This window comes from Papaver somniferum, chromosome 6 (genome assembly GCF_003573695.1).
Source record: "Papaver somniferum cultivar HN1 chromosome 6, ASM357369v1, whole genome shotgun sequence".
NCBI lineage: Eukaryota > Viridiplantae > Streptophyta > Magnoliopsida > Ranunculales > Papaveraceae > Papaver > Papaver somniferum.
The window spans coordinates 77273634-77345722 of record NC_039363.1 but is presented as its reverse complement, the minus strand read 5'-3'; the positions used below and the strand labels follow the sequence as shown (position 1 = coordinate 77345722).

Below are 72089 nucleotides of genomic sequence, written 5' to 3'. Positions count from 1 at the left end.
GATCGATTCAAAAGATGAACCGGTGGATCGTGGATTTTGAATAGGCGTGGCTTATCATCAAAAGAGGTGAGGATACATTCAACTCTTTTATAACCATTGTTGTTTCTTTTACAAAAGTTTATGCTTAACAAACTCATGCATTGTCTAGTGTGCATTCCATGTTTTGTTTAAATTGTATCACTATACTTTTGTTGATTTTGTTAATCTTTCCATGGTTTGGAAAGGACTTGTAATGCTTGTTTGTCATATGAATTGTTATGGGAAATACGAATTTTCACTTGTGGTATATAGGATACGCTCCTTCACATTTATATCTACATGAATTCAACTTTTATGCTTATATCGGTCGACAGTTTGCGAGTTCGGAATTGTTGACATTCATATTTACGATTAGGTGTGGATTTGCGAGTTCGGAATTGCACAACCATATTATACATTGTTTGAAGAAGGAGTTTGTCCATATACATGTTTGTTTACTTATGCGAGGTGTGCTCTTTCACATTTATATCTACATGAATTCATCTTTTATGCTTATATCGGTCGACAGTTTGCGAGTTCGGAATTGTCGACATCCATATTTACGATTAGGTGTGGATTTGCGAGTTCGGAATTGCACTACCGTAGTATACATTGTTTGAAGAAGGAGTTTGTCCATATACATGTTTGTTTACTTCTGTGAGGATATGCTCCTTCACATTTATATCTAGATGAATTCAACTTTTATGCTTATATCGGTCGACAGTTTGCGAGTTCGGAATTGTTGACATTCATATTTACGATTAGGTGTGGATTTGCGAGTTCGGAATTGCACAACCATATTATACATTGTTTGAAGAAGGAGTTTGTCCATATACATGTTTGTTTACTTATGCGAGGTGTGCTCTTTCACATTTATATCTACATGAATTCATCTTTTATGCTTATATCGGTCGACAGTTTGCGAGTTCGGAACTATCGACATTCATATTTACGATTAGGTGTGGATTTGCGAGTTTGGAATTGCACAACCATAGTATACATTGTTTGAAGAAAGAGCTTGTCCATATTCGTGTTTGTGTATCTCAGTGAGTTGGTCACTATTTAATGTCTGGGAAAAACATTATTGTTTTTCTTAATCTTGTTTATGATTACTTAGAAGTTAAATGTTAATTACTCCCACTTTCAGTTTTCAGAGACAGATCAGAGTTGCGCAACGAAAGCCACAAGTGTTGACTCCGTTAATTAGTTAACTTCTGCTATGTTTATTATGTTGTTTATTGTATCTGTAAACCAAATGACTATTGTATATGTATCATTTGAGAGAAGTTCATGTATATATATTCTGAGCGGTGTTAGTTTTGGGATAAGTTTTCTAGCAGATTTCTTAATTGAATGTTTAAGTATTTGAATTAGATTCGTAGTGCCTCTTTATTTAGCTAATCTCTTGGATTAGTCAGCTGCTAGCTTAGGAGGCGCTACAACATGGTTCTTGTTTCCTTGGAAGTCTGAAATGGTGAAGTTGACATTTGGGGCATTATCATGTTCTTCCACACAGTGATCTTTTTGTAGCTGGCTGCTACCTTGGCACTAGCCTTGCATTGCTGGTACCAATGTCCGAAGATTCCACACCTGTAAAAAGGTGCATTGGCATTATTGACCTTGTTAGGAGTGAGGTTCTTATGTGTTTTTTCAACAGTGTTCCCCCTACCACTAGGTCCAGAAGTAACATCTCTAGACCAGGTATTTGAATGGCCTCCACGCCAGTGGCCCCTTCCACGATGCCCCTTTTGTCCTCTTCCATGTGGGTTGTTATCCCCACGTGAGTATGGAGCATGAGAATATGAATCAAAAATTTTAACCCACTTTTCTTTCGGGTGTTTTCCTTTGTTATCCTTGCCATAGTTAGCCTCGGGAATTTTCTTCTTCCTGGGGGTTCTAGCATTGTTGTTTGCTATAACTTCATTTGTGCCTTTCGGCCACCCTCATAAGTTGATCAACTTGCTAAAAGTTGTTATTCTCTTGTTATCAACCTCTATGCGGTATTGGTTGGCTAGAATAACATATGACAAAGGGAAAGTAGACAATGTCTTTTGAATCATATCTCTATCAATTTGGTATCAGAGCAGCAATTAGATCCTTTCGGAGCTAGTTGTTGCGCAAACAATAATAAATGTTAATTGTGTTTCGATTAAATTTGTTGTGTGTTTTCCTTTTTGGTTTGATTTTTTTTTTTTTGTGTTACCTAAAATGTAGGGACTAAATTTCTTGAAGTGTGCGAGGTTGTAATATCCAGTCCAATTCTTAAGAACATTTTTGTCTTTTAACATCTAGGGTAATTTCGTAATTTGACATAAATGAGTATTTTTAAGTAATTCACTATTTCGATTTAGATTTTCTCTTGGAGAACCTCATTATGTATTTATGAAAAAATTTGTGACAATTGTTATCGGTTCGTCTTCATAAAATAAATATTAATTAGACATTAATTAAGGTGGATACTTGGCTTAATTAGGCATGCTTAGCATTAATTAAGGAATTAACAAAGGCATAAGACTAGAGAGGTTAAGCCTCATGGCTATTATTGGGTGTCATTTTATTTTTATTAATTACATAATTAGAGGTTTATTATTTTGGTGATTTTTTTTTTATACTCATTCATATTTAATTAGACAAAATTGACATTGATAGTGGTAACATGAATTATGGAGTAGTGTTGGGAGTGGTTTAACTCCTTAATATTTTTTATTTATTTTGTTAATAACTCTTTTGCATGTATTTTCATTATTGGTTATTTATTGATTTGTTATTAATTGAAATTTCCTTCTTTAATTGAAATTATCTTCTTAATTTAAATTGATTTCTTAATTGAAATTATTAGGCACACTCTAGATAATTAAATTTGGAAAATATTTATTAAGATTAGGAAAGAAATAATAATCTTTAGCTTATTAAGATCTAATCACGTGTTATAACTTAATTAAACGAAATTTAGGGAGTTAACTTAAATAAACACGCAATAAATACACATGCATACGTTACACATAGCATTAAAGACACATGAATCAAATGATGGTACAAATAAATACACATGCATACGTTACAGATAAATGAATTAAATAGACTATTAAATTAAAAATAAATTATTTTAATATTTATTTCCAAAATCAATCAAGACATTTAAAGCAAAGAAAGAGAAAAAAACGGAAATTAAAAAAAATATACACAAAGACATGCGTTCGGATTTATATCACACGAGTTAGCAACATGCAAGGCAATCATGTCACAATCAATCGTTCCTCCAGAAACGATAAGGCATCTTCAATCTCAATCAAACATTTTTCTTTTTATTTATTTTTTTCAAAAAAAGAAAAAAACATGGGAAGACATATGATGGTCAAACAGTACATACATATGAACCAGACACCCCAAAAAGATAAAGCTAAGTATGTATCTATCATATGGTAACATCTTGAAAAAATGCACATACATAAAATTATATAAAAATAATAAAATCAAAATAGATGATGTCATTTTGACTCAAAACTTCAACCAATCAAGACATAATAGTTGTTCACACACAACACACACAATCAATGAAATAAAATATATATAGTATATGTATAAAGAGAACATGAGCCAATACATGCCAGATCTTTTACATACAAAATCACATCAATATAATAATATATATATATATATATATATATATATATAAATGATAAATGGATTAAAAATATAATATATTTATATTCATAAAAGACAAGATATTGATGAGTTTATATAATACATATAGATCAGATTGAGAAAGTCGTCATACCCATGCACAAATTAAACAGACAAGCACTAGAAAACAAATTATTATTTTATTATTATCATCTATATATTTTGATTCATCCCTATATATTACCAATCATCAAAACTACAAATAGCGTGGAAAATAAGAGGCCACTCAATCATCGTTCACACACAACACTCATTGGTTAAAAGATGGGCATCATATTATATTAAAGATCTAAATTTTATCAAGCAATCAATCAATCAATAGTTAAATATTTCTTTTTCTGTCACAGACAAAAGGGGGATTAGAAAAAAATAGTAAATATTTAGATATACCTCGATCGTAGTGCAGTTAAAATAATAAGAAAATCGAAAAAATTCCAACTTCCCGAGATCGTACTTTTGAGTGTAATGTTGAAACAAAATAAAGGAGAAGTATCGGATCCAGACTTTTTTTCAGCGGCTTTGATTTGATTGATTGAGAAGTATAATACCAATCTAAAAAAAAATTTAACAGCAGGGTTAGAGCTCGTTGCTGATGATGTATTGGAGTAAGAATAAGAAAGAAAGGAAACGGAAAGAAGAACTTTTCATTAACCAGAGAGAGGAACCCATTACATAGGTTTAGTATTATATTTATACAAGAGTAGAAGGGAAAATCCTAGTATACTAATGGACCGCACATCCATTGGCCCTAGGCCCTATAACAATCAGTATTTTTTTTTTGATAATCAACCATTAGTATTTCATTCCATTAAGTAACGTGTACATGATGGTTTTCAAGAAAAAAGAGTACCTCATAAAAATGAAACAAATACAATAAAAGATGCAAAACGTAAATAAATCGCGAAGAGAAAGAGCGATCCACAACAATAGCACCCAAATCTTGTATGAAGAGATTAGAGAAGGAATGGTACTCGAAATCACGGTTCAACCATTTTAATTGATTTTCTTCTTGGAAAAGAGATACTCCTATTAGAGAGGAGTGATTTCCCAAAAACTCATGTTTAGCGAGAAGCCCAGAAACTCTAGATCTATTATTCTATTGAAGAACTTGATTCTGCCTTCGTCAAATCGCCCGATGTACTTGTATATAAAAACCGAATCACGAACAAATCTATAGAAAGAAACACTATAAAAGTGTAGATAAAATCGCCCTAAAAGCGAAGAAGATAATCGCCCTAATTAGGGCTGCACAACACCCACCCACGATACCCAAACCCACCCGTACCCGCTAAATCCGTGGGTTTTTAATCCATACCCGCCCGTTGTGGGTGCGGGGTTGGTTATGGAAAAAAAAACGCTGTCTGTGGGTGCGAGGTTGGTTTAAGCTAATACCCGCCCATACCCTCCCAAAAAACCCGCAGATTATATACCATTAGATAAAACTAATCCCAGTCGTCCATTATGAAACCCTAATACTAGTAGATAGGATAACTGATAACCCTCATTCACTTTCTACACTCTTCTGTCTGTTCGGCCTCTCCTCTTCTTCCTCCTCAGTTCTTCTTCTTCACCTACGAACGACAATTACCAGAAATCTTCACCAGAAATCGACAACAACAACTTCGAATCTTCACCAGAAATCGACAACAATCGAAAAATCAACAGATTCAACACTTAATCTTCATCTGTGAACTTCCTAGATATGAATATTTTGGGGGTTTTGGTTTTTTTTTTCTCACTTAATCAAGGAGAATAGAAGTTACTCTAAATACTTGAATATAAAGCGGGTTTAAACCCGTTTAAACCCATACCCGCCCAACCCGTAGCGGGCGGGTAACAAAACCCGCCCGCTGTTTGTGGGTGCGGGGTTGGTTATGAAAAAAAAAACCGCAGTCTGTGGGTGCGAGGTTGGTTTTAGCTTATACCCGCCCATACCCGCCCATGTGCAGCCCTAGCCCTAATAGCGAAGAAAATAATCGCCCTAATAGCGAAGAAAATAATCGCCCTAATAGCGAAGAAAATTATTCAAAACGTAAAATAAAACTAAAAAACAAGAAATCTTTGCTCAGATCTAGTCCCTAAAGGACTAAATCTGAGTAAAGGAGGAGGAAGATGATAAGTTTTCTTCAAGGTTTTTGAAATAACCCTTGCTTACGCGTAAATATGAAGCACGTGGAGACAAATAATCTGAATAAACTTTTCTAGACTATCCTAAAATTTGCATTTGACCGTTTTCTACTCTCAATTTGATTATCTCCATAACAACAAGAAAAAAAAAACACTAACCTTAAATTCCACTATACGAAAATGGATTCGATCAATTGCAGATAAAAATTTGATTTACCGCTTGAAGTTTTATAGAATCAAATTAAAATGAAAACAATTTCAGACTAAAATGAAATCAATTTAATACCAACAAACTCCACCGTTACCACCCACACTACCGATGACTACGCCTTCTAGAATTTGTACAAAGAAATTTAAATTAAAAAAAACACACAACTGTGTGACTTGGGCGATACAAACCGCAGAGTAACAGAAAGAAGAAGCCAGACGTGGTGCGACAACAAAACACCCCATAATATAACGGTGTTAAATAGCCCGTGCCGGTACGGCACAGGTTATTCCCTTGTATATATATATACTAGCGCTTAACTCGTGTCGTAACGGCACGAGCATAGTTTTTATTTGGTTATGCAGTTTTCTATGCATGGATATTAAATGTAATATTTATTAATTATCAAGTTTTCCCTTCTTATCATGATAAAGGTAAAGGAAAAACGTATAGATATTTCTATTTTTCAGTCCGTAAATCTTTTCTTATATATGTACTCATATATGATTCATTTTTATCATTTTTCGCCTTGACGTTCTCCCAAACTGTGCCCTTCCTTTCCCGAGTTGTATCCTCAATCCATCTATAGAATTATATCGGTATTAATTTTCCATACTTTTTCAAAAAAAAAAAAAAAGAATCATTATTTGATATGTTTTTTTGTTACCAAAATATATTATCAATCATTTGAAATGGTATTTCCCTTATGCATATCCCTTACTAAGCTATGTAGGCTGTAACAAAATTACAACACCTGAACTCATATGTATGGAGAATAATTATGTAGGTATTAACAATATCAGGATCCTTGTTGATTTTGTCCCCTTTAAGAATAGTCCGAAAAGAGTAAAACTCAGAATTGACTCAACAATACATATCACATTGTATGTTCTTACTATTTCAATAACATAAAGAAAAACTAATGCATTCACTTAAGCTACTGTATTTTAAAACGGTAAGCCATTTCCGATGGAAACCATTCTACTCATAGAGTATGTAGTTATAGTTCTTAAAAATACCTAGATAGTCTATATATATAATCCAATTCGGCGGGTATGGTTTACCGAACAGAATATAGGTAATGGTTTGTCATTTCCAAACATTGAGGCGTTTCAGCATAGTTGGATCCAGATTTGGAAAAAATTTCTATATTTATGCATTCTCTGGCGAGAGTAATCCATGGATGGGTTACTTCCCGGGAAACTGTTGATGGATGACCGCATCAGTGTCACTTGAAAACCCCACACCGTCAGATAACCGCAACGGCTAACTGGGGACAGTATTGGCGTAGGATCATGTCATCTCAAATGGTACCAGAGCCGACTGTGAGTTACCTATCGAGGGTAAAAGAGTATGTTGGACGGGTACGTCGTGTTAGGAAGGGTCTCATGAGTGACAAAGAATGACGGAGTCTAGGATTAGACATATCCCGGAGCTAAGGACGACTCCAATTAAGGTGGTGGTATTATAGTACTCCGACTCGGTAGGTAGGATTCGTGAATAGAATATAGGTAATGGTTTTTTCTTTCCTAACACCCAGACCGTTTCAGCATAATTGGCTCCAGAGTTGGCAAAAAGTTCTATAGTTAAGCATGTTCGGAAGAGAGTAATCCTGGGATGGGTGACCTCCTGGAAAGCTGCCTCTAGATGACTGCAACGGCGACCATGGAAACCCCACACTGTCAGATAACTACAATAGCCAAATTAAAAAGGGTTAGACCATTTCATTCTAAGATATTAACCTTCCAAATGTGAGGTTATTTGTTGCACAAAAATAACGAAACAATGATATTAGTTAGTAAGTCAAATGGTTAACTACTTAACCTAATAAAAATATATTCTCATAATAAACAATGTTATCCATTATCGTTGAATAAAAATAACGTTAAATCATTCATTAAGAAATTCGTGAGACGGTGCGAAATTACTCACTGGGCATTAATACTTGCTACCATCTCTATGGTCCACTAATATAATTGTTAGTCAGTCTGACTGAGTTTGGTACTGCTTTTTTCTTTCAAGAAAAGTACTTTGAAAACATATTTATGGCAATATTTTTTCATCTGAATGTTTGGTAAAAATATTGTAAAGTATTTTTTATGCAAAAAACTTCTAAACTCTATCAACTTTTAAAAGTTGGGTTGAAGGAGCTTGCAAAAGATATAGTCTATCCCTAATTTCAAATTTGTTTTTCTTTTCTATCCCAATTCTTTTTTGTAACTGATAAAAATTATCCCTAAATCTATATATTACCAATTTTTATTTGTTATATTTTATTTCGTAAAGATAATTATTTTTCATTTTCAAACTATATTTTATATTATAGAATTTCAGTGAAAGATTCTTTAATTTATCAATAATAAATATTAAATAACTATTGATTTTTAAAAAGTGGTTAAAAAAATAGTACCTTCTAATAATAATAATAATTAGTAAATTTAATATTACATATATGTCTAATAGTAAAAAATTTACTTATTTTTAAACACGGTAAAATAAAATAAAATAATTTTCAGAGATATGTTTGTTTTTGTCATTTGGTACAACGATAGTTGAACCTGATATTTTCTCAAACACAATTTGATGGATTTTTAGATTAGTTTTAGCTTTAGTTTATATTTTGCAAACGTTCAATTACTTTTTTACATAGCTCAACACAATAACGCACATCGAAAGAGCATTTTCGTAAAACTCACAGTAATACCAAATTGATCCTAAGTATTAGTTAAGAAAATACATTTATTACCATCATTAATAGAATAATTTATTTATTATCATTTTTAATTTGACATTTATCATGGAAAATTAATAAATATTTGTTATGAAGAGTTAATGGAACATTAGTGACATGGTAAATTTTATCCATTAGATGCATTTTTAAGTCCAATCACAACCATCAGTTATGACAAACGATTACATCCATAGATTTATCTTTTCTGAGGACAAATCCTGACCACTCTTTACATAGGATAAGTAATCCAAACTCTGCTTTGTATTCTTGATATATATATATATATATTATAAGGGACAGTGGTGTTTTTTCATATGGACTGTCATCAACAGTTTGGACACATAAAGCATGGTTGAGATTCATCCACGAAACTGAAACTATAACCTACATTTTGAACTTATAAAGGACGGTAGCGATTCATCTTGGACATATAAAGGACGGTAGCGATTCATCCATGAAATTCAGATAGATTATTTTTACCGACTGGAACAAGCCACCAAAAGAAAACGTAACGTACGGGTCAGGCTCAAAAGCTCCCCTTTTATTCAACCATCAATTTCGCTGCAGTGAATGCAGGGAAAACTGAAACAGAGATGATTATGTGAGAAAGGATTTGTTTATTTCCCTGAGATGAAAGTACCTGCAATCGAAAGGATTTCTTCATTCTCTGTTGGTTATACAAAGTACAGACCTGATTTTAGGTTTGATTCACTTATCTATTCTTCCCAAGGCGTATCCTTTTAATTCCATCAACATATTTAGGATTTTCTTCTTTAACAACTTTTTCTTACTTTTTTATTTTATTTTTAGTTTGATTTTGTTTGAATCTTTGATGGAATTAATGCATGAAACTCCTTAAAGATTATCAGTTTTTTACGACACTCCTATGCCATGGTTTTATTCAACTAAACAATTCCTTGACACTCCCTTATATTCACTTTCTTAGATTTGTACTCCACAATTTTAGTTCAATGACCAATTGCTTCCATTGTATTGATTTTGATATTCCGCTCCAAATTGCATTTTAAACTTCGCAATATTGATTTTTGTAGCTTTTGTTCTTGATTTTTGTTGTTGTCGTGGATGCAATGATTCAATGACGGCGTCTCAACTCTGATTATCTCTTCCCAGAAAAACATAGTTACGACGCATCACGTTATCAATCGGCTACCTGAAACTAGCTAAATTAAACCATGCCAGACGAAAATGTAAGCAAACTATATAATGTCCCGTTTAGTTTTCTCTCGAATTATATTGCGCACTACATTTGATTTCTTGGAAGTCTGATTTTTTAATTAAGTAGCCGTGTCTTAACCAATAATTGTAAGACCATAACACAAAATTCCCACCAAGAAAATAACGTTAATGCATCCTGGTGGAGGTTAGGTACATTGATCTCCTATAATTAGGTGTCGTCAACAAAATGTGAAAATTTGCCACTTTCTATTGGATGAGAGATGGGAGTGGAAAAATGTACCACTAAGGAGTGAAACAACCTGGTTAGATGAATGGCCAAGTATTTTTAAAGTAATGGATTTCACTGTACTATGATCTAACTTAACTAAAATTATTTGCTTAGTTTACCAGTGTCTGACATCTTTCACTTTGTTATGCTTTCTCTAGGGTAATCATCAATGGATTGTACAATGTAAATGGTGGTTAGACACTACTGGGGTTTGGGGTGGTAGTGTAAGTCGGTAGAGGAAATTATTTTGCATGAAAGAGAAATGTTTGAAGGATCATTCAAGCTTAGACACTATTATGCTGCTTCAATACTACTGTAGTTTGGAAAATTAGAGTCACTTGGTAGAAGGGTCAATATGCATGGTTGCGAACATCAATGGTTGGAGCAATAAATAACATAAACAACAATGGTTTCACAACTCCGCACATCGTAATGCAAATTTCTGCAAGAGATTTAAAAGATGTAGAAACTGGAGATCTTCTTAAAAGTGCAAGTGCTTTAGTAACCAGAAAGCAAACATATTGCATATTCGGGATGTTAGAGGGATCAAATATGCATTTTTATAACTCACGATTAATATCTCAATATATCTCACACAAGGAAAATATGTGTTTTTTGGGGCGGGACTGGCGGAAATAACTGAAAATACATTGTATGCTCACGGTGATGCAATTATGAGTTTTATTTTTATTCCTTTTGTTGTCCTTACCTTTTTAGCGTACTCATCAGTTAATTGTGATGTGTATATAATGGACTATATATGTTTTAGTAATAATGTAGTCTTATGGTTCTGAAATGGAAGAATAAAAATGCGCATGATCGTTTTTCAGTTCGTCTCAATAATTTTTACACACTCATTTTATAACACCACCATTCCAGGTCTAAGTATTTATCATTTATTGGTTACCCAAGGCTTCTCATAATTTGTATTTTGAACGTTTCTTACCCAGTTTAGGTGGTCTCTAATTATTCCTTGGTCATATGCACCTATTATATTCCTTCCTAAACTTTACTGTATTTTTCATGCAATATCCTATCTTTAATCGAATTGCCAATATATGGTTGGGTCCATTAAATATGTGGATTTGAAGAAACACAAGGCAACAAGTCCAACTGATAGAAGTTCCTTCCGAATAATTATTTGATTTCTTATTGCAACTATTTTAGAAATTGTTTTTGCATCACACTAACCAGTTTTTTTTTCTTTTTTTTGTATTATCTCAGAGATGTTAGTTTCCACTTATTCAAGAGAACCCGATGCTTCAGACATACAGTTGAGCGTTTTAGTTGCAAATTTAATTTCATACAACTCCTTTGGTTTCGTTTAATCTTCAAATATAAATCAACAGTTCGGTGTGTAAACCAGTCATTATTATATGGTATATACATGAGTTGATTGCTTTAGCTGCACGTGCAATTTCATGTAACTTTATTTTTGATTTAATCCTCAAATGCGTAGTATTCCAAGACTCCAAGATGAGCATATAGGAACCTATTTTTATTAGGATGCACATTCATGGTGTGGGCTCCACGTAGGGTATTATGTGCATGATATGGCAGTGGTGGTATATTTTTTTTTGATTTACTTCCATGAAAACTTAAACACAATTATCCAATTTGTTGTTGGCGCTAAGGAACACGGTGTAGATTGCATGCCCTTACTCAACATGATAAAAAGAAAATTTTGTCCTTAATTAGCATGATAAAAAGTAAATTCAGTTGCAAACCTTTGATGCCTTTGGAAATAAATGAAAGCTTAATCCAAGTAGAAAATAATGTTGAAGCTGCTGCTGCACAGAAGGTTGGGATGACAAGGCAATAATATCATGGTTGTATAAAGAGCCTAGGAAGGCAAGGATCTCGCATTTTAAATGTATTATCATTTTGAACCCGAGAGAAATGTCATATTTTGAATGTCCTATCAACCAATCTATAAGACGTCTTTGTAATGCATATGACTAAGAACATCATATTCCTAAAAAAATATAAAAATAAAAAAATTTACGGAGTGTTCAAGGAGTCGAACTTGTCAATTCAATTTTGAGTTTTTCATCTGTCAGATTAACTTGAGTTCGATCTGATCCCCTGGCATATTTGGATAACCTACACTTTTACATGGTATCTAATCGATGGTTGATTGGTTTCAAACAATCAAGGGCTAATCTCTCAAAAATCTTAGTTCTAGAACATTTTGAATATGCAGTTGTTTGAAATCATTTGGATCAGATAGCACTTTCCATGCATAATATGGAGACAGAGAGAGCAACAAAAAGTGTAAGAAGTTAAATCTCATATACACTGTTTTGGTTCTATAAAGGACATATTTTTTCCCTTTGGTTCATCTTTGTGTTTTCGCCAAATAAGTTACTCAAATAGTAATGCTCCTAAAGTAGAATTCAGAATGTCGAGCATTGTTATTTTACAAACTTTACTTGATAAATAAGGTATGTGACAATCTTCATGCCGCTTTGGGTTTCCAGTGTCATAAATCATGTAGGGCAGCTGCATACCAGGGGTTGACATTTACATTAGCAAAAACAATAATAAATTAATAGTGCCACATGCTAATTCCCGTGCCGTTACTCAATTATTCAAGGCCAATTCCTATTTGGACGGAGATCTACAGTTTGGACACATAAAGACAGCCCAGATTAAGGCACATATTTAAGTTACTCAATTACATTTCTGGGATATAAATAATGGTCCAGATTGATCTACATATTTAAGATTTTTAATCTATATTTTAGGCTTACAAAGAAGGGTCCAGATTAATTCACATATTAATTTTACCTAAGACAATCAATTTAGACTTTTAATGTGCATTGGTAACTCATTTATATGGGAGTTATTCCTCCCATTTAATGTCAAATCGTTTTTTTTAATTCTATTTTAAATGCCCTTTAACTTAGCTCTTAACTTAAACCCTTTATAATCAAATTCCTTTCATATTGTCAGATGTTCATCCTTTGCATAACTACATTCTCAAGGTATGATTCGCTATTGCTTTGGTTGATTGAGATAATTGTTGTTAGCTTTTCCCTTTAATTTTTTGTTTAACATCAATAGATTTATGGAGTTTGATTTCTCTTTGTTTCTTTTTCATTAATATTGTATTTACGTTATCTCAATTTTGTTTTTTCATCTGCACTCAAAAGATACTGATCATATATGATTGTCATCTATTCATTTTTATTCTAATGTTAGTTTTTTTTTTTTGTTTTTTAATACCATACCATTTAATTTCTCTTTGTTTCTATTTTTTATTTTCTGTGGACAAAAAAAATTTCCAACCAGACATTGAATTTTTCAGGACAAAATCAGAGGATTTACATGGAGTGAAAATCAGTGACGAAGAAAACGATGGTTTCATTGTTATGCCCTTAACTTGGGTCGGTAAAAAACATTTTTTAACTGTATTGCTACTGTTGTTGGAGAGTTGAAACTCTTAGTTGGATTAGAGTCGTGTACATGTTGGTATCAAATGGATTAAAGTTTCTTGATTATATTTGTTATTCTTCTAAAGTTCGGACAATGGTGTTTTTCTATTTGGACGGAGATCTACAGTTTGGACACGTAAAAGACGGTCCAGATTAAGAAACAAATATAAGTTATTCAGTTACATTTCTGACATATAAAGAATGGTCTAGATTGAGCTACATATTTAAGATTTTCAATCTATATTTTAGTCTTATAAAGAACGGTCCAGATTAATTCACATATTGATTTTACCTAAGATAATGAATATAGACTTTTGATGTGCATTGGTCACTCATTTATTTGGGAGTTATTCCTCCCATTTAATGTCAGACCGTTTCTTTCATTCTAATTTAAATTCCCTTTAACTTAGCTCTTAACTTAATCCCTTTTAAAATTAGATTCTTTTGTCAGATGTTTATCCTTTGCATAACTCTATTCTCAAGGTATGATTCACTATTGTTTTGGTTGATTGAGATAATTGTTGTTAGCTTTTCCCTTTAATTTTTTGTTTAACATCAATGGATTCATGAAGTTTTTTTTTCTCTATTTGGACGGAGATCTACAGTTTGGACACATAAAAGACGGCCCAGATTAAGACACAAATACAAGTAATTCAGTTACATTTCTGGCATATAAAAAATGGTCCAGCTTGAGCTACATATTTAAGATTTTCAATCTATATATTTTAGGCTTATAAAGAAAGGTCTAGATTAACTCACATATTAATTTTACCTATGATAATGAATATAGACTTTTAATGTGCATTGGTCACTCATTTATTGGGAGTTATTCTTCCCATTTAATGTCAAACCTTTTCGTTTATTCTAATTTAAATGCCCTTAACTTAATCCTTTTTAAAATCAAATTCCTTTGTCACATGTTTATCCTTTGCATAACTCTATTCTCAAGGTATGATTCACTATTGTTTTGGTTGATTGAGATAATTGTTGTTAGCTTTTCCCTTTAATTTTTTGTTTAACCTCAATGGATTCATGAAGTTTGATTTCTCTTTATTTCTTTTCATTAATATTGTATTTGTTATCTTAATTTTGTTTTTTTTATTTGCAGTCAAATGATACTGATCAGATATGATTGCCATCTGTTCATTTTTATTCTTATGTTAGTGTTTTTTTAATACCATACCATTTAATTTTTCTTTGTTTCTATTTTTTATTTTCTATAGACAAGAAATTGTCCAATTAGACTTTGACATTTTCAGGCCAAAAACAGAGGATTTACACGGAGTGAAAATGAATGACGAAGAAAATGATGGTTTCATTGTTATTGCTAATGTTGTTGGGGAGTTCAAACTCTTAGTTGGATTAGATTCGTGTAAATTTTGGTATCAAATGGAATAAAGTTTCTTGATTATATTTATTATTCTTCTGATTCTTTGTATCATGTGATCACCTTGAAATTACATCACTTCATATTTATAAACCTTTTGATGGTTTACAAAGTGAGTATTTGTGTATCTTAAATTCTTCATGCATTGTCAAATAATGGATGTATGCAGTTGACATCAAAAAATGGTTAGCAGACCATCTTCTAATTTCGGGTGATTGTTTTTAATCAATGAAGAAAGCGGCTTAGGGAGCAATACAGTGATGCAAAATGTCTTTTTGTGGGATGCGTCATTATACCTATATGTTTGGGCTACACAAATTTCCATTCCATGTATTTTATCATTGATGCAGATGATTTTTTTTTGGTATTCCAGATAGGTACAAGTCTAATTTTTGCTAGAAGATGTGGTTCATATGCACATATGTGATTGCCATGACAAAATTGTCGAGTTTTCTAAAGACTATCTTGGTTTAAGAGAGCTTAGTGCATAGGAACCCATCTAGATCTTGCATCTAAAGATACCATGACTAATACTTGATCAATCACGTACCTATATTTTATTCTAAGCATATCATTTAATACTTATCTAGCTAAACTCTTATAAATATCTTACACTTAGTAGAAGTAGATTCGGGAATATTTTAATATTCAGTTGTAATGTCATGTTCATTTTGTGCTAGCAATTACAAAATTATGATTTTTTTAGGTCTGTTATGTACTCTTGGGTCTTATATCTTGGTGTAATATCAGTTCCATTTGCAACTTTTCATACCATTGGTATTTAGACTGAGTCTCTTATTCACTTTTAGGTCTCAAACGCATATGCTGACAAAGAACGACTCTCCTACACATGTATCATTTATCGATTCATGTATTAAAAGGGGAGATTTCTTATGTATGAATCTGCCACTTTATTTAATGTGAGTCTTTCACTATTTAGTAAGACAATAAATTTGTGTTATTAATTTTCAAGGAAAAGCATACTGGACATATGATGTATGCAATTTCATCACGCGCATCACTTCTCACCGCTAAGAAAGATTCAATTCGATTCATATTACTAATATCCAAGGGAATGACGTAGGATTCAATGTTTTACATTTTTATATTTATTCTTTTTGTGTATTTTTTGCTAGGTGTTTTTCAGATGTTAGTTTAAACCATAAATGTATACTCCTTATAAGGAGGCTTCATAGTATAGTGTAACATCTCCCAAACATGTTTAATGCAAATTACATGTTTAATGGCCGTAAAATGACCGGCGTAAATTATATTAACCAACGGATTAGTTTTTTTTACCACAGGTTCGAGTATTACAAATGTGTAACCAGGCCAATTATACATTGATACAAGAACACAATCAATATTGGTTTATGAAAACAATCAGCGGTTCCAAGAATTAATGCAAATATAACACTTTTTAGGGATACGAAAGAAGAGTTCTCAACTCTGATTCAACTTTTCAAAATTTCGAAAATAAATTTCACTAAACTTATTTTTAGCACAAAATGACAATCAATTTAAATAATATACAACCTAACACCAAAAACAATTCATAGCCCCGTGCCGTTACGGCGCGGGTCATATCCTAGTCTATATTATAAGAGACAATGGTGTTTTCTCAATGGACGGTGATCTACAGTTTGGACACATAAAAGACGGTCCAGATCGAGCCATTAGTATGTTCTCTATATGTACGACAATGGTGTTTTCCCAAATGGACGGTGATCTACAATTTGGACACATAAAAGACGGTCCAGATCGATCCATTAGTATGTTCTCTATACGTACGATAATCTACATTTTAGATGCATAAAACCCGTCCAGATTGAGCTACTAATATGTGTTTTTTCAACTAGACGAACATTTATCGGAGATTTATTATTCTACTTCATTGTGAAACCGTTTTTTTCCAATCGTAATAATGAAACGCCTTTACCCTAATCCCTTCCATAACCGAAACAAGTCCCGGTTGTCGTTCTATTGCACAACTATGTTAATCCCAGGTATTAGTCATTCTTATTTAGTTGATTGTGAATATTGTTTTGTTTTTCCCCGATTTATTGTTCTGTCTCACTGGGTTCAATCAGTAATTTACTTTTTATTAGTTTTGTTAAGATTCAATCAGTTTTGATTATTTTGATTTGAAGAGTTAGTTAGTTTTGGTTCTGTAACATGTTTAGAAGATTCTTTACAAGAGATAATTTTTAAATCTTTCCCAAGTAAAATCCATTTCTAATGTTTTGAATCAGATTGGGTTTTAACTGATCTTCATTATGTTGTATTAACCTTTAAAGCAGATCTCTTCACATTTTACACTGTTTGGTGATTTTATGAAATGAGGATATCTTAGATTTCAATTTAATATAATAGACATCTTTTTAAAAAAAATTTAAATTGATAATTGTCATGGAGAAAGGTTTTCCGTATATGTAATTCTTCCTTGCCTTGCATGTGATAGTTTAGCTGATGACAGTTCCCTGCATTTGATTGTGCATTGAGGCGTTTGCTAATTAAAGCTTTCTAAAGAGGAATATATATATATATATATATTGGATCAACCTAAAGAGGAATAGCTTTGAACTAATATCTTATTTATGTATATTGGATCTTTCTTTCTGTTTAAGCTTCCGAACAAATGGATTTAAGTCTTTGTTTGTGTCATGTAACCTTTCATTTGCTTACCAACAAATAAAAGATCGTGCAAATTATGAAACTGGTTCAACTGTATATTTCTCACACGATATAAACTGAAGGTTCACTTTGGTGTGTACCATCTAGATTTGCAATCAGAAGTACATGCTTGGACGGCTTAATAAAAGGAACATTACATTGGAAATATCCCGTTTTCTCTAGATGATAGAGGAAATTATGCTCCTAAGCAGCAAAGGGAGTATGCTCTACCACATGATATTTGCATTTGTGTGCTTTGTTTTGGTAGAAATGGCATAAGCTTTTCAAGTGATTGTTCACTTTTCATGCATCTTCTTTTTGTTGCTCTTAAATCTTCTGTACCCAATTTTTATGCAGATTCAATTGTCACCTGTAATGCTATTTTTAGTTTTATGCAAATTTTATTGTCACAAGTTATTAAATTTGTATAGTTTAGCATTCTACTTTACAGTTTCCAAGGGGGTGGCCACCTTGGCAAGAGTCCATGGACTCATTTTTTGGCCAAGTCTTTTGAGTTTCCAATAGCGACAACATCTGATAACGGTGAATTAATCATGACGCCGACTTCACTATACTTATCAGAAAAGGGCGGTCGAGGACAGATGGTAGGTGCATCTATTAGGAGCTCAAAACAGTGGAGAGGGATTAAAGTCACACGAGACTAAGAAATGATAATCCGGAAAATATTGAATTCGCTGAGTTCTTGCTACAGGTAAGTCCATTACAAGTGTCCATTACTACCTCAGATAAGTCAATTACATGTGTGCTAGGCACGCAAACCCAACGTTATATTGGTGGGTCGTACTTAAGGATACATCATCTGATCATCACTATAAATAATGTCCAAAATCTAAGCGTTATAGATATGGATGATGCTGTACTCATGATTTCACGCTTTCACAGTTTAATGAACGAAAATAATGTCCCACGGTTTGATGAATAAACATGCTATATGTGAAAAACTTCCATTTGGCAGGTTGGGCCAGACCCGAAGAATAAGGTTGAGTTGCCAAGTGCAATACAGAGAATAGCGATGCACATATTTGAAGGACTTGATTTCACAAATCTATCCGGGAACGGAGGAAAATAGATAGTTGACGACCAGCTAATTGATAGAAAGGATTATTTTGTCTCAGAGGAATTAATACGTTGCCGCAATGAATGAGATGATCCTCAAAATGTACAGAGGCCGTAACTACTCTTACCTAGCAGCAGATAAAATGGCAAAGAACTTTGAAAAGGGTCCGATAGGAAATACAGGGTGTCCAAGTGAGTGTTTGAATGCCATGAAACCACCCGGCGATGATTCTTCGGAATGTTGCACGGATGAATAGGATGTGAAACCTCAGAATAAGGGTAGAGTGATGTGCACCTCATGTACTATAAGCAACATTGACTCCATGGGGAATTCTCTTATTGATTGAGATCTTAACAGGAGATAAGCAGGGAGATTTTTTTTTCATTCCACGGGTATCATTGACATCATCGTCATCACCTCCAGATTTTACAGACACTGTAGATTCAATACAATGCACAGGCTCAAATGGTTTCTCCACAAAAACCTGCTACAACTGGCTTATAGAGAGAGCTAATACTCCATCATCTCAAGTTCCATATTCATGCATCTAGATTAAGAATGTTCCACCTAAAGTCCAAATATTTCTATGGTATGCAGCTCAAAATGCTATACCTACAACAAACAATCTAAATAGAAGAGGATGTAACATAAACAACCCAATCTGCTCATTATGCTCCATAGAAGATGAAATAGTAAGTCACTTATTAATACACTGCCCATTCTCAGTACAAATCTGGAATTATTTCTTAAATGGATATAATGTGAGATGAGCTCAAACTAGAGATATAACATCCCTTCTGCAAGCTTGGAAGTTCAGAAGAGGAAGAAATAGAAGCGAAAGATTTGGCCATTGATTGCTTTTGTCATTTCATGGGAGCTTTGGAACGAAAGAAACAGGAGAACCATAGCAGGTAAAAGACCCAGATCCTCAGCAACAATCATCAATGAAGTTAAAGAAACAATTTATAAATGGGGGGCAGCTGAAGGTTGGTTCAAATTTGACACTTTCAGGGATCTAATCACTCATTGGAAAGTAATTTTCGATTGCAGAGTGTAGAGTGTGTTAGAATATATATTGTTGTAATGTGAGTCATGTGGTAGGAGCTCTATCACATGTAACACTCCTTTTTCTTTAATACAAGCTTAATCTTTCTGCTAAAAAAAAAGACATCATCGTCATCAACCAGGAGGCAGTTCCCACTTCCCAGATAATGAAACAATAAACAAATCAATCACGGGGACAAAAAAATACCAACCCGGATTTTGGTGTAAAAAATGGATTGTATGGACTCTACTTTTGTTTTTGTTGGATTCGAAATTTGTGTATTGGCCTAACTATGGCTGCCTTATACTTCAAAGACTTTTGTTTTGATTTTGGTGTCATTAAACTTTAACAATTCATTAAGAAAATTATGTTGTCAAAGTATTATATCAATGACACAAGCAAATTTAGTTAGCAATTCGGGGTACGGAGACAAGTTCGAGATAACATACATACGTGAATTATACGGATTCGGATAAGTCGGATTCGGTCATAAAATCGGTCAACGGTTCGTTGTTCGATTGGTCGTTTAGATTCGCGAAAAATTCGCAGAATTACTGACTAGGGTTTACAATCTGACCTTACAGGAAGACAAAAAAAAAAAACACCACTCCAAGTCATGCGCTCGAAGGTACCGATAAAAACTCTAATACACTACTGATTGAAGACGTAAGACTACAACCGGTCTTGCATCAAAATTTCTAAACGTGAATATCCACTTATATCTGGCATCCTAGGAAATAATAAAAAATAGCGTAACCCTGAGTGGAGGTTAAGTTACATCCATTGAGACGCCTGTTAGCACGCTAGCTAATTAAGCAAGTACGGGAACAAACATTTAGGACATAGATTGATACCTTTCTTTCGTTTTGTCTTGGCAGGCTACCAAACAATTAACACAATGACACGTCCTAATTTGAGAAGCGAGTCATCTCAATAGGAACAAAAAACACGCTGAAGCAGGTATATGGGGGCGGAATTAATATGCAATGAACTCAGATACATTTAAGTATCTCGAAGTAACACATCGAAATGAGGACAAGAGAAGGATCCTATTCCCAGAGTTTAAATTTAGGCACCCGCTTGGAAGGACAAAACAGGAATGGGATGCAAGTATTACCCAACTGATAAAGAACGGATGGGAACACCGTGAAGAACGGAAGAACATATGTCACATGGAGGGTGTCGCAGTACCAATAGAGGAGAATGAGAGGATGATATTGGAATTTCGAAGGAAGATGGCGGCTAATCTAGACCAAGAGATTGGCGTCCGCCAATCCATCTTACTAATATAAAGAAAAGAGGGTTTTTTGTACCGTGGCCATCCTTAGTTACGGAACTACCCTCGTTGATCTCTACCATCGAAACTGTGCAACAGAGGATACAGATGTAACTTTACTTCGAATAGAAACCAGTTTTGTTTCGTCGTTCGTCTTTCGTCTCTTGTCTCCATCTCTTTTCTTTTCTTCTGAAAAACACCTCCACCGTGAAAGAAGAACAAATGCTACGGAAAATCAGTGTCTTAACATAAGACTTGAATATAGGTTCGTCTGCTTCTTCTCTAATTTCGACAATATATCAATCGCCGATTTTCAACTTATGATTTTGACCTAAATTTCGAATTTTGCTTTCCCTATTTCAGCAACCATTGCAATTGTTGTCCATTTCTCATTCTACGGAAATCTAAGACTTTAACATCAGAGGTTGGTCAAATTCCTAACTATAACCTAATTCATTTAGATTTGGGAATTCAAGTCACCGATTTTCAAATCATATAAATTGGGTACCAAAATTGAAATTCCGGTCAGACAACTGTGTTCTGTGATTCTTAATTCCGGTTTCCCTTCTCGGTAAATTTCAAATCAGATAAACCGAATTGTATTTGTGAATTTTATTTCTAAATTTGGGGTTTTATTTCGGTGGGTTCATCTTTAGGAATGATTAATGGGTTTGTTGTAGTTGTGAAATTATGATTTGTTTATGGGAGATGAAGGTAAACATTTCAGTTTTGTGTGATGTTTGCTGTATTGCAGGGAGGCTACAACAAGGGGTTAATGGAGTTTATTGTGAGTGATTGTGATGATTGAGATTCTATCTTTAAGGTATTGTGTTGTTGCAATTTCATAATACCTAAACGGATTGTTGGTAAAGAACTAAAATTTCGGGCAATTTTGTTTGGGATTTCTTAGTTTAAGGTGAAATTTAGGATTAGTAAAAACTAGAATACAATTTCAGATTTGATTTTGAACTGACCCAGACCCCAATTGGGTAAGATTGCACCTTAATCTTCCATCTCAAATGTACATATGTTTATGCTTAAAGTATTTATTATGTCAGTTCAGGAAATGTTATTTTAGATATTGATGTGGGATAAATTGAATTTAGTGGATGCGATTGTATTTCTAGATTAAACTGATTCGAAAAATTGATTAGTTGATCGCTGAAATGGGACGAATGTGTTACATCATTTGTTTTAAGTAGAATCTCCTGTCATTCGGTAGAATTCTGCTTATAAAGACTCTAAGCAAGACGAATGTGTTACATCATTTGTTTTAAGTAGAATCTCCTGTCATTCGGTAGAATTCCGCGTATAAAGACTCTAAGCAGTTTTGTTACTGTTTAAAACTCAAAGTTTTTGATATAGATCTTGTTTTAGATGTTATGTCCGTTTTATAAGTTTTCATGGCTTCTCGAAGAAGTCCGCCGCTTAAAAGTACAAAAATTACCAGAAACAAACTCAATAACATGCATTTATACTTCGACTATTAGATACTCACCTATATACTTTTGAGACAGTGTTCTGCTGGACAGCTTACATGCCTTATATGCCAATAACGAGGTTTTACATTGACATATTCGATGACTCTGGAGTTTGGACTTGAACTCACGTTAAAAGGGTTTATGAATCGTTTTCTACTTTTCTCAATAATATGATGCTATTTCGACGAAGCCAATCTGACATTGGTTAATAAATCTTGATATATGGTACAACGGTCCTTAAATTTGGCTTCAATTCTGTTAGTTACTTTGGAAATGTCAAATTTTGCAGGAACTGAATTTCACGGAGTAACAGATAAAATCCTTGGACGAACATACTGAAGTCCAAACTGATTTTTGTGCACCTTCAAGTGAATGCGAATCAGGTATGCAGAATTCCGGATAAGATTGAGGCAGACACTGATGTGACAAAACTCCCCCCTTGAAAACTCACATTTTTCACACAATTCCTTATATGGTCGAGATTTTCTATACTTCAACCATGGCAACCATACTTGCTCTATAGAGAGGGGCCAGGATTTTTAAGGAAGAAATCAGGTCTTATCAGGTTTATCTGTTATAAGAAATGCCAAGTGGAATTGAACCCATTGGTTTCGATTTAAGGTCCGTGTTGTATCTATTTTGGGGGGTTCTGCAATAGTCAGTTAGCTGTGTAACATTTAAAAGATTCTTAGGTTACATTGGTTAATTGATTGTCCACGGCGGAAATATAGCTGCGTACTATTGATCCAAAGAATAAAAAAGTCAAATTGATATGGAAAAATAAGGCAGGCGCATCGCGCATGCATGTTATATTAGTATGCAAAATAGAAAGATAGGAAATCTGCAAACTGCGAGAGAGAAAATCGTTCCTGGAAGTCATTCAGTGCATTTTTCTTGGGAGCAATTTGGGGTACACTACGACAATACATGCTTTAGATCACATACCAATGATACCATAGATCACATTTGATGAAAACCTATTATTATTATCTTTTGATAGCAAAAACTTAAAGATCATTAATCTTTTGATGTTTGTGATCTAATAGTAAACCACCTTTCTCAAGTTGACTCCAAAAAAATCATTCTTTACCCCTTGAGAGTATTTGTGCAAGGTCAATAGAAATGGAGGATATTTATAGCATTTCCAGTTTCAAAACTACAGTAACTAATTTTTTGGTCACATTCTTGGAAAAAATAATTTATGGCCATATTAAGGACTAAGATTTTCAGGGTCATATAAATAAATTCCTCAAACAATAATAATCAAAAACCCGTGCCGTTACGACACGGGTTATATCCTAGTATAAGATATGAGAAAATCAAGGGGTGATATAGTTTGGTTTATGGAAACCGAATATATTTATCCCAAAAATAAAAGATATCGATTATGAGATTATTATTACCTAAAGAACAGATTTGCACATCCTGCGTAGTTTTATGCCTCCTCACAAACAAAAATTGGGCAACAAGTGAGGATGCATTTTTAAACACAATCAGTGTGTGTTGAGGTGAGGATTAATCTCACCAGCGGTAACAAAGACATCCTTAAGATGATTTATAAACACAATAGATTGTGTTTCTTTGTGTTCTTTCTTTATCTTGTTATTGCAAGAGTCTGCAACTTCTTTTTGAGATCTAATAAACTCATCAACCTTCAAAATCTTTATGCCCTTGCGAAGTTTAGAATTTATTTTGTTGGAGATTTCCATGGAAGATTGCAGTGTGGTTGTTTTCTCCACATAAAGAACTTAACATATTATCAGAAGAATTTGCTTCTGACCTTTTTGATTTGTCTACCAATTTTTCTTGCTCAGATTTTACCTCTTCCGTTTTGTTTGACAGGGGTTTCATAAGATTTTCAAGTTCTAGACTTAATCTTAGATTTTCCTTGATTCCCAACTCAAGTTTTTCTAAACAGTTCTTTAGGAGTTGATTAGACTCACAAGATACATCATTGTTAGATTTGGCAAGAAGTGCATTGCAGCTAGATACTCCTTCATAGGGTTTTTCCTCCGGGATATCATCAAGGGTAGAGATGTAAGCCTTGTTGCACTTCTGAGCTTTTCTGCTAGAACAATGTTTTGCCATATGTCTGAATCGACGACTTTTGAAACATTAGATTTCTTCATTACCTTTTTCGTGATGAAAAGATAATGTATTAGGATTAGAATTATCTTTCAATAAAGCATCCTTAATCCGTTGTGTAAGGAGTACAATTATTGAGTTAAGCTCCTTTTAAACAAGTATTTCATCCTCTTGACAACGTTTCTCAGTCTGGTCCATACATATTTCTTTCGAAGATTGACTTATATTAGCTGAGACATCATATCTAATATTTTGGTTTTTCAGCTGAGTTTTTTTTGTCAAAGATCTTTAACTTTCCTACAAGAGAGCTTCGAGAAAGTATAGAAAGATCATTGGCTTCTATTATGACATGTTTCTTAGACTCGTATCTGGATGGTAACGATCTGAGAATCTTGCATACTATTTCCTTTTCAGGTATAGCCTTTCCAAGAGAGAAAGAAGCATTGACAATCTCAGAAAGTTTAGAGTTAAACTTCCGAAGGTATCGTTATCATCCATTTTAAGGAATTCCCATTCATAAGAAAGAGATAGAAGACGTGTTTCTATTTCGAAATTATTTTCTTCAAATACAGTCTCAAGAGTATCCCATGCCTCCTTAGAAGTTTCACATGACAGAACATGATATAGAAGATCATCACTTACTGCATGTATAATGGCATTCAGAGCATCAGAATTCTGTTTTGCAAGAGCATCAAAATTATTCTTTGGTCGCTCATATCCGTCTTCGATTAATATCCAAGTATTAAAATCTCGGGATTGAATAAAAGTTCTCATAGCATATTTCCAAAATGGGTAATTTGTCCCATTAAATCTTGGTGGTACCTTAACTGAATCAGACATAGATTCAATTCTTATAGGTTGGATCGCACCAAACACAGATTGTTATATCTTTTCGTGTTTTCCTACTCTGATACCAATTGAAAAGACAAGGGTACCCAAATACACAACAATCTTTAGAATATCCACTTATAAGTCCTCTTATCGAAAGTGATTTTCTACGGACAAAGTCGAGACAATACGACAAATCGTTATTCACACTTACTGTGATCGTCTGTGGATACGAGATCGAGACAATACAACAATCAAAGTGTGATTACTTGATAATAGGTTTGGACTTAACCAAACTCTATAGGATCACTATCAAGTAATATGAAATTAACGTTTGTGTAATTTAATTTAAATTATAATAAACAATTATAATTGCAGAAAATAAATTAAATGACACAACAAGAATTTGTTAACAAGGAAACCGAAAATGCAGAAAAACCCCGGGACCTAGTCCATAATTGAATACTTTCAGAATTAAGCCGCTGTACAAAATCTAAACCGACTTCGTATAGTTGAGACCAAACAACTAAACTTAGTTCACTTAGTTTTTTCAGTATCCCTGCGCTTCCGACATTCGATAAGTGCACGCACTGGAACAATTCCTTTGGATCGTATTCCAAACAGTAAAGAACAACAAATCTGTTTGGTAATAACTCTATTGATTCTTTAAGATAAAGATATCTCAAGTCATATGCAAAGGCTCTTCCGTTTATTCTAATAAACTCCTTTGCCTGGTTAGATCAATCTAATCTCTATTATCTAAGTAATAAGATTCGGATTTGTAACAATCGAAATAGAACTCAAGGGAACTATTAGATGTTACCGATATCACACAACTAATCAATCGAATAAATTCGGTTCTAGTTGGATCCCATCCGATCAAGGTTTGTGCTACACAGAGATATGAGAAACCAATAAGAAATCTTCTTCGTCTTCAAATCTTCTTTAATCTTCAGTTAAACATGCACAACACCACTTGAATCTCTTGTGATCAATCACACACAGAACGGAGTCTGTTAACAATGGATTATCACAAGATGTCTCTAGATCTAAAAACAGTTCTAAAGATCCCATCGAAACTTCGATCTAGTTTGAGTGAATCTTATATCAGAAGAGAAGATTCTCAAGAATAAACAAACTAGGTGCAATCAAAGTTCAACAACCGTTAGTCAATCAAATCAATCGAAAACTAATAAACTGCAATTATCTAGTTTCCCACCAACGGTACTCGTAGAGCTTCTTGATCCCACAAAAGTCTTTAAACGAGCGGTCGTAAGAGATTTCGCCTAATCAGGGTACTTTCCTCTCTGGATAAACGGCTCAACCAGAAACAACAAAAAGACGAAGTTTGCCTGGCTCTTAGGATAGTTTGCAAGAGATACAAACTTAGGTATTTATAGACCAATGATGTTTGGACACTAAGGAATTTCCAAAACCGAATATTCTCAAGATATGCAATAAATTCCCAAAATCGGTTTTCATAATTCCTGGAAATGCTTTGTCCAATATTTCCGAAATATCTCAATAGAAAATCTCCAATCAGTAAATGCACATTACTAATTTTTATTTTCTAGAGATATGCATTTAATTGCTGGTAATTAAAGCATATAAAACTAAGAACCTTAATTAAAAGATTCTTAATTTATTTCGGACCGGGATCTCGTTGAGTTGTTAAGGAATATCTTTGAACAATAAAATATAAGAGTTACTGTTCGTGTTCAAAGTATGTTGACATCTTTTCTTTGTAAATCCTCTTTTATATTTACAATCTTGGAATCGATTATACCACACTTCTAAACAAGTTTAGAATTCATTTGTATTCCGAGACAACTATGTGATTGATCAAATATCAAATCACAATCATGGGTTGAATCGGTTCTACCAATCACAATGATCGGTTCTACCTTAATATGGTTTACTTGTGATCGAACACACAAGTTACCAGGACCGGTTACGTCAGTTACCCGGATCGGTTACGTCAATTACCAGGACCGCTTACCATATACTCATCGTATAGCTTGTGATCAGTTATACAAGTCACTAGGATCGGTTACACCAATTACTAGGACCGTTTACACCAATTACAAGGATCGATTACACAATTCTTTTGTGATCGGTCACACCAATTACAAATATCAATCATACCATCTCAGGTGATTACTTAGGATCGGTTCCACTAATTAATAAAAACTAGTCATACCAAATCATAAGTCAGGCACTGTGATTAGTTATACCAAGATACATAACAAATTATGATCGGTTCTACTAACTCACACATATTGGTAATCCAAAGATATGCAATGAATAACAATACCAATAAGCCTGGCGATTTCCCTTTCGATTCATAAAACAAGTTCATGAATGTACTTCCTTTAAAAAAAATGTAAACATTCTTCCTAGGATGAAATCTTCATCTTTACCCCTACACATAATCACAATAGCATTCATACGATTATGTCGATGTCATATTACTGATGGTGGTTTTTAGCTTAGGGTTAAAATCGTAAAACCGCACATCTGACATGACGTCACTATGACCATTAACACATTTATTGAATCGATCAGCATGCCTACGTAAGAATTACAAGGGTACCTTTTTTTTTTACGTGTCATGTTCCACGACAGAACCCTTAACATTGACCGATACCATCTATGCCAAACCCTAATTCTCATGCTACCGCGCCAAGACATGCCGACCATGCTAGCTGCACCACTGTGCCTATGGCTAACCATGCCAGCCACATCTCTGCGCCAAGGAATGCCAACCATGCCAGCCACACCACTGTGCCAATGGCAAACCATGCAAGCCACATCTCCGCGCCAAGACATGCCAACCATGCCATCCGCACCGTTGTGCCAATGGAAAACCATGCCAGCCACATCTCCGCGCCAAGGCATGCCAACCATGCCAGCCGCACCACTGTGCCAATGGCAAACCATGCCAGCCACGTCTACCGCGCCAAGGCATGCCAACCATGCCAGCCGCACCACTGTACCAATGGAAAACCATGCCAGCCACATCTCCGCGCCAAGGCATGCCAACCATGCTAGCCGCACCATGCGCCAATGGCATGCCAAACCCTTGGCCCCACCATGCCAAGCCAAACACACCTTGCCTTGGCCCCAACCATGCTATCTGCACCATGCACCAATGGCATGCCAAACCCTTGGCCCCACCATGCCAAGCCAACCGCACCTTGCCTTGGCCCCACCATGCCAAGCCGTCCGTGCCAAACCCTTGACCTCACTATGCCAAGCTAACCGCACCTTTCCTTGGTCCCAATCATGCTAGCTGCACCATGCGCCAATGGCATGCCAAATCCTTGACCCCACCACTCCAAACCGCGCCAAGGCATGTCATGCCACATGTGCCAAGGGCATGCCAACCACCTTGCCGCGCCATATCATGCCGGCCTTCCCTATGCGGCTACCAAAACGAAGGCGTGCTACGATCAATGGCCACCCTTCCATCCTAGATGCAAATCGTAGCCGTAACCTTTGGCCCAAAACCCTAGTTTTGGCCACTCCAAACCGCGCCAAGGCATGCCATGCCACATGTACCAATGGCATGCCAACCACCTTGGCGCGCCATACCATGTCGGCCTTTCCTATTGCGACTACCAAAACGAAGGCGTGCGACGATCAACGACCACCCTTCCATCCTAGATGCAAATCCTAGCCGTACAAGGTCGCCAAACAACGCATGGTAACCTTTGGCCCAAAACCCTAGTTTTGGCCACGCCAAACCGCACCAAGGCATGCCATGCCACATGTGCCAATGGCATGCCAACCTCCTTGCCGCGCCATACCATGTCGGCCTTCCCTATTACGGCTACCAAAACGAAGGCGTGCGACGATCAACGACCACCCTTCCATCCTAGATGCGAATCCTAGCCGTCCAAGGTTGCCAAACAACGTATGGTAACCTTTGGCCCAAAACCCTAGTTTTGGCCACGCCAAACCGCACCAAGGCATGCTATGCCACATGTGCCAATGGCATGCCAACCACCTTGCCGCGCCACGCCATACTGACCTTCCATATGCGGCTACCAAAACGAAGGCCTGCAACAATCAAAGACCACTTTTCCATCTAAGGTGCAGATCTTAGCCGTCCAAGATTACCAGCTAACGCATGGCAACTTCTGTCCCTAGTTTGGTCGCCCCTAAACAAAGCCAAAACCCTAACTTTTGGCCGCGCCTAAACTAGGCCATATTAAAGTCATATTGATCATGCTTTAATGCCACTGGATACCAAACGAAGGGTTGCAATAATCAACGGCTACTTTTCCTCTTAAGATGTAAAATCTCGACCGTCGAAGGTCACCACCGAGCCGGCAAGTCTCCCAAGCTCAACTCGCCGGACAACAACAACGTGCTACATGTTTTCCACGAAAACACTCGAGACATCAACGCATGTCACAAACTGGGGGATGCTCATTGGGTATTGGTTTGGCGGTTTACAGTGTGCGGCGTACACTACGCCCGTTATAAGAAAGTGTCATAAGGATGAGGCGGTTAGTAAATACAAGGAGTAATGGTGAAACACTTTCTTTTATGGAACATCAATTCCATGCGTTACCGGTTACCACCTCCTCCCATTTATTCACCCGTTTTCCATTTCTTAATGAGACCAGATTACGTTTCACTTCGACTTGTATAAATAGGTATTACCTATTTCCACCGCACAACAAGTTCAGGTCAGGAGCATACAACACTCAAAAAACATTTGCTAGCTCTCCATCTGTTAGCTTCCCACTTTCTGATACAAGTCGTAAAACAAGTACTCTTCCAGAATCAACTATTCTGGTCTCAACACTTTCTTCGCTTCCCTCCCCAAAACCAACCCTTCTCTTTCACTTTGTGACCGAAGCAAGTCTAGAACGGCCATTTCTTGGTTTAGGCCGGATTTGTACAGATTGATCTCTCAAATCTAAAGTACTCCCTTGCAGTACATTGTTTAGGGTTTAAATTCGTTTCTCACCCACACACCCGAAATTACCAAAATCAGCAGAAACCGTTTTCACCCTCAAACAATTGGCAACCACAGTGGGAGATCAATCTCTCGGTTCCAATATCAATTTCAGAATATGTTTCTCTAACTCAGGAAGATGGTCGGTTTTAGGGTTGAATCCGTGTCCTCAAGTTCTACTCAGGAGAACGTCAATGTTTCCTTCGCCAACGCAACCCCCAATAACGCAATCGACGAAGGAATTCCAAGGCTGACTGACTTGGTGCGGATTCAGGAGATCCACACTAAGAACATGGGTCTGATGAAAGATGTGATTAACATCATATTGGACTTCCTCATCAACTTAACGACAGAGTTGAATGATTCACTTGCTCCGGAAACTCCAGGATTGGGGACTAACATCCCAAACAATCAATCCCAAGTCAACAGCTTCACTACAAATCAGAAACCAGTAGGCCAGGAAGCGGCCTCACTGGTGGAAAATTTATGTGAACTTTTACATCTTTCAAAAGATCAACGGATGGAGACGTTCACCTCCATCAATCGAATAGCGTTAAGCGCGTCCTTGATTCCTTCACGCTTGGAAACATCAAGAACGCCAGAGATGTCCATCAACAATATCACGTTTATCGACGACGACATGATGGCAGAGGAAGGCCATAACCGGGCCCTACACGTCACGGATCGTATCAAGGACGTGGAATTCAAAAGGGATCTCATCGACATGGGAGCATCCTCCAACGTTGTTACCCTCAGGATGCTCAGAAAGGCCAGGGTACAGCCGAACGAATTCGTGTGACAGTCCACTACAATGACCGATTTCGAAGGCAACCAAACCAGCACGTATGGGTACGTCAACCTGAATCTATCAGTAGGACCCGTCCAGTCATAAGTAAGGGTCGAGGTAATTGAAAAGGATCCAGATTACCACATGATACTTGGAAGACCATGGCTCCACGACAACAGAATCATTCCTTCGACGTATCACCAGTGCTTGAAAACCATGTTAAACGGAGAAGTCGTTCGCATCGCTGCATCATTATCTCCTTATGCGCCGATCTGTGGCATGGAGATTTTTGAGCCAAGAAAGGACCCGCAGGCCACAGCCAACAAGGCTCACCACACTCCACTGCCAAAATGGACGTCCATTGAAGAAAGTGATTGTCTTACGTCGCTTCACAGAGAAATCCGGTCTCACATCACCCCTTCGAAAGAGAGACACGCCAGCCTCCACCCGCCGAACCGGAGTTCGGCTTACACTCATACCAAGCGAGGACGGGCTTTTATTATGGGTCATGATGAAAAAGGGAAAACCGTATATCAGCGCCGTTGTTAGAAATTAACAGGGGAGACTACCACACAGTCTCTCCGCCCAATGGAGCGCAAACGTAGTAACGATCCGCAAGAGGAAGTACCTGATGCACCACGACAGCTACAAGACGGGACCAACTCTACCATGGACGAACTTGAGGTTGTTAATGTCAGGAGTGAAGAATCTCTGCGACCCATTTCAGTAAGCTCGACTCTGTGCGCATACGAACGTGTAAAGCTGGTAGACATCCTCAAGGAATATCAAGACGTATTCGCATGGACATTCGAGGAAATGCCCGGCTTAGACGAAAGGCTGGTCACTCATCATTTACACGTGATATCCGGATCCAGATCGGTCAAGCAAACCCCGAGACAATTCTGGCACGATGTAGAAGAACAGATTAAGGTAGAGATTCAAAATCTACTAGCGGCTGGTTTCATCAAACCGATTCACCACCCTACTTGGTTGGCCAACGTAGTTCCGGTAAAAAAGAAGAATGGCCAGATCAGGTGCTGTGTCGATTTTAGAGATTTGAACAAATGTTGCCCTAAAGATGATTGTCTGCTCCCCAACATTGACATGCTAGTAGACGCCACCAGTGGAAATGGTATGTTCTCTTTCATGAATGGATACAGCGGCTACAACCAAATAAAGATGTACGAACATGACGCAAGTAAGACGGCTTTTCGAACTCCTCTTGGAAACTTTTACTACACTGTGATGCCCTTCGGTTTGAAAAACGCTGGCGCCACATACCAACGCGCCATGACCACCATTTTTCATGATATGATGCACAAGCAAGTCAAAGACTATGTAGATGACATAGTGGTCAAGTCAAAAACTCGGGAAGCCCATGCAGGAATTCTGCGGCAGGTGTTCGAAAGATGTCGCGAGTACAAACTGAAGATGAATCCATTGAAGTTTGCTTTTGGTGTCTCTTCGGGCAAGTTCTTAGGTTTCCAGGTGACTGCCGAGGGAATTAAAGTTGACCCAGTCAAAACACAAGCCATCCTCACGATGCCACCACCGCGAACCGTGAAAGAACTCCAGAGTTTCATGGGTAAAATAAACTACATTCGCCGCTTCATACCAGGATTGGCTCAAATTGTTGCTTCGTTTACCCCCTTACTGAAGAAAGGAGCAAGCTTTGTCTGGACCACACTACAACAGGAAGCGCTCCGGAAGATTCAGCAAACATTATCTTCCCCAGCCGTCATGAAACCACCCATACAAGGAACACCGCTAAACCACTGCTGTCGGAGCTCTCCTCTCCCAAGAAGATGACGAAGGGATTGAGAGATGCCAAACTCAGATATCCCAAAAAAGAAAAGGCGTGCTTAGATTTGATCCACTCCATCCAGAAATTCAGGAATTACCCATTGTCCAATAAAGTGGTGCTGATATCTAAGTCTGATCCTGTGAAGTTCCTCATCTCAAAACCGTCCCTGATGGGAAGATCGGCCAAATGGCTCCTCCAAATGTCAGAGTTCGACATAACACGCGCTTCCCCGAGAGCCATCAAAGGGAAAGCAGTTGCGGATTTACTGGCGGCGTTTTCGGGAGAGAATACCATGACACTACACGAGGACCTCCCTGGAGACTTTCCGGAAATCTCTTTCATCAAAGAATAAACATGGATACTATTCTTCGACGGCTCCGCTACTCCTAACAACGGTACTGGAGGAGAAGGTGTGCTTCTAGTATCCCCAACTGGTGAAGTATTCTCACATTCCTTCAAGCTAGAATTCCCCTGCACCAACAATTCAGCAGAATATGAAGCCTTTCTCATCGGACTGTCCTTGGCTAAACGAGCTGGAGCCACGCGTCTGGAAATAAGAGGGGATTCTAAATTACTTTTCAACCCGGTGAACGGAGTATACGCACTGAAGGAAGTAACCTTGGCCCCATACAGATTCGAGGCACAAAAACGGCTAAACTACTTCGCCGACGTGACCATAACACATATTGGGCGCAGCGGCAACCAACACGCTGATTGCCTAGCCACGCTAGCATCAAAACTGCAATTTGAAGGTTTTGAGGAAACCTTGACAGTGAAGAGACGAACCGTGGCTTCAACATGGCTTTCACAACCCTAAGAGGATGAAGCTGGTGACTGGAGAACACCAATTATCCAAGAACTTAACAGCTCACTTTTCCAGGGAAAGGTCAGTCTCAAAACCTTACAAAATTTCTTCATACTCCGAGGGGTGCTATATCATCGAAATCCAGACGGTTCCTTGTCAATATGTCTTGGAGAGGGAGAAACACAACAACAACTCAACCGCGTCCATGATGAGATCTGCGGGCAAACATTAGTGGTAACACTCTATCGCCGTTTGCAACGCCTTGGCTACTACTGGCCAGAAATGGAGGCTCAATCTCGGTTACTTCAAAGAACCTGTTCCAACTGTCAAGCGCCGCCGCATCAATTAGAAGTTTTCAATATTGGTCACCCTGGGGACTGGCAGGAGCCATACATCAGTTACCTTCGCGACGGCATACTCCCTACCAATAAGAAGGATGCAGCCAAGATAAAACAAAGGTCCGAGAGATTCGTATTCCACGAAGGAATCTTATATCGTAAAAGCTTTGGAGGAAGTTTCCTACGATGTTTGAACGAAGCAGAAATCCCAATCATGCTGAAAGAGATGCACGGAGGCGAACATCAAGGAAAACGGAAATTATTTCTTCAGATACACGAGAAATACTACTGGCCAACCATGAAGGATGATGCAGCTGTTTTCGTCCAGAGGTGCACAAAATGTCAAATTCACGGAAACCTTATCCATGTACCATCGACTCCCCTGCATTCAATAAGCAGTCCGTGGCCCTTTCACAGCTGGGAACTCGACATCATTGGAAAGATCAATCCGCCGTCCTCAAAGCATCACGAGTACATAATAACATCAACTGAATATTTCACCAAATGGGTCGAAGCCATACCTTTACGAGGGACGAATGGAACCACAATCGCGATATTCATTAAGGAGTACATTATCTGCCGATTTGGCGCGCCTAAACACATCATCACCGACAACGACACTCCTTTCGCAAACAAGAAAGTACTGGAGTTACTCGAAGAATACGGAATTAAGCAAGTCTTCTCCACCGTGTACTACCCCCAAGGGAACGGACAGGCTGAAAGCACCAACAAAACTCTGATCAGAATCCTCTGTCGGACAGTGCATGATAATCCTCGGACATGGCATGAGCAATTTCCAATGGCACTCTGGGCTTACCGGACATCACCAAGAACTTCCACCGGGGCTTCTCCCTATTCCCTTATTTACGGTTCAGACGTCATCCTCCCAGCAGAAGTTAAAATCCCATCGGCTAGGATTGCCGAAGCAAGCGGAGTTCGATGAAACGAAGCTGAAGCATTGAGCGCCAAAGTCGCAGAATTGGACACTGTAGATTCCAGAAGATCCAAGGCGGAATAACACACACTAGCATACATAAATAGGGTTTCCAGAGCATATAACAAAACCGTGAAGACTTGGGTTTTTCAAGTGGTAGATTTGGTACTGAAGACTGCCAAACACATTCAGCAAAACGCGTCCGCACCAAAATTCTCCACAAAGTGGGAAGGGCCTTATATAGTCACGAAAGCGTACAACAGTGGGTACTACAAGGTCATTAAAGAAGACGGAGGAAAACTGGAAGCAGGCATCAACGAAAAGTGGCTTAAGGCATATTACGTCTGACCACCACCTCGCGCCCCGCCGTATCAAAACACGTATAGCCAGGCGTCTTTCCACTTTTCTTCCACATCTCAAATATCAAGTCTCTTTTCCTTTGTTTGATTGAAGTAAATCAATAAAATTCTCTTATTCTTTCAAAAATATATATATATATATATATATATACAAAAAAAAGAGCAAAAACATGCTTAAAACCCAGAAAGAAACCAAACATCTCGCAACCACATAACTCAGAAAAGCCCATCCAACAGATTGTAATCCCTCGAAAGCATCATATTTAACCGACTTTGATACCTTTCAGTCCTACTCTTCAAGTTCCGAATTGACTCTTCCACCTTCTGTGACTCCATGGCCAGAGCTTTCTCCTATTCCAAAATAGCTTTCGTAGCAGGGACCACGCCAGCAAGAATACCGGCTCTGTCGATTTTCACAATATCAATACGATGTCGCAACCAACTAACGTTGAACTTCAGAGATTCACAGGTAGACACCATGTTCTCCCACTTTTGAATAGTTGATTCTGCGACGGCATGGATAGACATACTCTCCATTTCGACGACCATCGGCAAGAGAGAATTCACTATGGAAACTAAATCGGACGAACAATATTGCACCGCGCTCTTGGTGGCGATGTGGCCATATATCCTCCATATCTTTGTGTAAAGAGTCACGAATTCTTTCCACACCAGAAACCCACCGATGTTCCGGTATTTAGAGGAAAGACACCTCATGCGGGTTCCGAATGACAAACCTGCATTGGGATACTCATGACAAAAAATTCCTAAGTCGGCGTTCTCCATATCTGTAGCGGTTGGTGGGATTGGGCTTGAAGGAAAAGGGGTAACCAAATAATCTTCATCAATGATGATAACGCACGCCCTGACAGGATATCTCTGCACAGAAGAAAGCTTTTGCCATTCATCGACAAACAATGAAACACCTGTTGATCAATAAAAACATACCGGTATAATCTTCTTGACTCGAATGACCCGGATAGGGGAATTGTTGCAAGAGTCAGGCCTCACACGTTTGACTGGAGAATCAAGTTGGCTTGAGGATGATTCACTTCTGATCGACATGATGAAGATAGGTGGACTCAACAAGAGGAAATATTTGTTGTAAAACTGGGAAGACGATGCAACTTCACCGGTGTAAATACTGTGGAAACCTTAAAGGAAGAAAGAGAAACACAGACTGAATAAGCGTAACATGATTGCATCACGACCGGGAAATCAGCCTCAAGCGAAACCCCTTATCAAAAACCTTAATGAAAGCCAAACGAGACAGGAGGGCGTGATACTTTGACATTTGAATGAGGAAAGGACTTCCTATTTGGGTCTAGTAAGGAAAAGAGGAAATCGGGCCCGTAAAGACAAATCACCACCATGCCAAGCCGTCTGCACATGCTTTGCCTCACCAAACCGTGTCATGCCTTGCAAAACCGTCCACGTATGCTTTGCCTCACCAAATCGTGTCATTCCTTGCACAACCGTCCGTGCATGCTTGTCTCGCCAAACCGCGTCATGCCTTGCACCATCATGTCGTGCCATGACTTGCCGCGCCAACACCAACAAACTCGCCAAGCCAGCGTCATGATGTTCCCCAACCCATCCAAGGTGATGCATGGCCAGACTAAGCCGACGATTTTCATCTCACCACTCCACGGTCTTCACCACCAATACAATTCATGCAAGGTCGCCAACACGAGAAGCACAAACTCTCTTTACCTCTCGAAAAAGGTTAGTCCGACCTTCCTGACCATATTTTCATGAATTGTTGTTTCGATTTTTGTCCTATCCTATCACCATCTTATGCTTACATCGCAATGATGCTCTCGTTCCGAGCTAAGCAGGGGACTTAATGTTGATGGTGGTTTTTAATTTAGGGTTAAAATTTTAAAACCGCACATATGACATGATGTCACTATGACCATTAACACATTTATTGAATCGATCAGCATGCCTACATAAGAATTACCAGGGTACCTTTTTTGTTTACGTGTCATGTTCCACGGCAGAACCCTTAACATTGACCGACATCATCTATGTCAAACACTAATTCTCATGCTACCGCGCCAAGGCATGCCAACCATGCCAGCCGCACCACTGTGCCAATGGAAAACCATGCCAGCCACATCTCCGCGCCAAGGCATGCCAACCATGCCAGCCGCACCACTGTGCCAATAGCCAACCATGCCAGCCACGTCTACCGCGCCAAGGCATGCCAACCATGCTAGCCACACCACTGTTCCAATGACAAACTATTCCAGCCACATCTCTGTGCCAAGGCATGCCAACCATGCTAGCCGCACCATGCGCCAATGGCATGCCAAACCCTTGTCCCCACCATGCCAAGCCAACCGCACCTTGCCTTGGCCCCAACCATGCTATCCGCACCATGCACCAATGGCATGCCAAACCCTTGGCCTTACCATGCCCAGCCAACCGCACCTTGCCTTGGCCCCATCATGCCAAGCCGTCTGTGCCAAACCCTTGGCCCCACTATGCCAAGCCAACCTCACCTTGCCTTGTCCCCAACCATGCTAGCCGCACCATGCGCTAATGTCATGCCAAACCCTTGGCCCCACCACGCCAAACTGTGCCAAGGCATGCCATGCCACATGTGCCAAGGGCATGCCAACCACCTTGCCACGCCATACCAGGCCGGCCTTCCCTATGCGGCTACCAAAACTAAGGCGTACGACGATCAACGACCACCCTTCCATCCTAGATGTAAATCCTAGCCGTCCAAGGTCGCCAAACAGCGCATGGTAACCTTTAGCCCAAAACCATAGTTTTGGCCATGCCAAACCGCGCCAAGGCATGCCATGCCACATGTGCCAATGGCTTTCCAACCACCTTGTCGCGCCATACCATGTCGGCCTTCCCTATTGCGGCTACCAAAACGAAGGCGTGCGACGATCAACGACCACCCTTCCATCCTAGATGCAAATCCTAGCCGTCCAAGGTTGCCAAACAACGCATGGTAAACTTTGGCCCAAAACCCTAGTTTTTGCCACGCCAAACCGCACCAAGGCATGCCATGCCACATGTGCCAATGGCATGCCAACCACCTTGTCGCGCCACGCCATACCGTCCTTCCATATGCGGCTACCGAAACGAAGGCCTGCAACAATCAAAGACCACTTTTCCATCTAAGGTGCATATCTTAGCCGTCCAAGATTACCATCTAACGCATGACAACTTTTGGCCCTTGTTTGGTCGCACCTAAACAAATCCAAAACCCTAACTTTTGGCCGCGCCTAAACTAGGCCATACTAAAGCTATACTGATCATGCTTTAATTCCACTGGCTACGAAACGAAGGGTTGCAATAATCAACGGCTACATTTCCTCTTAAGATGTAAAATCTCGACCGTCGAAGGTCACCACCGAGCCGGAAAGTATCCCAATCTCAACTCGCCGGACAACAACAACGTGCTACATGTTTTCCACGAAAACACTCGAGACATCAACGCATGTCACAAATTGGGGGATGCTCATTTTGTATTGGTTTGGCGGTTTATAGTGTGCGGCGTACACTACGCCCGTTTTAAGAAAGTGTCATAAGGATAAGGCGGTTAGTAAATACAGGGAGTAATTGTGAAACGATTTCTTTTATGGATCATCAATTCCAGGCATTACCGGTTACCACCTCCTACCATTTACTCACCCGTTTTCCATTTCTTAATGAGACCAGAGTACGTTTCACTTCGACTTTTATAAATATGCATTACCTATTTCCACCAAACAACAAGTTTAGGTCAGGAGCATACAACACTGAGAAAACATTTGCTATCTCTCCATCTGTTTGCTTTCCACTTTCTGATACAAGTCGTAAAACAACTACTCTTCCAGAATCAACTATTCTGGTCTCAACACTTTCTTCGCTTCCCTCACCAAAACCCACTTTTCTCCTTCAGTTTGTGATCGAAGCAAGTCTGGAACGGCCATTTCTTGGTTTAGGCCGGATTTGTACAGATTTATCTCTCGAATCTAAAGTACTCCCTTGCAGTACATTGTTTAGGGTTTAAATTCGTTTCTCACCCACACACCCGAAATTACCAAAATCAGCAGAAACTGTTTTCACCCTCAAACACATATATACAAAGTTTAAAAGATAAGCGTTATACTTTGTATTCTAATTCCTTAACACTATGATCATGTGATCATGTCTCACTACTAGAGTATAATCATTCAAAGCTTCGCAGTTATGTTTTCAATATAACACGACTTGAAAGATATGTTAGGAATGAAACAGTTCAAGTCAATATTACTAACCTCAAGAGGAAGGATGATGTCGTCGTTGGAGCTCGTTACTTCTTCACGTCTTCAGGTCTTCGATTAATACTTGTATGTCTCATAATCCTAGACTTTCTTGTCTAACCTATACGAAGTTGTCTCTAGTACATAATCAAGCGACTTAGATGTGTTTTGGTTCACTAAAATATGACAACCAAACTTGACATACCAATGCTTGGTGGGTTCAACCGAGCTATGCTCTAACATATGACACTGTATAAAAATAATTGAGAACAATGGTTTCTTATTGTTATAACTACTGATCTTCAACATTTATGATTGTGAGTTGAACACGTTCAGAATCACTGGAGTACTTGGAAGTGACGAAGATTTCGAGTAATATTGAAGAACCAAGGAAATCAAGCATTTGGATTAGAAGCTACAAAGTTTATTTATTGTGTAATCCATATGTATTGATAGTTTTGTCATTAAAATGGACAAAGGGGGAGATTGTTAGAGAACTTCTCGGTCGAACTCATAAGCGTTGCTATCTCTAGTTTGTTTGTCAAGTTTAGTTGCCAAAACTATAAGTCTTGATTTCTAGTCTACTTATAACTATATCTCGGACTAGGATAGAATGTGTAGTTGAGATTTAGATTCACGGCGTTCATCGATTAAAGAAAAAGAACTAATAAGGGGATCTTGTGGAACTTCATCAACAAAAGGTATGTGGATACTTGAACTCATCTATCACTCAGAAGTTTATTTCTGTTTCATCTTCTATTGAGACAATAGTCGTATAGCTATATAGGCTTTATTTTATACATATTTGATATTTCGAGTTGAGTTTAACTCGCTTATATATTTCTCGAAATATGTATTGGTAAGCTTTCGCTTTAACCAAGTTCATCTTTTCTTGACGAAAGTCAAAAGATGATCATGTTGTTAGTTTTATATGCTTTAATTACCAGCAATTAAATGCATATCTCTAGAAATAAAAATTAGTAATGTGCATTTACTAATTGGAGATTTTCTATTGAGAGATTTCGGAAATATTGGACAAAGCATTTCCAGGAATTATGAAAATCGATTTTGGGCATTTATTGCATATCTTGAGAATATTCGGTTTTGAAAATTCCTTGGTGTCCAAACATCCTTGGTCTACAAATACCTAAGTTTGTATCTCTTGCAAACTATCCTAATAGCCAGGCAAACTTCATCTTTTTGTTGTTTCTGGTGGATCCTTCTATCCGGAGAGGAATGTACCCTAATTAGGTGAAATCTCTTACGACCGCTGGTTTAAAGAGTTTTGTGGGATCAAGAAGCTCTACGAATACCGTTGGTGGGAAACTATATAATTGTAGTTTATTAGTTTTCGATTGATTTGATTGACTAACGTTTGTTGAACTTTGATTGCACCTGGTTTGTTTATTCTTGAGAATCTTCTCTTCTGATATAAGATTCACTCAAACTAGATCGAAGTTTCGACGGGATCTTTAGAACTGTTTGTAGATATAGAGACAGCTTGTGATAATCCATTGTTAACAAACTCCGTTCTGTGTGTGATTGATCACAAGAGATTCAAGTGGTGTTTTGCATGTTTAACTGAAGATTAAAGAAGATTTGAAGACAAAGAAGATTTCTTATCAGTTTCTCATATCTCTGTGTAGCACAAACCTTGATCAGATGGGATCCAAATAGAAACGGATTTATTCGATTGATTAGTTACGTGAGATCGGTAACACCTAATAGTTTTTAGAATCAGATTTATCGATTGATTAGTTGCGTGAGATCGGTAACACCTAATAGTTTTCTTGAGTTATATTTTGATTGTTACAAATCCGAATCTTTTTACTTAGGTAATTGAGATTGGATTGATCTAACTAGGAAAAGGAGTTTATTAGATTAAACGGAAGAGCCTTTGCATATGACTTGGGATATCTTTATCTTAAAGAATCAATAAAGTTGTTACCAAACAGATTTGTTGTTCCTTTACTGTTTGGAATACGATCCAAAGGAATTGTTCCAGTGCGTGCACTTATTGAATGTCGGAAGCGCAAGGATACTGAAGAAACTAAGTGAACTAGGTTTAGTTTCTTGGTCTCAACTATACGAAGTTGTTTAGATTTTGTATAACGACTTAATTCTAAGAGTATTCAATGGTGGACTAGGTCTCGACGGGGTTTTTCTGCATTTGTGGTTTCCTCGTTAACAAAATCTTGTTGTGTTATTTAATTTTATTTTCCGCAATTATAATATTTGTTATTATAATTTAAAGTATATTACACAAAAGTTAATTCTGTATTACTTGATAGTGATCCTATAGAGTTTGGTTAAGTATGAACCTATTATCAAGTAATCACACTTTGATTGTTGTATTATCTTGATCTCGTATCCATTGACGATCACACAAAGTGTGAATACCAATTTGTCGTATTGTCTCGACTTTGTCCATAGACAATCACTTTCGGTAAGAGGACTTATAAGTGGATATTTTAAATATTGTGGTGTATTTGGGTACCCTCGTATTTTCAATGTGTTATGGTTAATACCTTCTATAAGAAATATTTATTTGTATCCGAGCAAGTCACTCTATCGGATCTGGGAAGGATGTTTCATCGAAACAATGAGCATCCAAATGATTATGTCAAAAGATTCAGAATCCAGGCATTGGATTGTCACGATCCAAACGTGACTGAACAACAATTAGTGGAGAACATGCGCTTACGTACATTCTCTTAACTCCATGAGCTGCTAAGCACTCAACTACGATATCACCTGTCTTGCTATAAAGAACCAGGCTATCCGGGAATGAAGATGCACGTGAGACTCGAGGAAGTAGATGTCTCATTAACAAACAGTAAAATGTTCTACTATCTGTAAGCGTGGTGAGCTAAGGAGGAAAGAGGAAAGCTCCGACTATGGAACAACAACCCAAACGTGCAGCACCAACACCGTCTCAACAACCTCGAAAGGCTAATCAAGAGGATGCAGATAAGCCTCCGGCTCGACAATAGGAAACGGGAGAGGATGCTGCCCCATACTTTCCATTTCCAATTGAAGAGGTAATATAACTCTTAGAAGCATGGATACAAGATGTTGTCATCTATCTACCCCTATTAGACGTCCACCAACTGAAAAAGAAATGGAAGATCCCAAGTACTGTCGTTTTTATAGGTTTGTCAATCACCCAACCAGTGACTGGAACAAATTGAAGCGCATATTCAAAGAGAAGGTGGACTTAGGAGAACTTCAACTAGGCACTGAAGGAGTACACATAGACCCTCTTCCTGTTAGAAGCTGCATGCTTTATGGGGACTCCATCCACAAAACTATGCATTCCTTGATGGAGCATGTATGTGAAATTCTCTATTTCTCCAAGGCACAACGACAAGATATATTTTCATCTTTTAATCATGTCGTTTCAGGAAAGCGGCTACTTTTAGTTGGAGGAGTTTCTTCTAAAATTTAACCTGAAAAGACAAGGGTACCCAAATACACCACAATATTTTTGTTTCAACCTATAAGTCCTCTACCGAAAGTGATCGTCTATGGACATATTTGAGACAATACAACTATTCGGTTCACACTTCGTGAGATTGTATATGGATACGAGATCGGGACAATACAATAATAAGATAACTTGTGTGATTGACTATGGATACAAGATCAAGAAAATACGGCAACGAAGTATGTTACTTTATAATAGGTTCGGACTTAAGCAAACTCGATAGGATCGCTATCAAGTAATACGGAGTTAACATAAAGTGCAATTTACTTTAATTATAATAAAACAATTATAATCGGAAAAGTATATTAAATGGCACAACAAGATTTTGTTAACGAGAAAACTGCAAATGCAGAAAAATCTCGGGACCTAGTCCAGAATTGAATACTCTCAGAATTAAGCCGCTATACAAAATCTAAACCAACTTTGTTTAGTTGAGACCAAGCATACTACCCCTAGCTACTTAGTTCCCACAGTATCCCTGCGCTTCCGACTTCAAGAGTCACGCACTGGTACAATTCCTTTGGATCATATTCCAAACAGCAAAGGAACAACGAATCTGTTTGGTAACAACTTCTTAGATTCTTTTCAAGATAAAGATATCTTAAGTCATACGCAAAGGCTCTTCCATTTAATCCGATAAACTCCTTTGCCTGGTTAAATCAATCTAACTTTAATTATCGAAATAGTCAAGTATAGGATTCACAATCAATCAGTATAGATATCAAAGAGAAACTATAAAGCAATGCCGATCTCACGCAACTATTCAATCGAATAAATCTGATTCTAGTTGGATCCTAGCCGATCAAGGTTTGTGCACAATCACAAGATATGAGAACTAATAAGAAATCTTCTTCGTCTTCAAATCTTATGTAATCTTCAATAAACCTGCACAACACCACTTGAATCTCTTATGATCAATCACACACATAATGGAGTTTGTTAACAATGGATTATCACAAGATGTCTTTAGATATAACAACAGTTCTAAAAATCCCATCGATACTTTGATCTAGTTTGAGTGAATCTTATATCAGAAGAGAAGATTCTGAAGAATAAAGAAACTAGGTGCAATCAAAGTTTCAACAACCGTTAGTTAATCAAATCAACCAGAAACTAACAACACTGTATTTATCTAGTTTCCTACCACGGTACTCGTAGAGATTCTTGATCCCACAAAAGTCTTTAAGCGAGCGGTCGTAAGAGATTTAACCTAATTAGAATACTTTCCTCTTCGAATAGACAGCTCCACCAGAAACAACAAGAATGAAGTTTGCCTAGCTCTTAGGATAGTTTGCTAGAAATGAAAACTTAGGTATTTATAGACCAAGGATGTTTGGACATCAAGGAATTTCCAAAACCGAAAATATTCTCAAGATTTGCAATGAATGGCAAAATTCGGTTTTCCTAATTTTAATAATGCTCGTCCAATATTTCCAAAACCTCTCAATATAAAATCTCCAATTAGTAAATCACATTACTAATTTTTATTCTCTAGAGATATGCATTTAATTGCTGGTAATTAAAGCATATAAAACCAAAAACCTTAATTAAAATATTCTCAATTTATTTCGGCACAAGATCTCCTTGAGTACTAAGGAATATCTTTGAACAATAAATGAAAAGAGTTACTGCTCGTATTCAAAGTATGTTGACATCTTTTCACTGTAAATCCTTATTTTATATTCACATGGATTTACATTCTTGGATCTGGTCATACCACACTTCAAAACAAGTTTAGAATTGGTTTCCCCGTATTCCAAGACTATTACGTGATTGACTAATTACCAAATCACATACATGGATTCAATCGGTTCTGTCAATCACTAGGATCGGTTATACCTCAATATGGAAATACTTGTGATCGGTCACACCAGTTACCAGGACCGGTTACACCAGATACAAGGATCGGTTCCATCTACACATGGTACTTCTTGTGATCGGTCACACCGGTTATACCAATTAAAAGGATCGATTACACATACTCATGATCGTCCACACCAATTAGTAGGATCGGTTACACCAATTACAAAGATCAATCATACCAACACATGGTGATTACTTAGGATCGTTTACACCAATTAATAAAAACCAGCCAAACCAAATCATAAGTCAGGCATTGTGATTGTTACACCAAGATGCGTAACATAAGTTAAGATCAGTTCTACCATCTCACACATATTGATCATCCAAAGATTTTAATGATTTCCCTTTCGATTAACGAAACAAGTTCATGAATATACTTTCTTTAAACGAATGTAAAACATTGTTTCCTAGGATGAAATCTTCACCATAACCCATTCACATAATCATAACAATATGTACAAGATTATGTCAACGTCATATCTACGAAGTTCAAAAAGATAAGCGTTATACTTCGTAGTCTAATTCCCTAATACTATGATCATGTCACATCACTAGAGTATTATACAATATGTACAATATATACAGCTTCGCATTTATGTTTTCAATATAGCATGACTTGAAAGATACGTTAGGAATGAAACAGTTCAAGTCAATATTACTAACCTCAAGTGGAAGGATGATGTCGTCGTTGTAGTTCGCTAATTTTTCACATTCTTCAGGTCTTCGGAGTAATACTTGTATGTCTCAACATTCCTAGACTTTCTAGTCTAACCTAAACGAAGTTGACTCTTATATTTAATCAAGCGACTTTAGATGAGTTTTGACACACTAAAAATATGACAACCAAACTTGACATACCAACGCTTGGTGAGTTCAACCGAGCTATGCTCTAACATAACCCCTTCTGGAGAACACGGCTGGTGTATGTAACTGGGGACTCCTCTCCACTGCTCACCTCAAAGGCGTCGAGTTGGAGAGCGCACTGATTGATGCATCCACTGACTTTAACATCGTCACTATCCAGACTCTAAGAGCTGCAGGAATTTCAAAGCTAGAAGTTGTTCACTGCCCAACTTTAATAAAAAACTCAGAAGGAAAGCCCAAGAATGCCTATGGCTACGTCAATCTTGAGATTAAGGTAGGAGATGCCCTAACACATGCCAAATTTTATATTTTTAAAGAAGACCCAAAGTATGATATGATTCTGGGGCGCTCATGGATACATAACAACAAAGCGAGGCTAGGAGTATGTCCTTTACCAGTGCCTATACCTGAGAGGACCTCCAACAAGCCGTCCAATCCTAAAAACTACTTGTTGCCATATAGACAACTCGCAAATGTGACATAATTTCTTGGAGAGAGTGGAGCAGCATTTGTCTGTAGGTTCCGTACACAAGTAACTCTAGTTGAACAACCCTTTTTACAACCTATTATTCCTCGTCCCATCAAGGCATGGAGACTTGATCCAGTTATTAACCCAGATGTTACTAGGAGATGTGGGTGGTATGTCGGTCATTTCCAATATTTTATCAAGTGTTTAGAAGATTTCTAAGTCAAAGACAATAAATCTATGATCCAAGTAGATATGGTAGTAAGAGTCACTACTCAACCTGCTTCACCAGATTTCCCAGAAGAAAAATATGAGCCTTACCTAGTTGAGAAAGTTATCTTGGGGGACTACTGCAAGCTCATCAATACTGACAAGCTGGAAGGAGTAGTAATACATGCCAGGTGGCTCAAACCTTTCAGCGCCTAGAATGTTATTTCGTTGTTTCCCTAGTATTTCCCTATTTCGTGCAATATTTGTAATTCCTCCAAAATGATTGCACCAGCTTGCATTCATGAATAACGTTTCAGTTTATTAGTTGATCAAGGCATTATTTCCCTTCAAAAAATTACTCACAAATCATTTCAAAGGAAAAATTTCCTACAACCGGAAGACTCAACAAGGAAGCTATCCTTTCCAAAGTGATAGTCATTTCGCCCCACCTACATATAGTTGTATGAGTAGGAATGCACCATCGAGAGTTGAAAGTAATCAAACCAGACACATCTTTCTTAATATGGAGCTTTGTAGACGCCTTAACAGCTTCAGAGATCTGTGCCTTATCTAGGTTAGCCCTGACATGACCATCACCAAACATATATATATCCCAAGAGCGTAATGAGGTTTGAAAGTCCTGAAATCCACTGGAGAAGCGGGGTATTCCTTCTTCTGGAGACAAAATCTTATTACACGTTCTGGAGAAATTTATGGCGCTGCTTCTATATCCTATGAATCAGTAAGGAGTGCCTTCACATGACCGGGTGAGTCTCAGGGGTCGTGTAAGACACTTCGAAAAAGTAATCATCTATATTCGGCATATCTTTGGAATCATTAATACTTCCTTGCTAAGAGATGGAAATATATCCAGGTGACATCTTATCAAACAAAAATTTCTTACGTTACTATTTACTTATGGGTAGCTACATGAACAAGATCGACAAGAGTTACTACTTCTTTACATACTCTTAAAAAGAAAGAGTCGTGCATGCAAGTCCTAGTCCAAGTTCGTGATTGTCACCTGAAATTGTGGGGGGTCTAACAACCACACCCAACAATTTCGTTTGGAAATATGATAGGACTTACTCCAATATACTTTCTAGAGAATCAACTAGACAGTCAGACTCAATCTAGAGAAAAGTATATCAGAGAGTTGATATTTCTAACTCTTAATTCAATCTGCAATCATCAAATAGAAATCTGCGAACCCGATTGAATACAAGAGGAGTAATTTGAACGGCACCAAAGACCAATGTTCAAGGATTAATCAATTTCAATCAACAACCAAAGGTTGGATTTCCCAGTTTATCGATTCAACGCACAACCTGTGATATTTCAATTATATAACAAAATATAATGGAAAAGAAATAACACAGACACCAGAATTTTTTTAACGAGGAAAACCGAAAATGCAGAAAAACCACGGGACCTAGTCCAGTTTGACCACCATATTGTATTAAGCCTCTACAGACACTAGGGTACTACCAATGAACTTTCGACTGGACTATAGTTGAACCCTAATAAATCTCACACTGATTCAAGGTACAGTTGAGCTCCTTACATCTCTGATCCCAGCAGGATACTACGCACTTGATTCCCTTAGCTGATCTCACCCACAACTAAGAGTTGCTACGACCCAAAGTCGAAGACTTGATAAAAAAAATTGTCTCACACAGAAAAGTCTATTGTAATAGATAAATCTGTCTCCCACAGAAATACCTATGAGTTTTTGTTCCGTCTTTTGATAAATCAAAGTGAACATGAACCAATTGATAAACCGTACTTATATTCCCAAAGAACAACCTAGTATTATCAATCACCTCACAATAATATAAATCGTATGATGGCGAAACTAGATATGTGGAATCATAAACTATGAGACGAAGGTGTTTGTGATTACTTTTTATCTTGCCTATCGGAAATTAAATCTCAAGCAAATCTTAGAGAAGATAGTACTTGATCGAATTTTATATAGTGGTAAATAAGGTTGTCGTTCACTCGGACTTTGTTGAGATTGATTTAGGCTTGAATATACAAAATACTAAAAACAAAGGAAAATATACAAAATAAGGTCACAAGATGAAGAGATACTAGGACGCAAGATTTCACTACTTTTCATATTCTTGTGGTTCAATCATTAATTCTAAACAATATAGCTCAAATAAAAGAAGTTGTGACTCTAATTCTTTGCCAAAAATAGATTTCATAAAATATTAGTTGTAAGTTGTGAGCATGACGCATCAAAAGTGATTAAAACCAAGCATGCGACATCAAAAAAAAAACAAATAATTAGTAGAAATCATAACGCAATTAAATATATGCAAAAAGTCATATAAAGAATTAATTCATTTACCACAATCATGAAAAGTTGCTTCCTCCGTTGTCCCAGTAATGGGTTCTAGCTCTTCATAATAAAAACACACTCAAAAAGGTAACTCATAGCTCAAATGGTGTTTTTAATGAAGAAATAAGATAAAACAGAGATTCTCAACGCTGTACGAGCGTTACAGAACACACTGTTACGAATAACACCCAAAGAACTGTTGCTCACGAAGATAACTGTTACAATTCTGAATAAAGCCGTTACAAATGTTCTGCTGATGTCACTGTACAAAAACGACTGCTTTATTGCGTCTGTTCTTCGTGTTCTTGACAACGAAACTCTTTGTGTGTCGTCTGCAACTTCTTCTTCCTGCAGCGTGATTCTTCGACCTCAGACTACCCCTAACTCTCCATACTCATTCTCTGTGATCCCAGTTCCCTTTATATACTCGACAGGTCTCAAATCTTTCGTGTTAGATGCTTATAGTCCTCGAGCAAATCTAATCTAGAAAATAAAATGACTACACTTAGCACGTGCAGCAAGCCGTTAAACCGCTAGGTGGCCCTAGCGGCGGAGTGTTTTCTACGGAGGGTTTACCAGAGGTGTACCCACAAAACCATTACTCCAGACCCTAGATATCTACGCAGAACCTTGGAAGGCACTAATGAATCTCCTTGGTTGGCATACAAACATTGACTATAGGAGGAAGTACCCTGATACGAAATTCCAATTGTTGTACACGAGTTTGCACTCAGCATACTATAATTCATATATAAGTGACAAAGCTCTACTCAGATAGTTTCTAGACATCATAACCGGAGTCACCAATCATATGGAAAGATTAAGAAGATGGATAAAGAGAAAAATAGATGGTTAAAGTGAACGGTGTTTCCCATATCTGTCTGAAGGCCTCTGCCAAGATGATCCTATCCTAAGGGACTGAGATACAGGTCTGACTAATATCAACACAACTGGCATATACAAGGGGACCAGTGGTCGATAAACCTAACTCTAGGTCAACACAAATGGCATATACAAGGGTACCAGTGATCGACTTTATTAAATTTATTCCGGTTGGTCTGATGGTCTGGTCTCAAAATTTTTTATTTTTTTTTGTTATTTCAATCACCCTAATTCACCTAGCAATGGTAACAACTTGAGTCGTGTGCCCCACCAAATTACTTAAGAAATAAAAGCATAAGGGATTAGGATTCAACGAGTTATGGCGAAACTACCATGTTTTTTTTTTTAATTCTAACACCTGAGCTCTGTGCTTTTATGGATAGACTGTTTAGATGTTTCCATCTAATCAGATTGGTTCCTCAACTCCTACAACCAAGATGTTCCCATCCACTTAGATTGGTTAGTGCCAACCTTAATAAGCATAAATTTCTAGGCTTTGGAGTTTATTTATTGCAACTAAAAGCTAGGAAAAAGTTTCTTCCCCACCCCCAAACTTAAATCTAACATTGTCCTCAATGTTCTAAAGATAAAATTAAAATCATGAACAAGGAAAAACTGTTACCACTCGAAGCAAAAAATTAAGGAAAGATATTACCGAGTTGCATGATATTGGGTTACCTCCCAAGAAGTGATAAGTTTAAAGTCTTCAGCCAGACATCGGAAGGAATTAATCACCTCATAGAATCATAAAGCAGTAGCCGGAATAACTGTGGGTCATCTGGATCAAAAAGTGCTAACCACAAGAAGAGGAAACTACAACAAACCAAGAAGACATCGAACATACCCTTGTTTAAGACAACTACATCTAGTTGTGGTTCAGGTTCAGGCTCTATAAAAGGGTCTAAATAAAAAGATTTCATCGGTTGGATTTCCTCAAAGTCATTCTGAAGATCAGGCTCAAGAGTTTGGAAATACTCAACTAAGAACTTAGAAGCGCATAACAAAAGCCTGAATAATTGGGGATCCTCTAAGTCAATCAGATTTGACTCACACAGCTGACCACAATGAAAAATGTGGTCTTCCTTAAGAAAATGTGTCGACCCTATTTTCCTAAAGTAATTAGGTTTAGTCTCAAAACTTAATAACCGACACATCTGAAAATCATATGCTCCCACAATTGGAAGAAAAGTTTTTGGTGGGAAAACGAAATCAATCTTGGTATCATAGCCTGGGTTAACCACATCAACCAGAGGATGGGTTTATAACAACTGAGCTCTCTTATGGACACAACTAGGTTCAGGAAAAAGTGTATGAAGATAATATTGTAAGATGGTTGAGGCACAAATTTCAAGTCCTACACGAGGGAACTTTCTAAGAGTTAAAGGTAAGGCACCAGGAAAGTGATAATCACCCTCAAACTTAGAGTTTTCAGTGTCTCTAGGTAGACTAGTCACAATTTCCCTAATTTCTAAATCGTTAGATTCCTGAAAATGGTCAATTGATTCTTCTAAGTTGTAATCAGGTGCATCCTCACTCATTTTTACGAGTTCACTTTCTTTGTCTAAGACTGTTGTTTCTAAATCGCTAGACTCAAAATAAACTCGTTCCTCTAAACCATCATCACAATCATATAAAGGATTATCAGAGAAAGTTTCTAGTAAAGGCTCATTAACTAAGATGTTAATCAAAGTTACTTCCTCCGATTCACTGATAGACACATCTAGTAATGGATTATCCAACACACTGCAGGCTAAAGGATCATGAACTACATCGTCTAAAACGGTGGTATCCCTAGTCAAATCCTCATCCTTTTGAATAGGTGAATAATTATTAAAATTATTTGGATTTGTACTAGAAAAAAAACTATCATTATAAAGCTCAATCGGAGTAACAAATTCCTGATCACTATGCCTACATATTTCATGATCTTCATCAATACTATCCTCATCATAATCATCATTATAATAACATGAAAATGATTGAACCTCATCTAAACAAGTAGTATTACCAATTCTAACCTCTTCATCTTGATTATTATAAAAATTATCCTCATTTTCATGGGTGATATAGGAAAGAATGTATTGGCAATCACGAGTAATTCGAGCTTCTCTTTCTTCCGTCTCTAATCCAAGCCTACGTGTTGACTCAGCAAACTCACGTGTTGACTCAGTTAACTTACATGTTGACTCAGCTAACTTCCTGAGGGTATCTTCTAAAGAAGTTTCACTCATTTTATTGTTCTTTCGTCCATAACTAAGTCATTTGTGTCCGCTAACTTATGTGTCGACTCAAGTAACTTGCGTGTTGACTCAAGTATCTTACGTGCTTCATCTATAGGAGAGGAATTATAAGAATCTTGCTCGTATGACCGGTGGGCGTGTGGATAGTAATTGGGCTCACCATGGTATGACCCATAACCTTCAAAAGTTTGGTGTTCCCAACCACTATTCACACTATGGTCATAAAAAGAATAATGTTCATGTTGCTCAAGTCGAATAATCATTGTATTGGTTATACTAGTTCGACATCCTAACTGCAAGGGAATTCTAAACAAACACAAAGAAGGCTGACTCGACCATGACAAGCCTATTTTATCTACCAAAAAAAAAGCATGATGGCTCCCTTAGATTGTTTCTAGACCAGCTTTTATTCTTTCGAAAAGTAATTCGTTACAATCTGAGCAAACCTCTCTGGAATCAATCCGAGTTAAAGTAAGTTGAATAGAGACGAGGGAAGCTCAGTGGAGCTTTGATACCCAAGGCCTCACCGGCTTTACAAGGCGGCGTATTCAACTCACAGAAACCATCATGAACTTTAAAGTATGCTCAAAAGAGTAACCAATATTTTCTGAACGACTTTCCTAATAAGCTCGTTATCCTATCGGTCTCGTTCTAGTCCAAATTTTAAGGCTTAGGTTCGCGTAGGTTACGTGTTCCTAAGGCGGGCAAGAAGGAAACGGTGATGAAATCCGAGTCCTTATCTTGATTTGGCCAGGCCTTTCCCTTTACTAGAAAATTAAATCCGATTTCAGGTCCTCAACATATGTACATACGAAATCATCCAGTAAACCCGCTGACAGGGGATTCGCGGGTGTTTAGAATTCTTACCTTCTGTTCCAGATGGGGGATGAACCATTGAAGTCGACTCGGTACACGACTCCTATGTCATGTATGAACCCGAGGGGCCGAGGCGATATCTTAATCGCCGTCCTTCCCTGTGCAGTTTATGTTTAAACTAACCCTTCCTTAGGGTTTTAAAAATAAAGTCCAATGTTCAATGTCCAAAAGAAAAGAAAAAAAAAAGTCCAAAAATAAAATATTACAAAAATAAAAAACTTAATTACAGTTTCTAATAAAATAATTAATATACAAAATCTTCTTCTTCACTCCTTTTGGATTTCTCTTTCTTTCCTTTTTGGGCTTTTCCTTTCTTTTCAATACTTTCTCTTTTTTCTTTAGCTTAGCTCCAAATCTGAAAGCAAACAAAAATACCAAAACGCGTAAAAAAGAACAAATAAAATAAAACCTAAAAACAAATCTATACACAAGTCCGCGTCGGCGGTGCCAAAAATTGATCGAATTTTATATAGTGGTAAATAAGGTTGTCGTTAACTCGGACTTTGTTGAGATTGATTTAGGCTTGAATATAGAAAATACTAAAAACAAAGGAAAATATACAAAATAAGGTCACAGGATGAAGAGATACTAGGACGCAGGATTTCACTACTTTTCATATTCTTGTGGTTCAATCATTAATTCTAAACAATATAGCTCAAACAAAAGAAGTTGTGACTCTAATTCTTTGCCAAAAATAGATTTCATAAAACATTAGTTGTAAGTTGTGAGCATGACACATCAAAAGTGATTAAAATCAAGCATGCTACATCAAACAAAATAACAAATAATTAGTAGAAATCATAACGCAATTAAATCTATGCAAAAAGTCATATAAAAAATTAATTCATTTACCATAATCATGAAAAGTTGCTTCCTCCGTTTTCCCAGTAATGGGTTCTAGCTCTTCATAATAAAAACACACTCAAAAAGATAACTCATAGCTCAAATGGTGTTTTTAATGAAGAAATAAGATAAAACATAGATTCGCAACGCTGTACGAGCGTTACAGAACACACTGTTACGAATAACACCTAAAGAACTGTTGCTCACGAATATAACTGTTGCAATTCTGAATAAAGCCGTTACAAATGTTATACTGCTGTCACTGTACAGAAACGACTGCTTTATTGCGTCTGTTCTTCGTGTTCTTCACAACAACACTCTTTGTGTGTCGTCTGCAACTTCTTCTTCTTGTTGCTGCTGCAACTCCTCCTGCAGCGTGATTCTTCGACCTCAGACTACCCCTAACTCTCCATCCTCCTTCTTTGTGATCCCAGCTCCCTTTATATACTCGACAGGTCTCAAATCTTTCGTGTTAGATGCTGATAATCTTCACAGTAAAGAGAGAATATTTCCCAAGATATTTTTTTCTTTTCCTACCATGTTACGGGATTTTCTTCCCATTTTATCTCTTCCACACGTCCTATGGTCGTGTACAGGTCTCATAGTGTTCTAAACATGCTCAGATCACAAGCCAATCCTTCCCGAGCATACTCCAAACTCTGTTTTGCTGAGAACTTCCTTATTTTGTTTCAATCCATGTAACGTTCCTCGTCACTCGAATCCAAGTCACTTACCAACCCTGATTCATCGAAACAGGCTGGTACTACTCCAATTCCATGCTTCAATCTCAACCAAATACTTCACAGGTCCGAATAGAATTTCCCGGAGAAGGGTAAACCCGAGAATACCATTTTCTTCAAATTCGAGATTCTAGCCAATTATGGTCGAATCAAAGGCTATCACCAACCCTGATTATATATTAATAACAAACCCAATTAAACTGAGCGTTCGAGTCTCCCTCTAACAACTCCAAAAATTGAACCCTAACTTTTCTGGTGACTGCAACAATTTGATTTTGATTATCCAGCCAAATTCTTTCGAATACAATGATTATACCAAGTCTGTTTAGTGTTAACAGGTCGAACAAAACTGAATCCAATGATTGAATCTTTCCCGAACATGCCTTAAAATCAAACCCTAAATCTGATACTTCACTGCAAATTCTTCCCGCCAAAATCCAAATTTAAACGGAGAAGATGACCTCCCCTAATCCTGTAAGGGTGTCCTTTTAGCACTTGCCTTATAGGGTGTAAATAGTAAGGAAGGTGCCCCTTATCCGTTGAGATGCCCCTTAGTAATTGAGGTGTTTCTTAACCAACATTGAGAGTCCGAATAACACGTGTCCTCCGGGTGCAAATAACACTTTTTGAGCAACTTTTTCCACACAAGTGTATTTCTCCAAAAACACCTAGACGAACATAAAAACACCATAATAAGTACAAAATCAAGCACTAGCAATAGAGACACTGAGGACAATTCAGACACAAAAATGTGTCTATCAGTACTCAAATGATAGAATCGGGCAAGATCAGAACATGCAACTACAAAGAAAATAGTTGGGTCTGGCTTTACAATCCCAATAAAGTTTTTGAAGTCGTTAACCTACAGGGTCTGATAGAAATCTAAGGTTAAAGGAGAATCGACTCTAGTTGATGCAACTAGTAACACACATGAGGTGTGGGGATTAGGTTTCCCAGTTGCTAGAGTTCTCCTTTATATATTTTTCAAATCAGGGTTTGCAATCCAAGTTACCTTGGTAACAAAGCATTCAATATTCACCATTAGATGAAAAGCCTGATTTAACCAAGCTAATATCTTTGAACCGTTAGATCAAACTTAGCTTGTTACATACAAATGAAATGTACCCTCATTTAGGTTTATGTAACCGTACACAAACATGTACACCATGTTGGCTCAATAATAGTTAACTGAATTTAGCCATATGATTACTCTCATATCAACTTTATTCATCTTAATCATAACTAGTTCAAATGAATCAAATGAAACTAGTTAAAGAGACGTTCAATTGCTATATTATCATATAAGTATACAAGAACACAACTGAAGCAAAATCGATATGATTTTAGCCACGGGTACGCAAAATCGAATAAATCCATGAACATTCTAGCCACGGTTTGCAAAGATTGCATTCCTTATTATATAAATATTTATTATGTTCATGTAAACAACCGATTTTAGAAAGTAACCCACTCAAGTATGCAAACGGGTACGCATACTTAAGTAGCCAGACCGAGTTTGGTTACACCAATACGCGTACGGATGCGCATACCAATTCACATTTCCAAACTCCAGCAAAAATTCACGGACGTGAGACTTCCGCCAGTATACGTACGGGTACGCATACTTGCCCAGACATCCAACAACCGCCAGTACGTGTACATGTACGCAACTTCAGGTTCCCGGTTTTGGAATTATACACAAATGTGAGAACACACTATATTTATATCCAAACATGGTTACTTGATTTTAATCTCTTTATTTCAATCATTGAAACTTTCTTAGAGGATGACAATAACCGTTTTCGCACACCATTAACGTCAAAGAAATTTTCAAGTTATTGTAATAATCATAAGTAAAAATTCCAAGTCTACGCCAAATGATTGTATCACACAAGCCATGTGACAGACCGGAAAATTACGCCTTTGGCGCGTTGCCCCGCAGGACGCAATCTCCCCGATGTGCCATGATGAAGCTACGATCTGGGCCTTAAATCTAGGAAAATGCACGTTCATTCGCCTTTGCAAAATTGCTCGTGGAGCATGATGCATCCAATTTAGCTTCCACATTGTTCCAACTCACCCTTGTTCCACGAAGGGTTTATTAAGAAAATAAAGACTTCCCTAAAACGGCAAAAACGGCCCTTTGAGGCCCTAAACGATGGAATTTGGCTAAATTTTGGTGACCATGTGGATCAATAGATCACATGTCTTGATCTTTGGGCCGTTTCCCATCAAAATGGACTCCTCTTGAGCTAAATTACGACAATCGGGTTTTTAGCCTATGTCGAACGCCTTGATAGGAAGTATGAGCATCCAGTGAATGGAATGCAACTTTCCTCACCAAGTTTGGACACAATCATCTCTTACATCGATCTACCGATCCAGATGATATGAGAGGCCAGAATGTCGCAATCATCTCACAATTAGATGATATGAGCGACAAAGTGTTGGACCGGCAATGCTGCAACTCATTGCGGCTGCCTATGTATCCTCCCCTACTCTAAAGCGATCAAGCACAGACCGTAGTCATCACCGAAGGGACCGCAACTGAAGACAAACTCGTTTGAAAGGCTGTTGCCAAGCAATAATGGTAAGGGCATGGTCCGTACAGGTCGTTCCATCAAAATGCACAATGATTATGCATCAAGGGTCGGCAATATGGCATGGTGATGCCCAAGCATCAAATTCCCTATTCGGAAGGCTACACAAATATAAATGAGCCTTAGGAATCATTTATACTCTTCCGGCGAAGCTATAAGCTTACTTGGTACATAGTACGCATATGCACCTTCAACCAAGTACCCCTCCCTATATATGTCTTAATGGAATTTCTACAAGTATGAAAAGGGGACCAAATTGACATGCCTGCTTCATTGTTCATCGCAATGATTTTGTTCATTCGTAATGATTTCTTTCCTCCTCAGTGATTGTGTTAGTTCGTAATGATTTCGTTACTTTACAGTGATTGTGTTTATTCGCGAAGATTGCGCGACACTCGTTCGGCCAGACCTCTCTGGCCTGATTCACAATGATTGTGCGATATTGGCCCAAGGCCAATAGCCTTCAAAATGCTCAATGATTACACTGCAAGCTCAAGGCCATCTACGGAACTGGCCTAATGCATCATGATGATGCGAGATTTTGCTCTTGGCCAAATGCCAAGCATAATGCGCCATTTTGGCTTGATATTGGTCTTAAGCTAATCTACCTCTTACCGAGAATCGGAAGCTTTGAATGAAGCTTCATCTCAGGCCATGGGACATCATTTAGCATGCGCCATGCTAAAAACATTGTGTGTTACAAACCATGTAAGATGTCTTACTAGGAAATTTTCACATGATATAAGATGAACTTGGTCGAAGCGAAAGATTGCCAATACATATTTTGAGAAATATGTAAGCGAGTTAAACTCAGCTCGAAATCTCAAATGTGTATAATAGAAAACTATATCGTAATACGACTTATGTGTCAATATAGGAGATAAAGTAGAAATAGACTTTCCAAGTGATATATGAGTTTCATTCTCCACATACCTTTTATTCATGAAGTTCTACAAGATCCCCTTAGTAGTTCTTCGTCTTCAAATGATGAACGCCGTGAAGTCTAATGCGAGTTCGACCGAGCAGTGCTCTAACAATCTCACCCTTTGTCAATTTTAGAGAAAAAACTATCAATACATATGGATTACAAAATAAATAAAAACTTTGTAGCTTCTCATCCAAATGCTTGATCTCCTTGGCATCTTCAAAAAGACTCGAAATCTTCGTCACTTCCAAGTACTCCATGATTCTAAACGTGTTCAACTCAGCATCATAGTTGTTCAAGATCCGTATAAATAACAATGAGAAAACAAGTGCTCTCAATCATTGTTATACAATGTCATAGTATTATTACACATCATCAAAGTTCAATTGTATCACAACTTTGACAACAATGCTATGGTGATATGTATCACTCCCCCTTAGTCAATACTTCATCTCGACATGAAAACCACTCCTCCTTACATAATGATCCGTAAACCATATTTATTTGTAGTATGCAACTACACATTAATTCTCCCCCTTTTTTCAATATTCTTTATGACCAAAAGAGAATAACATACCAACTTATTTAGATGCAATCATTAAGCCAAGGCTAAATGCATTCATCAAGGAGTTTATAAAGATACAAGATAACCCCTATAATATTCCACTACCGCACTCCCCATAAAGATTTGGCAATAAAGCACAAGTTCAAAAAGAACTCTCCCCCATAAAATGCCATTCCCGAAATAAAAAAAAGGCAACCTTGCTTTTAAAAGAAAAGAAGGATTTCTTTGGACATAACCAAATCACATGAAAACATGAATTTGTATCCAAAAATCTCAATTGAATCAACCACAAAAATGATCAATTCAATTGGCCATGCTCGTAATAAGAGAACTTACGGAGCAACGCAGTATATACACAAAGATGTGGATCAGAGATAGACCAATACTGCGAAATAAACAAGGATTCATTCTAATTTTCATCACTATTTGCACAATGACATAATAGACTTAATTCTTGCAAACAAAAGTTCATTCTTTCTGTAGATGGTGAAATTCGGATAAAGGGAAAAAGTGTCATTTCAACCCTATAGACAGAATTCAACTCTCACGGGAGAGATTAAGCCCTTGGTCCTCAAGGAATCCTTAGCCACGATTTCTAGTATACGTCCCCGCGAGACACTTCTGGTCGTGATTCCTAGCGCACATCCTCAACGAGATACTGCTGGTCACGTAAGTTCTGTAGAGCGTAAAACGTCCCCAGCAGACTTATGAACAAGAACAACCACAATTCCAGCATGTTTTCGCGAGACGCAGCTGATTGTGATGCCATGATTCCTACTATATGTCCTCAACGAGATGCTGCTAGTCATGTAGGCTCTGTAGATGCGTAAATACGTCCCCGACGGACTTATGAACCAGAGCGGAGATTTTCATATCTCCTGTAAGCGCGACTCATCCTATTTGAGATCAAACACTGATTCCTAGTACATCATCGCGAGATACACTGGTCATGTATGCTCTAGGATCTGACTCGACTTACTGAGGTTTTCGGATAACTCATAGGACATCCCTGCGAGATACGCTGGTTATTCTACCTCTGAGCCTTTTCGACGGACTCCTAGAACATCCTTTCGAGATACACTGGTCTTGTTGGCTCATCATATGGACACACATTTGATTCCTAGCACATCTCTGCAAGATACGCTGGTCAAAGACAAGTGAGCCAAAGTATCGTAGAGACATTAAATTGGGCGTACAAATCCTTTTCTCTCTCTTCCAAGGCCGAGCTGACCACAGAGAGATAAGGATCCGCTAAGAAAATATTTGTAGAAATTTTGATCTGTCCGCAAAAATCTCTCTGCAAAAATCACATAGGGATTTTTGAGCCGTCCGCAAAAATCTCTGAGAGATTCAAATCTCTCTGCAAAAATATCTGAGAGATTCAAATCTCTCTGCAAAAATATCTGAGAGATTCAAATCTCTCTGCAAAAATCACAAAGAGATTTTTGAGCTCTCCTCAAAATCTCGGAGAGATTCAAAATGATAGACACACAGCCTTACGTGGTGCTCAAGCCTATTTCTCAGCCTCTCAAAAACACTCACGGCTAGTAAATTGAGCATAAACTATACATATTTATCCAAAAATGTGAATAAGGTCTCTTAGGCTCCGCATGCTCAACAAAGAGACTCACAAACAATAATACGGTCTTCACATGACATATGTGACGCATGACACACTCTGCACACAATTCCTGAGGAATTTCATGCCTTTTCACGTGACTCATCCTAGTCATTCTCACAAAATAGAGAATATCTCTCTATCTTGGCCAACTCGGATAAAAAGGATATTTCTCTCTCAACACATCATCACAAAGGCTGACTCAGCTTCACATAAATGGGGGGATAACAATTAGGGTTTTGGTCTGGCGGTCTACGACTAGTGTTAGAAATACCCGGCTTATTTCTCACCGCAGATGAGAGTAAAAGCGGTGGAATAATGAGATAAACTCAAGCTAGTTTATTTCTATTCCTGAAGAGACAAGATAATTGTTCCGCACGTCACAGAAAGCAATCCTTATCTTCATCGACTTGAGATTAGAGAATTCAACTATAAATCGGTCATCTATTTTCCAAGCTACGATCATCTTTCTCATAACCTCTCAGATCAATAACTGGTTCTCTGATATCTCTCTTCATCTTCTTCCCTCCCTAAGACCAGCCCTAAACCTCCATCCATGTGACTGAAGCATCCTTTGAACGGCCACTGTGCGAGGTTTAGGTGAAGACTGTTCGTGCTCAACCTCCCGAAACTCACTTTCAAAACCCTAGGATCTTATCTCTAGACTCTCACCGATTTTAGGTAACTACACTTTCTTCCATCAATATTTACATAATGACATAAAAGGCTTAACTTTTGTTTGTCAAAAGTTCATTCTATCTTTTATTAACACTTTCATATCGACATGCGATAGAGATAACTTTTGAACACGTATGGGACAGTCAAGGTTCACAGAAGTAAACAACATATCCCATAAAAAATTGTAATATATAAAATCATAAATATTAAAATTGCAAAAATCATCTTCACAAATAACTTAGAATTTAAATAAATCTAAAAACATTAAAGATGAAAACGTTGTAAATAGCTATGTTAAGTCATAATAATTGCTATTCCAAACTCTAGTAATCCTTCTCAAAAACAAAAATAAATTCTCATAAGAAGTTTCCTAGGCATCAAGACAAACTCGTAATGCACATATAAGATGATTTGTCCTTAGAGGGTGTAATCAATCTTTTTCTCCCGAATTTACACCAACAATATCTACCAAAGGCGTATAAAAATATTTTTTTAATAAAGAAGAACATACAAAGTCATTAACAACCATGCACTATAGTTCACATAAGATGATTGTGAACATTCAAGAATCTAATAGAAATGCGTAGTACTGCCCATTCTTGAACTTTCTTCTTTGTGATTCACCAATAACATTCTTGTAAGAGCTACAAATGAGATTAGAAGAGAAGTACTCCAAGAATCCAAGTGCCCAAGTCCAAGAGAAGTGGAACAAGTGCTACGAAACGGAGCAAAACACTCAAAAACAAGAGACAGGATAAAGACCAATCTTAACTCATCCAAAAATAAGAATTTCACAACCATTTTGAATATAATTTAAATAGGAAGAGAATACAAAAAGAATGAGGCCATTCCGAGTTCGAACGAAGAATTTGCGGCCAAAACGAGTATGCAAACGGGTATACGTACTAAAATCCCTGGATTTTGATTTTAAATTATGGTATGCATACATGGTATGTGTACCATGAAGTCCAAACATCTCGAACTATTATTTTCAAACATAAATATATAAGAACCTTAAACACATATCAAGTTAGGTACAAATGAACGATAAGAAAGGTACATGGATCATTAAGTACTCTAAGAAAATAAAAACACAAATATTGCTCAATTTTATAGACAAACGTTTTTAGAAGAATCCAATCGAATTTTACAACCTTACCGAACATAATATGTGTGCCCCAATTCTCGTGCTTCCCTCACCATATACATAGCAGCGCATTTCTTGGTGAGGATGCACTTACAACACATTCAATTTGTATTGAGGTAAACAATGTCTTGCTTACCACAAGTAATTTTTGTATTATCATGAAAGAGATCGCTTTTAAAACCTTTCACATCCAAATCCATCTTTCCAAAGAACTTATTAAGTTCCAACATCATGGATACTGCTTTCTCCATAGTCATGGAATTTTATGGGAGATCATTCCTTTTCACACTCAAAACATCAGTGACTTTCTTTGATATCCACTTCTGAGTGCGTTTAGGAACAACTAGAACCTTCTTTCCATTACTCTCTTCTAGACTTCCTGGAAGAGAATTGGATTGACTATTCTTTTGCAAGTTAGTCTTTCTGCAATTGGGAGCATCGGATCTTGTCTTCGTCTATACGAAGTTATCCTTTTGATAACCATTACGATTGAGAAAATGATTTGTATGACTTCTATAGGCAAATCTAGGTTTATCACAGCACTGATTCCTTTGCCTAAAGGTTGGACAGTTACAACCTGTAACGTTAAGGGGATTAGTATTAACATATGATCTTGGTTTCAAAACTTCTTGTGATGCCCAAACAAGAACATCATGAAGTTTCTCATTCCTTATACGGAAACGACATCTCCTTTCCAGGTGACCTTTATTTCCGCAATAGTGGAAAACATAAGGAATGTTCTTACCTCGATCCGTGTGTGCTGACTTTGGAGGTTGATATACTTTTCTCTTTCGAACCTTTACTGCAGGTGAAGGTATTTCACTTTTTCCATCAGTGGAAACCTTTTGTTGAGAAGAATCACTAGCCTTGACAAATTTTACCTCTTTTCTAATTCTTGGAGCATCTATTACCTTATAGCCCAATCCTCGTATATCACGATGATTTTTACTTGATCTTAGCATAGTGGTTAACTTGCTTGAACTAGTATTGAACTTTTTTAAGTCATCTTTCAACTTCTTGATTTTATCAAGAGCAGCAGCTAAATCAGCCTCAAGACGTTTTCTCGAGCGAGAAAAAAACTTTCTCTGTCATCAAAACTAACTTGTTGAGAATTAATCCTTGATTCAGATTCTGCAAGTTTCTCTTCTAACGAAAAGTACTTTTGATAAAGAGACCTAGTCCAGTTTGAACACCACACTGTATTAAGCCGCTACAAACTCTACCCTACTACCAATGAACTTCGGACTGGATTGTAGTTGAACCCTAATCAATCTCACACTGATTCAAGGTACAGTTGCGCTCCTTACGTATCTGATCCTAGCAGGATACTACGCACTTGATTCCCTTAGCTAATCTTACCCACAACTAAGAGTTGCTACGACCCAAACTCGAATACTTGATAAAAAATCTGTCTCACACAGAAAATTCTATTTTAATAGATAAATCTGTCTCCCATAGAAATACCTATGAGTTTTTGTTCCGTCTTTTGATATACCAAGAATCGGGTAAGATCAGAACGATAGAACTCAAACGATAGAATCGGGTAAGATCAGAACACGCAACTATAAAGAAAATAGTTGGGTCTGGCTTCACAATCACAATGAAGTCTTTGACGTCGTTGACCTACAAGTTCTGATAGAAACCTAAGGTTAAAGGAGAATCGACTCTAGTTGATGCAACTAGTAACACACATGATGTGTGGGGATTAGGTTTCCTAGTTGCTAGAGTTCTCCTTTATATAGTTTTCAAATCAGGATTTGCAATCCAAGTTACCTTGGTAACAAAGCATTCAATATTCACCGTTAGATGAAAAACCTGATTTAACCAAGCTAATATCTTTCAACCGTTAGATCAAACTTAGATTGTTACATATAAATGAAATGTACTCTCATTTAGGTTTATGTAACCATACCCAAATGTGTACACCATGTTGGCTCAACAATAGTTAACCGAAGTTATCCATAACTAGTTCAAATGACTTAAATGAAACTACTTAAAGAGCCGTTCAATTGTTATATTCTCATAGAAGTATACAAGAATACAATTGAAGCAAAATCGGTTTGATTCACTCGAATCAATTCATGAACATTATAGCCACGGTTTGCAAATATTGCATTCCTTATCATATAAATGTTTATGTTCATGTACACAACCGATTTTAGAAAGTAACCCACTCAAGTATGCAAAAGGGTACGCATACTTAAGTAGCCGGACCGAGTTAGGTTACGCCAGTACGCGTACGGGTACGTATACTTCAGGTTCCCGGTTTTGGACTTATACACAAATTTGAGAACACACTATGTTTATATCCAAACATGGTTACTTGATTCTAAGCTCTTTATTTCAATCATTGAAACTTTCTTAGAGGATGACAATAGCCGTTTTCACACACTATTACCATCAAAGAAATTTTCAAGTTATTTGAAATAATCATAACGAAACATTCCAAGTCTACACCAAATGATTGTATCACACAAACCATGTAAGATGTTTTACTCGACAATTTTCACATGATGTAAGATGAACTTGGCTGAAACGAAAGCTTGCCAACACATATTTCGAGAAATATGTAAGCAAATTAAACTCAGCTCGAAATATCAAACGTGTATAATAGAAAACTATATCGTAATACGACTTATATCTCAATATAGGAGATAGAGTAGAGATATACTTTCCAAGTGATACATGAGTTTCAGTCTCACATACCTTTTGTTGATGAAGTTCCACAAGCTCCCCTTAGTAGTTCTTCGTCTTCAAATGATGAATGCCATGAATTCTAATGCTCAACTACACAATCTATGTCCTAATCCGAGACATCTATAAATAGGCTAGAAATCAAGACTTATAGTTTGATCACTAACATTCACGAACATGCTTGAGATAGCAACGCATGCGAGTTCGACCGAGCAGTGCTCTAACATCACCAATGATCAAAGCTACATGGTTGATACATGAAGCTTACTTACCAGAAAAATTGTGAATGAAAACATTCACGTAAAAAAAAAAGAATGCCATAGGGTGTGACGCCCATAACCAGACCGAGCTAGGGTTTACACCCACTCGAGCAAAAAAAAAAAAGAAGCTTGCCGCATGTATTATACCCACGGCCGAAATTAAGTTAGGATTTTTACGTTAAAAAAGGAGAAATAGCACCTATCTTGAGTTCTCCTTGCTCGTCTTGCTGCTGGTCCTAATTGTTGGTGATTGCTTCGTTACTGATGTTGTTGCTGGTGGTCACGCTAATACCGCTAACAAAGGAATGTCATACATATTCGGTTAAATTTTCAAGTTCATGGAAGTTACAACGACATACCCGAGAAAAAAAAAGAGAGAGTGCAACGAGATGCACTTACCTTGAAGCCGGCAGTCGAAGCTCTCGGTGATGGAACTGTTGATGACAACGTCCAAGGGACGCGTGCTGTTGTAGACGAAGGCACGGGAGGTACAACAATCAAGCAAAAAAAAAGGTTAACGCCCCTTTTATACAAAACGGATTTCCAGAATCCGAACGCAAGAAGGACTCCCCCTTGGTCCGTGTACGGAGGTGATTGGCTGGGCCCATGACTGCCACACTCGTACCCTATAGCCTAGTTGGCAACATGCTAGTAGCTAATTACACGGTCCTGCTTATGAAGCCAACTAAAATATTCCTGGTAACACCTATAACCTTTTCGCATTAATTTTATTTTTCCGTCTGTCACCATCTGATGCTTACCCCGCAACAATGTCATTGTTACGTGAGACTTATTTTTGACGATGGTTTTTATTTTAGGGCGAAAACTGTAAAACTCCATATTTATGTGTTTTTGTTTTGTAAAAAAGTAGAGCCATTTAAAACTAATGAGTGCCTATGCCTCGCTGCTTACATATATACTGAGTAATTAAGTATCTTTATATACGAAATTAATTCAGAATAATATTGGTGCATGCTGTAAAATCTTAAGTATTCTGTAAATTTATAGATCTCCAAGATTCATTAATGCGATGCCTACCGAGTATCTGTTTTATGTTATGTTCCCAGATGAACTCTTAATACTGACATGATATGACGTTTAATTTTCACTCTTACCTGAGTAGCATCAATCTCCCGAAGTGTCAGAATTAAGAAGTGCATGAAGGTATCTAATCAGAAACGCGCAAGCTGCATCGGTGAGACCAGAGCTGCGCTGCTCCCAAGAGTCGAAATTAGCAATTTTGCATTAACGTGCAAAATTCACCAAAATTGATTGATTTTGTGTCAATTCACAAAATTCAATTTTAACCTAATTTTGTGTCAACTCACAAAAAAATTAGATTTTTGCCCTAAAACAGAGCAAGCATGATATATTGATCCCTATTGGTCAAGACCAAGCCTAGACAAGCTAGGAAAAGAGCTAGTAAGAGTAAAATCCTACCAAAAGTTGGAAAAAATGAAACCACGATTAATTGGGGCAATAGAAAAAGGGAACGGCTGGGCCACTTGGCCGATCAACTTGCCCTAGCTTGCTCCTCCCATGACCAACCGACTTTGCTCTATGCTGACATCCGCAGGCCCCTCTTTCCCATTGGCCAATCAAATTGCTTCAAAGCTACAAGCTCCGCTTTTAATTAAAGATGTAAGTATGCTGGTCGACACATTTAATTTCTTAAGAAAATAGATCTCGCCCGTCCAAGTCAGTCGCAAATTGATCACGACCACACGACTTGGACGGCTCCATTAATTAACTTAAACTCATATAATCTTGGCAAATAGGATGTCGTTATGACAACCGACCATCCACCTATTGTCTCGACCAATCATACAACTCCTAGCATGCCTGCTTCGCTCCAAATCGTTGATCAAAGTAGGCCACTTGAGCTGCTTCATTTATAAAGAATTAAATCTAGTCCGTCCAAGTCAGTCGCAGAATGATCACGACCACGCGACTTGACTGGTCAATTTAACAAGCTTGGATCTCTCCTAACATGACCGAGAAAGCTCCATGACATCTACCTACGGGCCTCTACTCTTTCAACCAATCAGGTCGTTCCTAGCCTACCTGCTTTCTTCAGAATCATCGCCCAAAGAATGCTACTCACGCTGCCCATAAGGGTCTAAATTAGGTTAGATGATAAAAAAAAATGCCGCAAATCATCACAACCATCCAACTTTACTATTTGATTTGACCGGCTTAGATTTGATTTGAGGCGACCAATAAGGTGCCGAGATTGCTACTGGTCATCCTTTTCCTCAACGGGTCAATCACGTCATCCATGGCTTGCATGTAAAACCCTCAAATGGTCGATCAAACAAAGACGGTCGCACTACTTTTAAGACCGTGAAATCCGCGACCAACTCGAGCAGCTCTATACGACGAGGCATTACATGCATCGACTATGTTTGAGCTTCTTGCTTAAAACGATGCTTGTGGTACTTTATGAATATCGACTTCATAAATAATTTAATAATTTATTTATTTAACCTAAAATCACCATATGCTATTTTTTGAGTACTAACTCACGAAAAGTCTCATTCATACAACCCGACTTGTCACTTATGACCACCTGCTGCTTAGGTTGCGCGTGATTGGTCGAAATATTTAGGTCTTAAAAACAAGACACACTCAGCAACTACCATGTATGACTTGTTTTCATTCTTTTACTCGAGACATCAAACATGTCACAGAACTAGGGGATGTTCATCAGGGTATTGGTCTGGCGGTTTACAGCAATACGGCGTGCAACACGCCCATTATGATAAAGTTTCAGGAAAGGCGGACAGTTGACAAAAGTAGAGGAGTAGTGGATGTAAAACCGACCAGTCTTCCCTTCAGAATAGGTACATGGTCATCACCATTTTTACACTATCTCCACCTCTTCATGACTCAACTACTTCAATTTCCCATGAGATCAGAGTGTTCGACTATGACTTGATATAAATAGATTTTCAATCTATTCAAAAAAGAACAACGAAGAACTGGCGCAAGTATCCAGAGAACACAGAGAAATTACAGCTTCCATTTTACAAGAAAGTTCCATTTTCTGAAACAAGTCATAAACAGTGAGCGTGACTCTCTGATTTCAACACCTTATCTGCTTCCCTCTCTAAGATTAACCATTCTCCTTCCTTTGTGACTGAATATAATCTGGAATAGCCATTTCTTGGTTTAGACCAGAGTCTTACATATTGATCTCCCAAATTCAAAGTACTCTTGTGCATTACATTTGTTTAGGGTTTAGATTTATTTCTCATCGACACACCCAATTTACCATTTTCGGAAGATCAGTTTTTACCCTACTACAAAGGGGAATAACAAATATGTTCGAATTGAAAATTTACCTAGCTTTCCTTTAGGGGGAGTAAAAGCTATTGTTATTCAAATGTCAACATCGGTATTTATTTTAGGATATATGCAGGTTCTTGTGTTGTTGAAAGTTGGAATCAAGCGTATGAAGAATACGTTATTTTATCTCTATATGTAATAGAGTTTTGTCACTAAAATTAACAAAGGGGGAGATTGTTAGAGCATAGCTCGGTTAAACCCACCAAGCGTTAGTATGTCAAGTTTGGTTGTCATATTTTAGTATCAAAACTCATCTAAAGTCGCTTGATTAAATACTAGAGATAAATCGTTTAGGTTAGACTAGAAAGTCTATGAATGTTGAGACGTACAAGTATTACTCAGAAGACCTGAAGAAAGTGAAGAAGTAACTAATGCAACGAAGACATCATCCTTTCTCTTAAGGTTGGTAATATTTACTTGATCAGGTTTCCATTCCTAACGTATCTTTCAAGTTATTTTTAGAATGAAAAAATAACATGCAAATATATATACATATGAAACTTTAGTGTTATACTTGGTCATAATAGTATGATCAAAGTATTAAGAAACTATATTACGAAGTATAACGCTTATCTTTTGAACTTTGTAAATACAACATCGACATGATCTATTGTATATAGTTACTTGATTATGTGTGCATTATTTAGGTGTGATTTCATCCTAGAAAAATACGTATTATTACATTAGTTTAAGGAAGTATATGTATGAACTTGTTTCATAATCGAAAGGGAAATCATGATTTGTTGATCCGGTTCTTCATTGAATATTTTGATTGGTCAATACAAGGTGACTAGGTAGAACCAATGGTAACCTTGGTTGAAAGATGTGGTATATCCAGTCATAAATTATAATATATAGCTAGTTGTAACCGGTCACAAGTTACTTTAGAAATCACGGTATAACTGATCACAAACTATATTGGAATGCAAGTTGTAACCGGTCACAAGATGAATTGGGAAGTTAGTTGTAATGGGTCACAAGCTACCTTGGGGAAGCAAGGTATAATCGGTCACAAGCTACTTCAGGAAGCAATGTGTAACCGGTCACAAGATATTTTGTGGAGCAAGGTGTAACCGGTTACAACCTATCTTAGGAACCATATTATATCCGGTCACCACATATTTTGTTGTGATGGTATAATCGGTTCCATGAGCAAAACCAAGTTTCCATGGTTCACATATTTCTTCATGATGTGTGTGACTTAGGGTTTTGGGTTTGCTAAGATGACAAGCTTCTATATGTCAATATTATTCTAACATGTACATAACTCTTATCATTAATTGTTCAAAGATACTCCTTGATACTCAAGGTGATCCAATACCGAAAAAGTGAAAAGCATTTAATTATGATTTTCATCATATATGTTTTAATTACCAGCAATTAAAGCATATCTTGTAAAAATATTATTAGTTAATGTACTAGACTAATAATATAAGTTTTCTATGAGAGTTTTCGGAAATATGTTTTGGAATTTAAGTGGAAATAGGAAACCGAAATTAGGTACTTTAATCTGAATATCTTGAGAATATTTTCGGTTTTGGAATTTCCTTGTTGTCCAAACAACCTTGGTCTATAAATAGTTGAGTTTGGATTTCTTGCAAACTATCCTAAGAGCCAGGCAAACTTCATTCGGGTAGTTTCTGGTGGTGGCATATATTCGGAGAGGAAAGTACCCTAATTAGGCGAAATCTCTTACGACCGCTAGTTTAAAGAGTTATGTGGGATCAAGAAGCTCTACGAGTACCGTTGGTGTGAAACTAGATAATTGCATTGTTATTTTAGTTTTCGATTATTGATTTGATTGACTAACAGTTGTTGTAACTTTAATTGCACCTAGTTTAATTATTCTTGAGATCCTTGTCTTCTGACATAAGGGTCACTCAAACTACATCAACGTATCGACGGGATCTTTAGAACCATTTACGGATCTAAAGACATCGTGTGTTAGCCCATTATTAACAGACTTCGTTCTATGTGTGATTGATAACAAGAGAATTCAACTTGTGTTTTGCGGGTATTGCAGGCAATAGAAGATTTGAAGACGAGGAAGAAATCTTATTAGTTTTCATATCTTGTGGATTTAGTGCACAAACCTTGATCGACTGGGATATAACTAGAATCGTGTTTATCTTTGATAGACTTGATTGGCTATTAGAGTGAGATCGGCATCAGATTATAGTTTCTCTTTGAGATTTATATTGATTGATTGCAAATCTAGAGTTTGATTATTTAGGTAATCAGAGTTTAGATTGATCTAACCATACAAAGGAGTTTATTAGTTTAAACAGAAGAGCCTTTGCCAATAACTCACATATCTTTGTAGCAAAGATTGATTAGAGTGGTTACCAAACAGATTCTTCTGGAATGCGATCCAAAAGACTTGTTATTCACGTGTGTGACTCTCAAAGTAGAAGGCGCAAGGATACTGAGGAAACTAAGTATCTAGGGGTTGTCTACTTGGTCTCAACTATATGAAGTTGGTATTAGATTTTATATAGCGGCTTAAGTCCGAGAGTATTCAAAAGTGGACTAGGTCCTTAAGTTTTTATGAATTTGCGGTTTCTTCATTAACAAAATCTTGTTGTGTCATTTACTTTATTTTCCGCATTATAATTAAGCAAATTACACAAGTACGTTAACTCCATATCACTACTTGATATTGATCGTATAGAGGTTCGGTTTAATACCGTATCTATTATCCAGATAACACTTCGTTATCGTATCATATCGATCTTGTATCCATATTCAATCACACAAGTGATCTTATTATTATATTGTCTCGATCTCGTATCCATAGACGATCACATGAAGTGTGCACCGAAGTTGTTGTATTGTCTCGACTCCGTCCATAGACGATCACACTTGGTAAAAGACTTATAGGTTGATAAACGAAAGATTGTGGTGTATATGGGTACCCTCGTCTTTTCCATATTAATTATCAAGTGAACGAATTTTGATTGTGTTGATTGAGTTCATGTTGATTGATTCATTCCTCGTTACTATGACAACTTGGAGGTAATTATTTTCATTTATTTGCGATCTTGTTGTGTACCTTTTTACTAAAATAATATCAAAATACATATCAATATACACAAAGAAATGCATTCATATAAGTTGTACAAAAAAATATAGGTATTAATAATTAAAGCAATCATGTTTGCATCTTCATTTTCCTCTTATCTTATATTTTCCATTTCATAAACAAACACACCTAAAACAACAAAAGTATTAGTAGAGCATTTCTTGGTTAAACATACATGTATTGGTATGTCAAGTCCGTAATCGTTAAACTTAGAATCCAAAACTATACATTTAACTTGAACTATTGGAGATATATTCGAAATAAGTTAGACCTAGGTTGTAGAGTTGTACGAACGGAATGTATAAGTACCCATGAAAACTGAAAACATGAAGGTTGAAGAACACACGATGACATTTTCCTTCATCAAACTCAACAACTAAAGAATGATTTATTTCCTATGATATTTTCCTTTCTATGACATTTTCCTCTTTATCTCTTTTTTAATCTATCGAAGAACACAGTCTTGGCTCTAGTATTAGAGAGTTGACCATCATTGTTGGTCAAAGTATCAAAGGAATGAATCTAATAAATTCCATCATGCAATACTTTGTACAGGTTTCAGAAATTATTCCTCAATGTTTCGGA

At 37.3% G+C, this 72089-nt stretch overlaps 2 long non-coding RNA genes across 2 annotated transcripts; both read left to right on the top strand.

The window, feature by feature from the left end:
- Positions 1-16937: 16937 nt before the first annotated feature.
- LOC113285776 lies at positions 16938-19906 on the top strand. Its single transcript, XR_003328932.1, has 3 exons — positions 16938-17063; positions 17839-18442; positions 18707-19906. It is a non-coding gene; the product is annotated as an uncharacterized LOC113285776 (long non-coding RNA).
- A 1340-nt stretch (positions 19907-21246) lies between these two features.
- LOC113285775 lies at positions 21247-23716 on the top strand. Its single transcript, XR_003328931.1, has 4 exons — positions 21247-21394; positions 21493-21553; positions 21884-21952; positions 22900-23716. It is a non-coding gene; the product is annotated as an uncharacterized LOC113285775 (long non-coding RNA).
- Positions 23717-72089: the final 48373 nt, after the last annotated feature.